Genomic DNA, 72,089 nt, shown 5'->3' with positions numbered 1-72,089 from the left:
TGTATATATGTATTATAAATAATAAACAAATAAATAATAAAAATAATGTATAATATATACAATATTCATGTAAATACCAAAACGAGAAGAAACGAACCTTCTCTAAAGAAGAGTCGAGCTCTTAAAAAAGATAAAATCCATGTTCTTCGATTATTTGTTGTACCATAAACTCAGTTTAGTGTACAACATAAAGTATATAGAATTATTTATCTATAAGAAATAAAATATGACTATTCTGAGGAAGAGTTGTAATCGAAGCCTTAAAAAAGAACCAAAGTTCTTCGATTATTGTTTATACTATGTACTTTTATAATATTTTCTTAGAGCATCCCCTATTCGCTGTGTCCCTGTGTTTTCCCTGCCACTTCTTTACGTATTTGCTTTTGGCTCTTGCTTTTAGTGCGCTCCTCTTGTCCGGCTCATTGGGCAAAGCACGCTTAGAGCGTGTTTGTGATTGTTGGCATTATCTGCGGGTCCAAGCCACCCCACCTCCCATCCTACCTCCCGCTAACCCACCCACTCATCCCCCAGTCGTGGCTGCGAGGGAATCCCCGCTTCGTTTTGTGTGCCACACACGTACGTGTGTCTGTGTCTGCGCATTTGCTGCATAGTTTTCAGCGCAAGTGAATCTAAAACTTGGCAAACGTTCCATTCCGACTTTGGACTGACTTTTCGACTCTGGTCGGTCGTGGACCCGTGGACTTCTGTTGGACTCCTGGACAGTCTGGCTTTGTGGCCTCCAATTCGATTCCAAAAGCATATTTGCCAATTGGCTGCGCTTTGTGCGAAAATGCCCAAAAGGGGTCAAGGGGGGGCGGCCTCGATTTGAAATCCGGGAAAACCTTGGTAATGGAGGCCGACCAACTGATGCGGGGGAGGAGGAGGTACAATTAAAACTCCATTACAGCATGATACTCCTTTCGGCCTTGATTGTACGCCCCCCGTCCAGGGCTTCTCTCTGTCCCATTTCCCTTTCCGCTTGCCGCTTTCCACTTTTCCGCTTTCCCAGCTCGCCGCAACAAACGCTTCAATCAAGCGCCCGGACAATGGCCAGAACCTGAAGCGCCTGAAAAACCCCCGAAAACATTTGGCCCCAGCAGTGGCCCCGCTTTTACCCGATTTTTCACCCGCTTTTCCTCGCTTTTCTTTCTTTTTTTGTTGTTGTCCTGCCCGATTCCCACAATGACAACGTTAATTTTCACTCACCAGACCCCAAAATGGATCTTTGATTTTCGGGGCATTTCCCTCTTTTCCTTTCTTTTTTTGTTGTGGTGGTTTTGTAACTATTTTTTTGTGTGTTTTTAAGGTTACTTATTTTTTATTGGAAAGGTTTAATTCTGGGGAGTTTTTTGTCCGGAAAATGGAACAGTCATTAAGGCTTTTAAATTGATATTCAAGGGTATTTTTAAAGACATTTAAGTAGCTATAATTAAGTAGTTTCTATTGTGAAACAAGTAAACAAAAAGTAAAAGTGCTCGAAAAGTCTCAAAATAAGATTATTTTCTCAACTATAATTGATAAATATATAACAATTCTTTAAGTAATTGACTAACCAACCTTTTCTTCATTTTTATAAATTTGTAACTCAACTTTTTGTTTGTTAAATCTTAAATTTATAATCTGTTTAGTCACAAAAGCAGCTCCAAAAACATATCCCGACTTAAATCTAAGCCATAAATAATCAGCTTATGAATTAATTTACGGCTTAATTAAGGAATGTTGTGTTTTTGTCTCAAAAGAAAGCCTTAAACTAAATACAAAACAAAGTCAGTCGAGTGGAAAATGAAATTAGCTGAAATTCCACAAAATTTAATTGGACAAAGTTTGTGTCCATCGTTGGCTCGTATATAATTCGATAATTGATTGGAATTAATTGCAAACTTTTTGCATACTTCATTATCATCCTAAGTTCCCCAACCACCCGGGTATACATCTAAGAGAGGGGATGGAATGGTCCAAAACAAATTAAAAGGCCGCACATCGTTAACCACAGGCATCATTAAATATATCAAGTATTGGGATGGAAAACGAGGAAATGGAAAGAGAACGAGCAAGGGAAATGGAAAAGAGAAAGTATCTGAAATTGGCATTTGAACCTGTTCAGCATGAAAATCTCATCATTTTCATGAATACACAACACAGTTAGTTAGTTGACTTTGCATTTATCCTTTTTAAGGGATTTTCCAAGCAAAATATAATCACAAGCACTTGAAGCAATGAGCAATGTCGTTGAAGCAATTATTTACGACTTGAGCCTTGGCGGAATTTCATTAGTCAAAGTCAAAGCCAACGACGGCATCGATTTTTGCTTAATTTCGTTAAGGCAGGACATGGGCCCCATAGGAATTGTTGGAAATTTCCGGGAGGCAGAGGGGAGGGGAGCAATTTGACACATTTGAGGAGAATAATGCCCACTACTTATTTTCTTACTATCTGGCAGTTTGGGAAGGTGTGGAGGAAAATGCATTTAAGAAATTCTGACACACACACACACACACAAGAGAGATGGAAATACCTTTGTCTTTGTGTGAGTTAATGCAATGGGGGACATAAATGGGGTTTTAGAATTATAAGAGAAAGGCATAAGGAACAAGGTATATAGTTTTCTTACAATAATAATTAATCTTTATATAGCTTGTAGAATTAAGAATTGCTGAGCCATATGAAAAGAATTATAAATACTATTTTAAGAAATGAATCTTATTATTTGTAGCTATATTAGTTTAGTTAATTCAATTAATATAGAATAACATTATTTCTAAGCGTTTTTTAATTAGACTAAGGGGCCGAATTTTGATTGATCATAACGATCATAACAAATTGCTTGCATTCACTTTCAATTAGAATTAGAAGTATTCAATTAGAAGTATTCGTGACATTAAGAAAATTAATTAGTAAGTTAATCAATTGCAAGCACAGCTAATTATAGACTTAGGCTTGATCCCTCGTATGGCACGATATACATGATATAATTGTCATGATTAAGACTTACCTAAGTAGAGGACATACTTATTATCATTGTCCATCATTGCCTAATTCCTTCCAGTCCATAGTTATATTCCTGGTAATTATAATTAGGCCTTTCATGGTATCGAATCGAAGTAAGTCCCTTCCTGGTTATCCAGATGCATATCATCGATCAGATGATATGTTTGAGGTTGTAAGGCAATCGTTATCACTGCCATTATTATTCACTATCACTATCACTACGAAGTAAACACCGTGAATGCCGCGCACATACTAAGGTAGGAGCGGCAGCAGTGCCTCTATTTATAGTTCCCGGGCTAAGAGAACAGAGAAAGTGAAAGAGCGAAGTGAGAGCGAGAGTGACATAGATCATTCTAGAGATGCTTAGAGAGGAATACACATACCAAAAATGAAAGAGACAAAGAGAGTGGCAGAGAGCCACAGAGCCAGAGAGGGGGAGTTAGTGAAGGAGGCACTTTCGACCATATAAAGTATATATATTCTCATTCAGCATCAAAAGCCGACTCAATCCGCCTCTCCGTTTCTAAAAAAATTACACTCTCAGTTTTAAAGCTATCTCGCATCGGACGAACGCATATACATAGCTGCCAAAGGAACGATCGGAACATTTTTAGAAAAGAAATTATAACTTTTTCAGTTTTCAACAGATTTTTATCAAATTTAAGGAATAGCCAATTTATATTATTCTACACATGTGTTTAACATTTTATAAAAATCGGACTACTATATCACATAGCTGCCATAGGAATGATCGAGAAATGAGTACACTTAAAAATTATAACTTTTTCAGTTTTCAAAAGATTTTCGTCTAATTTAGGATAAAATAGTATTATTTTATAATTTCGGTTTTAATATTATTAATTTATATTATTATTTTATATTATTAATTAATATTATGCCCACTCTATACATCTCATTCTCTTTGGTATGTTTATCTCTCTCTGGGTACCTCTATAGAGGTAGCTCTGTCTCTCTCTCTCTCGCTCTAGGCTAAGCACTGGAGTTGTAACTTTCCCTCTCGCTCTCACTTTCTCTGATCTCTCTACTCAGGGACTATAATTAGAGGCACTGCTGCCGCTCCTGCCTTAGTATGTGCGCGGCTTCCTTAGTGTTTACATCGCAGTGATAGTGATAATGGTAGTGATAATGATTACCCTACTACCTCAAATATATCACCTGACAAATGCAAAACATTTGGATAACCAGGAAGAGGCTAACTTCGATGATGATACTATGAAAAGCCTAATTGACGTCGCCAAGAATATAAATTTACACTGAAAGGAATAAAACAAAGAGGAAAATGGATACCCGTGTGACCTTTCCTGAGGTAAGTCAAAGTCTTTTGTTACAATATTAAGCCTTTGCAAGGTATTATAATTTCAGTGGGAAACTTAAAAAGCAATGAAGAAGTCATTTCCGACCCTATAAATCATATATATTCTTGATCAGCATAAACAGCTGAATCAATCTAGCCATGTCCGAAAAAAAATGAAATTTTAAAATTTTTTAAAATTGTATAAGGGTTACACCGTTTAAATTGCCAAAAAAAAAAAGAAAAATTCAAACATTTTTAATTTCAAATATAAATATGCAGATATATTAACGAATTAAAAACTAGCACAGAACAGCTGCCCGAATTGAAATTAATATATTTTTGGCTTAGTTATGATATTTGAAAAACTTTGTTTATGGCTTAAAACATTACCTTATTTTGTTCTTTTCTTATTAGTTTAATCTTTAAAAATATATCACATTCTACTTTATTTGATTATCCTTGTTTTTCCTGATTTCCCCATTTCCTGTATATTTTCCCTAGCTCCCCTTGAATGCACTTTAGCTGGCTTTACTTCTCAAATACCAATACAAGTATATATATATATATATATTTATATATATTTTTGTGTACAGAAGGGAATTCATTCAGTAGTTTCTGGTTTAAAGGTGGTCAGGAAAAAGACGGGGGGAAAAAGTGGGGGAAAATGGAAACGGGGCGTGCCTTTTCCCAGGCGGGACTGCTTATCATAAATGACAAATCTGGAATGTGAATGCGAATGCTAAACGACCAACAACTAAATGGGCCAAAAGAGTCAGACAGCTCGATTTCCAAAAGGAGAATTGCTCCTCGCCTGGCTCCCCTCCCTCCCTGCCTGGCTGGCTGGTGTTCCAATTTTCCTGCATTTTGGTGTAAATGTAAATGTAAACGATATAATCGCTTCAATCTTTACCAAAAGAGGGAGGTGGAAAATTGCTATCCAAGTGGAAAACACAGAGAGGGCCAAAAAATAAACGGGAGCCATGAACCATAGACCAAGACTTTGGTTGCCTTCTTGTTAGCCTCTTTTAGCATTTAATTTATTTTTTTTTCTTGTGTTTGTATTTCTGGCCAAAATTGAGGGGTTTTCCTACCCCCAAAAATGCGATCGATGACTTTCTGGCTGGAATATTAACCGGAATGTAACCATTTGGCTTTACGCAAATTACAAGTTTTGTTAAAGATTTTCTTAGAAGAGAAAAGTTAACAAGAGGTTTTTAAATTGTTTGATTTGTAAGAATTATAAAGAAAAAGTTAAGTAAATAATTAACCAAATAAATAAATAATTGATTAAAAAACGATTTACTGTATCGCTCAACCTATTTAATAATTGAAAATTTGTCAATTTTAAATATATCTCAACGAAGTGACCCGATCTGAGTTAATCACTTGAATATTCTATAGTCTCAATAATCGGATCTCCCTGATTACCTGGGCGCTGGCCACCTGGACGACTTAATGTCGCGTTATCTGTACACCGATCACATCCTGGAAGCCTTCAATGTCTTCCATCGACCCATGGAGCTGGATGAGGTGGCCGGCTATGTGGCCGAAATGGAGGCCAAGTCCTTGGAAGAGGTACGACTGGCGGTCGATAATACCCTAACTGCCGCCTGGTTGCATGGTTTTATCAGTCGGGAAGACGATATGTTCACTCTAACCTGTGGCTATTGGGATGATGAAGAGCGGGGCATGTCGGGGAAGAGTCATTTGACTATAAGTCCAAGGTAAGCTATTTTGCTATTATAATTTATATATCTATAATCTAACGATCTTTGAGCTCTTTTCTAGTGCAGAGAAAAAAGGGGAGTCTCCTGGTGGCATCCGGGATATGGATTATGGGGATCAGATACTATCGGCCTTCTTGGATCGACGGTGTCCCCTCTCACTCCCTACTATTGTGAGCTATGTGTCAATGGCCATGAACAGGAGTCCAGCGGAGGTCTATGATGATGTAAGATTTACCCTTGAATTGGCCTTAGACCAAGGTTATTTACAGCAGCAGCAAGAACATGTCTTCCTTTTGCCCAAGGACTTTACCCCCGTAACTACAACATCTAAATAAATAAGTAAGAGACTTTTAGAATACAAAAATACAAGAGAAATTTGTTCATAAGAGTGCCTAAAGCTGCAATAATTAAGTAGTACCAAGCCTAAAGAAGAACTTAACCAGAAATAGTTTCAATCAGCACAGTAAGTAGAGACATTAGCTGGCACTTAAAGCCAATGGTCATGTCTCTCTCTCTCTTTGTGTGTTTCCCCTGCCAAGATGAGGTGACTTTTCCGACATTTTGGGCTTTATTTTGGCCCATGTCATCAGGTGTTCAATCTAGGTACGACGACGACGAGACTTGTCCAACAAGTCCTGGTTTCGTGTACATGTCTGCCGGTTAAGTGACCGCACAGGGAACCATTTGATGGTGACCCAGTTCGTATTGATTTCACAGTCCAGGAAAAGTCCATAGTCCACAGTGTGAACAAAGCACAAGCCATTGGCTTTTATTGTTTGCCAGCCTTTGGCCGGGGAGAATTTTCCTCAAAAGTCTGAGCTGGGGGGAAAACGAGACTCTCAACTCTCAACTCCTGATTCCGGAACTCCGGACTCTGGAGTTCCCATCGAGATGTGGGGTCTCCGATAAGCTCGCACCTATGCAGCCCCCAAATTGGGGTGTCAGCTGCCAGTGATTCTGTCACTATGCGGATGGAGGAGTAGAAACTACACTGAACAAAAAAACAAAGAATACTTGCATATTTAGTTTTACATTATTTTAGAGAATTTATGTAGAAAAAAAAAGAATAAGTTCGGAAAACCAAACTAACATAATTCTGTCAAACTAAAAACTTTATATCCCTGCTTAGAAATTATAAAAAGCGTAGGTAATTCCTGAATTAAAAAAGGTTCTATTGAAATTCGTATAAAAAAATTTTTAAAAATAAAACAGAGCTCCTTTTAAAGGTATTGTAATTTTAGTCAGAAGCTTGAAACGCAATGAAGAAGTCATTTCTGAACCTATTAATCACATATCTTCTTGATCAGCATCAACAGCCGAATCGATCTAGCTATCTCTGGCAGAAAATTTTTTTTCAAATGTTTTCAAAATTTTTTAAGGAGTTACATCGCTTAATTAAAAAACAAAACAAAAAAATTGGCAAAAAATTTAATTTTAGCTCATTTTAAATTGACTATGCAGATTTTTTGACCTTCACAAAACTAATACAGAAATGCTTTCCGAAATCAAATTAATGAATTTTTGATTTAGCTATGAAATTTTCAAATTTTGATTTGTCAAAATAAATGGGGGTTACATCGTTAAATTAATAAAAAAAAAATTTGATAAAACTTTACATTTTTTTCAATTTTAATCTGAGTATGCAGATTTATTAACCTATTAAAAACTAACATAGGAAAGTTTTCCGAATGAAAATTAATGGTCTTTTGGTTTAGTTATGCGTTTTTTAAGTTTTGATTTGTCGAAAAAAATGCAGTTTATTTCCGTTCTTGTTACTTTAAATAGACAAAACGCTCAAATGTTTTCTAAATAAATGCACTATGTAAATCCTAAACAGCTGGATTTCTTCAACATTATCCTTCTTTTTTTGCTCAGTGTACGAGAGTGTGTGTTTCAGGACTTGTGTGTGTATGTGAGTGTGTTGCGGTTAAATAGGAACTGCGCCAACTTATAACGCAGGCAACTTCCACATCCGTTTCCGTTGTCGGCGAGGCAAGGGACATTCCTGAGTTTCCACCACCCATTCACTTTTCCACCCACACTCACACCCCCTTTGGTGTGTCCTTTTCGTGTCCATGCCCTTTGGCATTCGCCGAAACTATTAAATCACATTTTACGAGCGTTAAGTGCACAATTAAAAGCATTTCGTTAATGTGGAAAATGTGGCGCTGCTGTCTTGCCTTGGACTGGCTTTCCTCCTCCCGGTTTTTCCAACCACCCTCCCTCCTTTCATTGTGATGTAATTAAATTTTCAGCTGCCTTGGCCGCGCATTGCTTTGCGTGCACCTTGGGGGCCAAGAAACGGCAACGGCAACGGCAAATGGAATAACATTGGATTTTTGGCCATGATCCTGAAGGAGAGCAAAGCTAAAAGGAAGAAGAAATAAGGGAAGATGGAGGAACAAGGAACAGGTCTCCATGGTGTCCTTGCTCCAAGCAAAAACAAACTAAATCGATTATGGTTTTTGATGTAAATTTCCTTCTCGGAACAGCCATTAGAAAGTTGTCCTTGAGGGGCCAACGACAGCCAACTTGGAGATTGTTCTTTAATCTCAGCTTAAGTTGAAAAATCTGTTGATTGCATGGATCCAAAATATCAACATCAAGTGTAATTTAAGGGACAACAAACCCACCCAGAGGGAGAGGTTTATTCTGTACTAAAACCATTATGCTTAGGCATAAATTACATTTAACATTAAAAGAAAAATCTATTATAGACCTTAAATAGTTGATTTCATTAAATTAATGATGCACATTAAATAACCAACTATAACAACTGGCAAATAAGGTTCTCTTGTGGAGAAAATAACAAGTGGCAGAGGCATCCACTTACTCCCCCCTTAGTTGCACTGCCTTCATTAAGAGTAAAACGCAAACTAAGTAAGTAATATGAGCCTTAGTAGGCGTGTGAAGAGCACACTTAAAAAAAAAAAAAATAAAGAGGGGGATGTGTTCACCCTCACACCAAAAAAAAAAAAACACTCCCCCTCCTCACAAGCACACCCCTCTTCTTGCATCACGCATACGCCTAAGTGCGGAAGCATGTTCAAGTGTGTTGGAAATGGAAAGCAATGTGTTACTTTTTTTGTATGCTTGCCTCTGATTTTTCATTTTGCTTGCTTTATTTCCTTATTTCCCTCCCGCATTTCCTTAGCATTTTGTGACGTCACGCCCCTGTGGGCATGGCCGAATCGCGAACGGATGACAGTTGACGGTACAAAGTAGCGCTGTCTTGTCCTTGTCCTTCGTTCCAAAAAAAAATCAAGGAAAAAAGAGGACGCTCCAAGCAAAGTGCAGGGAAACAAGGTGAAGGGTAAGCGGAGGGAGAGCAGAGGTTTTCTACAGGAGCAAAAGGACATACCGGGAATTTGACATTAAGAGGGGGTAGCATTTAAAGTTTGCTTTAAAATACAAGATCATCTAAAAAAGGTTTTATTTTCTATATTGTGTCAAATTAAATATTGAAATAATCGAAAAATATATATTTAAAATATTAATAGTACCAAAAATATATAAACAGTTCTGCAAGAAAGTAAAAATAATGCAAAGTAAATGTTTTTATAGCATTTACATGCATTCCTATAATATCAACTAAACTTCTTAGAAAGAGTTTCAGGAGAAGAAATTTCCGAGTTCCGATTTTGTTTTCAAATAAATATTGAAAATAATTAGAAAATAGCGATAGCCTTAAATTATAAGGCATCTAGTATCTATAATATATATAATATATAGTTACATCTCATATAAAATAACAAGAATGTTATTCTGAGCCAAGCATTTCTGGAAAAGGGATTACATTTTCGATATTGTGTCAGAATAAATATAGAAAATGATTTAGAAATATCTATAAAATATTGCTAACCATAGGCATATCCATAATATATTACTATTTCTGCTACAAAGTAACCATAAAATTAATATCTTCCTATAAAAAGAGACCCCAAAATCCTCAAACCTCCCTCGCTGCAGCTGCAATAGAGGCATATAGCCTCAAGTTCCGTTATTCTCGCTGTTTGCTTCTGCTTTTGCCTCCATTTTTTCTTTCTTTTTTTTGCGAATATGGCAGCGCTTCCGGCGCTGGCCCGATGGCCTGCTGCGTCCTTTTGATATTCGGAACCGGAAGGAGGGAGCGTGGAAGATGCCTTTTTTTAAAGGCAAAACATTTAGTTTGTTGCATGTTTGGACATGTTGCTCACTGCTGCTCGCTGCTTGGCTGTACGTGACATTTTGCGGAAATGGAAATGGAGCCCCGGCTAAGCCAAAGATGAAGATATTCCATCTTTTAAAGGAGAGCCCTGCACCAGCGAATTCTTATAATTTGCATTGAAGTTTTGATTGCCACAAAGAGAGAGAGAGAGCGAGAGAAAGAGAGCAGCAATCCGGAAACCGGAAAGGGCCGATGACAAATGCACGCTTCTTCCCAAAGGAAATGGGGGAAAAAATTTAAAAACAAAACGAGTCAAGACAAAGGGAATCACACAAAAATCCAGTGATAAGACACACTTGATTGCAAGTGCATTCAATATTCAAGTAAATCCATGACATAAATACATATATGTGCAAAGTTCAAAGAAACTATGCCTTTATAATCTAAAGATGTGGCAAAAGTATATAGCAAGCATATACATATATTACTTTCCATAGATAAGTAATTGCATTTACACTTAAATTTAAATCTTCATAACTTTTTGGGCTCTGAGGCTCTAACTGAAAGTTTGAACAACTTATTTCAAGGTCTCTTTACTTCCATTAACCTCTCCTCCTTGCATTAGATATCAGCAGCAGTAGCAGCATAAAAGCAAATTAAAGTTTGCCTTTGCTGGACATCATCAAAAGGTAAGTTTATGTGCAATCACGGACTGCCATAAACCCTCTAAGTAATGAAGGGGTGCCCGCTACATTCAACTAAACAAACAAACAAAACATACATAGATGCAGAGGTGAATCCTGGATAGAGGATGATTTTAATCGAAGGGATCAGGGGCTACGGCACACGACCGGATGGAACAAACAGAGAAAAAAGGAAGCCGTTGAATGTTAGTGATGGAAAAAAATTAAATGTGGCTAGAAGAAATATAGATACTTCTTTAAATATATTTCTTTATAATACCAAAAAAGTACTACAAATAATATGAACATATATAATATGTCACTCAATTCGAAATTGTTTCAAAAACACTGAAAAAGAAGCTTCAAAATATGTTTGAAAAATGTTTAGTCCTTTCAAAATATTATAGTTTTGTTTTAGATACTTTTTCTGGGTAAAATTCTTGAGTTTTTTAATAGAAAAATCCAAGTAAGAGTTTCTCCCTTCCCTTATTAGTTTGAGACATTTTTGATTTCTTAAAATTTCAAATTTTATGGAAAACATTTCCTTAAACAAATGTAAAGCTCCTTTTACAATATCATAGCCTCTATTTAGACACCTGTTCCAGTTGAAATACTTCCAAATTTTAGCTAGAAAAGAAAGGAACCTTGTAACTTAGCATCTCCTTTGCTTGGGCCTCCAACCGGATTTTCCGTCTCCACTCCTGGCATTTCGTGTCTGGATTGTCCGGCGGTGGCTAAGTCTTAAGACCCATAAAACCCATGTAGCATAACTAATAGGTCTTTGGCCAGGAGTTTTGTTTATTCTTTGCTTCTGCTTCTGCTTTTGCTTCTGCTTGTGCTTCTGCTTGTGCTTCTGCTTGTGCTTCTGCTTTGCTTTCCTGCTCGATTGCAGTTCAATGCACGAGCGTTGAAATTGTTTTCATTATTTCATTTCATTTGGCTTGTGCCATGTGCACCTGTGAGTTATGGCCCGAAGCCGGCTTTTGCCCAGGTATTTCGTACAGAGAGCAGAGGGGTGTGGGACAGGGATTAAAGCCAAGCTGCCAACGCTGCACCCTCGGCAAATGCTCTGTGGAAAAGTCATTCGGAAAACCCATGCTCCTTCCATACTCCCAACTCTTGCTCGACGGTGCATGCTGTGGCAAAAAGTATGAGCCATTAAATAAATACCAGCTTCAATCTGGGAAAACGCTACGATGGGAAAGGGCAAGGAAAGTGGAAGGAAAAGCGGTAGGATAAGGAAAATGGAGGGGGTAAAATTGGGAAAATGTCGCCAAAGAAGTTCAAATAAAAATGCATAATTCAAACTAAATGCAAACCAAGTGCGTGTGCGTGCAAAACAGTCATCCAACTTGGTCACGTTTTGTAATTTAAAAGAATTAAATTAAGGTATTTTATGGTCATATAAAATATTAATAAATATATTTTTTAAATTCTGTATTTCACACAAATAAGAACAAGTCTTTGAGTTAACCCATTTTGAAGTAAAACTATCATCATTCAATGCTTCACTGTGATCCTTGGCCTCCAAAGGATTTCGTTTCTGCACAGGTGAGTATGTGTGTCTGTGTGTGTGAGCTTAAATCAAATATTGGCAGGTGTACGTGCATGTAAGCCTTGAATTATGCATGTGTGCGTGAGCCTGAGCCCCCTGAGCATAAATAAAATAATTGCATATGTCGCTTGATGCCATATTCCCCCTATATTTCCCTCTCCCAATTCTGATTTCTCCATCAAACTGTTTGCATAGGAAATGTAGGGAATATTACGCCCATTAATGCCCACATAATTTCATATTATCAGTCTGTTAGTAAATTAATTTTACAAGTCTTGCAATATAAAAAAAAATTAAGTATTCTTAGACAGAGTTTCTGTATTGATTATTATTAATTTTACTTTACAGAATTTTGATGAAATAGAACTAATGTTATAATATGTAAAATTTACTATTTATAATTTGATGAGTATTATTGTATTGAATGAAAAAATATATATTTCAATATATTTTTTATAAATATTTCAGAATTTATTTGATAGTAAAATATAACCACAACTCAAATTTATTAAAATATTCAATAATAATCTCTAATAAAATATTCTTTTCTTTATTTTCTTTAAAAATTTCAATATTCCACACATTTATCTTTACTAAGCTAAAATACGTTTAGCTTATTTAATCTTTCTAAAGCCATAATATTTATATTTTATGACTATTTCAAGTCAATAAATTTAAAACAGAATTTCACAATTAAAATTGATTGTGGGAATGCATTTTCAATGGAGTGTATTTTCCCTTTAGAGTTCTCCTACTTTTTTTTTTTGGTAATTCTCTCAGCACTATAATAATTTTTTGTAGATTTTTGTGTGCATTTTTCTTGTTTTGTATTTTTTTGTTGACTAGCAGCTACTTTCATTGTTCCGGCACTGTGTGCATAATAAATAAGAGAGGGAACAGGCCGCATAATCGACGCATCCCTTGAATAATGTACGCGGAATGTTTCGAATGTTCCGCGAATGGCGGGCGGAATTCATGGAATGTTTATTAAACACAGCCGGTAGTAAGCGGCTTACATGGCCTATAGGGAGGTGGTAATATATCTATATATACATATATATATAGTATAATATATATATATATGTGGCAAAAGGTGGGCCTTAAAAGTGGAGGCTCCCACACACACACACCCATGCCACTTAGCTGGCATCCGCTTTTCGGGCAACCCAATTTATGGCACATCCCTCATCCGGCTGGCTGCCCCGGTTAAGCATTCAAATAATCGTCCATAAAGAATCGTTATATATATATGTATATAGTAGCTTCATGTATCATTTGTTTTGTTGATAGTTTGATGGGAATAAGTGACTGTATGCCATGGAATATAATATGATATAGTTTATGTTTACTTAATTTGAACTTAAGATGGAAAAGAATTTAAAATCGATATTATAATATTCCATGGCATACATTTTAACATACAAAACTATCGAAAATCGATTTTAATTCCATAAGGAATATTTATACATATATACTCTGCCTAATGTATACTATATTTCGTTGATAGTTTGTTGGTAATGAATAACTATAGGTCTCAGAATATAAAATAATAATTGAACTAGAGCTCGGTTTTTATCGATTTCTGTCTACAAAAATATTGATAATCGAATTAATCCTAAAAAAATAATTATTATACATATACATTTGTGGAAATTTGATTTATTTCATTGATCATTTTCCTCAAATAAGTAACTAATGCTGATGAAATATGATATTATATTTATTTTATCAGAACTAAAGGTAAAAAAACATTTATAATAATTGATTTAAAATCAATAATGTATCTTTACTTTAATTTTTACCTCTTTCCGCAAGTTCCTAATAACTCCTAATGGTTCAAAATTTATCCTGTCTTAATGACGGCTAATATTTCCTAACATATCCTTACTGCTGCCTTAAAAAATGAGTCGTCAGTTTTAACTGGCATTCCCTTTAATTGCCGCGCTCTGATGAGCTCTAAACTTGGCATGCAAATATTATAATATATGTATGTATATTTCCCGGCTATTTAGTTTCAGTTCGCAGGAGTATATGTATGTTCCATTTCCTCCTCACTTGGCTTGCTGGGTCATTTGTTTGGCTCTCTGTCAGGGTACGGAGCTCATTTCTCTTAGTCGCTGCATGAAAATTCATTTGAAAATATGAGAAATGCATTCGCTAACTTGGCCACCATACATGTATATGTGGGGCTATGGCGGGCACTCAGAGAAAATAATTGAGAATCTTTTGAATAAATATATAAAATATAAAGTAAGATAATGATACAAAAATATTAAAAACAAAATGTTGTTGTCCCTTAAAAGATGTTGCTGTTAAATTTATTTTTCTAATGTTTTATCCTTTATTGATTAATATTTCCATAGCTAATCAAAATATATATGAGAATTTTGGTAATTATTGACTTTTTGACCTTCGTTTCCCTACAAGAAAAATAATAATATGTGTATTTTATATGCTAATTTTTTTGGGTAAATCTAAGATTTTAAAATCTCAGAACTCAACCAAAAATGCATTAATTTCAATTCGGATAGCTGTTCTGTGTTAGTTTTTTATAGGTTAATAAATCTACATACTCAGTTTAAAATGTAAAAAAATATAAATTTTTTGTCAATTTTAATGATGAAACCCCTTAAAAAAATTTGAAAAAAATTTCAAAAAATATTTTTCTACCAGACATGGCTAGATCGACTCGGCTGTTGATGCTGATCAAGAATATATATGATTTATGGGGTCGGAAATGACTCCTTCCTAAAATAATAATACTTTTCAGGGGTATAACTATGAAATTTATATGGTATATATTTTTTTTCAAGTGTGTGTGTGCCTGGTAGTGGGTGTGTGTGCTGTGGGTGTGCTTTGGGTGTGTGTTGACTTTGCCCAGCAGCGGATTCAGTTGCGGCACTCGCTCTGGCATTCGGCTCCTTTATGTTATTTATTCAAGCAATTGCCACTGTCAACACAGCGCACATTGATAGGCCAATGATGAGGGATGAGGGGAGGCAGCGGGAAAACTGCGGGAGGAAAACTGTGTGGGAGGGACACTGGCAAACTTGGCGGAGGGGGGGAGAATAGAAATCGAAAATAAATTTTCAAACGATGAGGGAAATGGAAATGGCAATGGCAACTTCTTAGCAATGTCTTCTTGCCTGCAATTGGACAATTCTATTTTTGTTTATCTTTGTCTGTTGCTGTGCAGCTCATTTTGTTCATTTACATTTCCCATTTTCCATTTCCCAACCAACCTCTACACTCCCTCCCCGCCCCCTTAGTAAATGTTGTGCAAAGCAATAAAAGGGAATGTGAATGGCGAAAAGGCGACAGAACACAGAAGACAGGCGACAGGAGACAGCCGACGGGCGACAGGCGACAGGAGAAGACAGTAGAGGTGCTGACACCACCCCCATTGTCCTGGCAGCAGGATGAGAATGAGGGTATCAAGGATTCAAGGGTTCACAAGCTACCAGCGATGGGTGTGGTGCCTACAATATGCTCAATGTCAATTTGAATGGGAAATGACTTGGAATGGGGCTTCCATCGGGCATTCCCCGGTGTGTGACTATAAAAAATATTTTTTAAAAATTGTATAACCCTTAAAATGTATCCTTAATTAAACAAAATTTATGGGAAATATTAAATAAATTCTACAAGATGTTATTTAAAATATTTGTCAATGAATTTAGTTAACAAATATTCTAGTAAAATAGAATTTTAATTTCATCTAATATTCTCAGATTCATTTTCAACATTTCCCTCTTTTCTGCAGGGTATTCTTCAGCTTTAAAATTGACCTTTTCCCTTAAATGAAAATGGTGGCCGGAAAATGGCTGCAAATCCACTTATTCATTGCCCAAATGAAAATGGAAAATGTACTCGAGCTTTCTCTTTGGGGCGGGGAGGGTTAACCTAACCATATCTGTGTTTGGCTGCCAGTGACATGCATAAATTAACGCTCTTTAAAGCCCATCCCCAATGTCGATGGATGGGAGGTGTACCTACTCTCATTCCCCCTCTAAAATAAAAAGTATGCAGCAAGATTTGTGCTGGTCCTGCCATTTACGCAAATAAATGCTCCAAACTTTTTCAGGGAGGGCTGAGAATTAAAGAAGAAAGGAGGTTGGAGAAAGGCATTCTCAAAAGCAAAAGCCGGGCAAGTGAAATCAACAAGGAGCTAACAGAAAGTCCGAGAATCCAAGTCCAAAGTTGCCGTCTGAGCCAACTACTTAGCGTCAGCGACAGGCGTGCTTTTCTTTTTTGGCCGCCCTCGTTCCTCTTTGCTTTGGACCAAATCAATTACATGGCAAGAAAAAAATGATTAAATTAGTAATAAAATTTACAAAAAATGGGGATAATTTAAGAATGTTTAAAAAGCAGTTTAGGATATAAATAATCCGAAAACAGTAGACAATGTAGACCTAACAATCAACATTTCTCAATCAGCAATTAAAAATAACAATTCAAGAAAAAAAAAACAATAAGCTCTTCACAAAAGGGAATGAAAATTATAAAAATCTACATCCAGAATTTAGCATTTAATAATCAAGAGTCCAAAAATCAAACAATCAACATTGAACAATTAGTATTTAACATTTATCATTCAACGATCAACATTAAACTATTAAAATTTGGGATTAAACAATCAACAGTCAAAATTCAACAATTGACATTTAGGGATCGATATTTAACATTTAACAGAAAAAACAAAATAACATTCAGCAAGTTCAACAATCAATATACCATAATAAATATTTAATATTCAATATTCAATACCAGTAAACATTCAACATTCAAAATTTATCAATCAACCTTCAACAACAATGGAAAATTTATAACCATCAGTTAACAAATCAATTAAATATTTAAAAAAATACATATATTTTTTATTAACTTAATTTATTTTATATAAATCCAATATAAACTCAATACAACAGACAACTCCCTTAATTTTTTTTCAGTGTTCCCACCATCTCATGGGGTAAATGGGGCCATTGAGTGGCCCCTGGAATGGCGCTAAGCGTTGACTGAAATGCTTTGCGCCATTTTGTTTTTAAATATATAAACACAATAAATATAAAAATATAAACAAAAAACATAAGCAAAAGGCGATGCCAAGTAGGTGGAGGAGAGGGGGTAAGAGGGGGGCTCTAAAGCGCGGCCAAATGTTTGGGCTGTAAAAATTGTTTACGACCACTAAAGGAAAACCGCGGAACACGACACCACAACACCAACAAGGGGCATCAAGCACAGGCGGCTTTTCCATTCCAGGGAAAATCCCCGCCTGCGGTTGCGGGTGGGGGAAGGGAGGGTTAGGGGTCACCATATTGGCCATGTTTATGTGGCTGCTGCTGCCTGACAATTTTATGCTCATGCCGTGGCGATGGCCAAAACGATTTTGGATCCTTTTTCAATCCCTGCCATCACAAGAAGCACTTCGAAGTATCGATAAATATTGATTTAAAGAATGAACATAGTTCAGGTCTTTTTGAGAACAAAAGATGCCATAAAACACATGTAATTGTATATATATATATATGTAAATGTATATATATATTTATATTAGTTAATTGCAAAATTAATATTATCGTATAAATATATTATATAATTTAATTTTAAGAGTTTCTTGTACAGAAAAATAACATCAACCAGCTTTTAAGCAGAGCCATTTTCACTTAAGACTGTGGCTTTTCCAAAATAAATTGAAATTGAAAGAGTATTTTCAAGGAGTTTAGCAAAGTATAAGTAGTAAAATCATCTATGGATATATTCTGGTAACTAAAATGATATACTAATTATTAATTCATATAGTTCCTCTTAAATTCTTTTAAACTCTATTAAATTCCAAAGAAACAGAGCCTTAGCTTAAGAGTTTTTAGACAAAGTTAAAGTTGAATTAACATGACAAAAGGCTTTACCTCAACCATTTCCTTCACCTTTACCTCTAACTCTACCTCTCTTTGAACCCATCTTTAAAAAACCTTGCCTGACCTTTGGCAGCAAATTTTGTGGCAGTAATTTGTCCAGCCAATCAAGACAAACTCATTTAACTTAACCTTGGATACTACTATTTCTCCTTCCACCCTTTTAACCCAAGGTAGCTTGATCCTGCCGAAGGCCAAAGACAAATGTGCTTGTCAAATATGATTTTAATAACACTCCGTATAACCAAACCCACCTGGCTCCTTTATCTTCCGTTTGAACATATCCTGCCACTGGCCACTGCCACTCCTTCTAAGCCGAGAGGAGGTCAGGCGTCCTGCTGCTGGTCTCTTGCCTAAAATTATGCAATACCCGGGCTTTAAAGTAGATTACACGAAATTTGCACACGAAGGCACAAAAGCCCACGACGGGCATTAATCACAGGGCCTCCGGTGTTGTGTGTCTCTATGTGTGTGTGTGTGTGTGTGTGTGTGCTTTTAAATAGCTGGCCACGCCCACTGCAGCTGGAACAAGGAGCTGGAGCAGTAGCAGGATCCTCTGGCAAGGAGCAGCCGTAGCTGGAATAGGAACAGCGGCAGCGGCAAATAAATTGCCAACGTGCCGGAATGCAACGAAACCCTTTGGGTTTACGAGATTTTTCCATATTGCTTTCGGAGCACGCTCCTCCTATATATATAGTACTTATATATATATTTTTTTGGACGGTGTACTTCACTACGCCCCTCCTCACACCCTCTTGGGGGTACAAAAAAGGAGAAAAATTAAATAAAATAAACAACGGAAACATAGGCGAAAAAAATTAGCATAATTTTTCAATTGTACTTTTGGCAAGCGCCTAGCCGGTGGTTCCTTAAGTTTCTTAGGATCCTTTTGGAGGTGGGTGGAGGGGACCTTTAGGTCTTTTTAATTTGTTTATTTTGTAAAGTATTTAGAAACTAGAGGAAATTCTGGTTTGAAAAGCATTAATATTTAGTATTATTTTTAATTTTTGATATGTTATAAAAGTTTTTATTATATACTTTAAAGTTAGTTTAATACCAGTACCATTTATCGTAATTAAAGGTATATCCCCAAGTTTCTGATGTTCCTGTAAAGGGAAAACTCAGCTTTCCTTCTTATTAATTTGTTAGTTTTTAAACTAACCATTTTGATCTTAAATTTTGTACAACTATCAATAATATATATATTTTTGTTTAACTTTTTATTTATCTTTTAAATGGTTTTTTATACCCTTGCAGAATATTCTAATTTCAGTCAGAAGCATAAAACTTAGTGAAGGAATCATTTCCGACCCTATAAATCATATATATTCTTGATCAGCATAAAAAGCTGAGTCAATCTAGCCATGTCCGGTAAAAAATTTGTTTTTTTCATTTTTTTCCAAATTTTATAAGGCGTTTTATCATAAATGTTGTCTAAAAATTAGACAAAAAATTTAAATTAAAAAAAATGTAAAACTCAATATGCAGATTTGTTAAACCTATAAAAAACTAGCACAGAACAGTTGCCCGAATTGAAATTAATGCGTTTTTGGTTTAGTTGTTATAATTAAAAAACTTTGATTTACCCAAAAGTTAGCATATAAAAATATCAATATAATATACCTAAAATACACATATTTTATGTTTTTTTTTTTAGGTATACGAAAGCTAAAAAACCAAGTATTCATATATATTTTGTTTTCCAATCAAAATCTAAAAAAATTAAGAATAAATCATTGAAAAGAAAAATTCTATAAACAATTTAACTGCATTTATTCATTATTTTGTAATGAATATCATCATTAAAATGTCAAAAAATCATACATTTTTAATATTTTAAATATTAAAACCCAAAATGGTGGTATTCTTATAAAAGCGAATACAGAAAATTGTTCCAAATGGACATTCATGAAGTTTTAGCCTATCTTTAATTGATTTAACATTCGAACCTATGATCGTAAGAGTTACTTCAAAAGTATGCACACCTCGGCTTCTTGAACTTAGCTTCGACTTCAGGCTGTTAACTTCTCTAGGTATTTTGCCTTAAATTATATATTATGAGAGTTCCTACTTTTAACTTATTTTTATTTTGATATTTCCCCTTAAATATTGAAAAGAAATCCTTGACTGCTTCCAGCATATTATTTCTCTGTACAAATTCCTGATATTTTTGTTTTTGTCGCCTACACCAGAGGCATTGCTCCGTTTTCATATTGCTTTCATTGCCGCCTTCTCTGGCGGTTTCCTTTTGGTTTTTCTTTATTTTTATATACATTTTCCTGTCATTTTTTATGATTTTTCTTTGCAATACACACACACATATATATGTAACCCCATCGAGTACAAGCCCTCCGGTTTTTGCCATTCCGACTCTCCAAATATTTTTCTTAAGCTCAAAGTGAAATGGCATAAATCATGTTCAATATTATTTCGCTTTTTACATCGGTTCCATTTTGAAGCACCGATGCGATTCGATTGGAGCCTCGTTTTGAGGTGGCCCCTGGGGGGTTAAGTGATTTCATTTTGTGCAATATGACAACCCTGGCCAGGAGCAGGAGCAGGAACAAGAGCAGGTCTTGGAAAACTTGTTGCCCCATTTGATTTGATTTTATTGGAAGAGAGAAAAGAGAGTAAGAGCAGGAGCGATCCATCGGCAAAGAAATTGCTTTTGCGGTGGTTCCATCGTAATTACCCAAAAATGCCGCAGGTCCTTCCTTCCTGCGTGGCCTGACCCGGCCTGTCATGTCCTGCCCCTGCCCCATGCTCCTGGCACTTGGCATTTACCGAATTACGAGCTGGCATTTAAGCAATACAACTAATTTGTGTTTAAATTCCATTAGCTGGCCCAAAAATATATTCACAGCGGGAGTGATTGGATTTGTTTCTTGAGTCTGCGGGGGTGGCTTCAAGTGGAAAGTGCTGGAAATCAATCAGCAAGTGCCATCACGCACAGTGATGAATAGTCGATGGCCAGGAGATTGGAGCTTGGCTTCAGGCGCAAGGCGAATCCTTCGCGAAATCAGTTTCAGCTTTTTGGACTTTGATTTCTGGCCCAGAGGCTGTGTGGTTTTTGGTGTGGCTGTGGTTAGATTTCGTAACAAAATATGACCACACTTTTATTGAATTATTTCAAAATATATACATATATAGATAAAATCACTTTATAAATGAAGCTGAGAAGTGTGATTTTATATGAATCCAGGCAGCTTTTACTTATATTAAGAAAACTTTATAATTTAAAATTGATAAAAAATGGTTGAAAAGTATTTAAAATCACAGCTCCTACTGTACATCTTTTCTACCTGATCAGACAAGTCTTAATTTAAGAAATATTTAATATAATAATATTTTTAATATACAATTTTGTCTTGTATATTTTAAAATTACCACAATTGTTGCTTGTTTCATAAGTCAAACGAATAATCAAATTCGCTGGCTAATTTCTCTGAGCCCCTCAAGGCATGTGCCTTCCCAAAATTCCGGATATTAATTGTCGTGCTCTTGAGAAAATAATTGAAATTCCCATAATTGTGATTGTGGGTGTGTGTCACGTAAATGATTTGTTCTTAAGAGGTCATAATGCCACCCTTGCAAAGGATTTTTTAATTCTTTTGAGTATGTAAATATTTTTTAGGATTATGCATGAAGCGATATGATATCAGTAACCATTTTTTGATTTTTTAAATCGATTTTGGAGTTTAGAAATAGTTTTTAATCGCAATATTTTATTTCTTCACCTTTCTCTTAGAGCCTTTAAAAAAACAATGGCTACCTGATTTCCATAATAAATATATTGCCTTAAGTAAATGCCTTGATAGGATGTCACCATTTATCAGGCACAACAGCTGCACATTGAGATTTGTCCTTTCAACGTTCCTTTAATTAAAGCAATTTGTGGCGATGAATTGATTTCAATTATTTGTATCCTGTGGTCCTGTTCTTCGCTCATTCTTCCCTCTTGAATTCGGTTTTTACAAATGGATTTCTTGTGTTTTCTCAGGCTAAAAACAATATTGAAAGGTGAACAGATGCCGCCAAGGGATGGGTATTCTGACTGAGGACTTTAGCCAAAGATAGGGGAGAGGCAAGTGACAGCAATTTGTCAAAAATAAAATATATAAATAATAATTATTTGATTTTTAATTTAAACTTTTCTGAGAGGCAATTTTTCTTAGCATTTTAATAAAGAGTAGATAATGATTAGAATAAGATTTATCAAAAGGATAATTATTTAATTAAATAGCATATAATCTATTCATTAAAAATGTTCTACCTTGTATTTGATTCTGATATCGAAATTATCCATATTACTTCTTTTATGGTTAAATTTATTTTCAACACTTTTAAAGCTATTTTTACATTACTATTTAAATCCAACCTAAAGATTACAGGTTAAATGCAAGTATGATTCAAAATATCAGAAATAATTCGATAAGTGAGTTAAATATATCAATTAAAAATCGATATATAATATATTTTTCCAACCATGTAGCCTTGTCGCTTATTTTTCACGCCCACAGACAGTTTTCGGATCATTAATTCATCCTTGGGGGATTCCCCCCTCATACTACTCCCCAAGGCGGAAAGGTGTGTGTGTGTGTGTATCCTTGCACACATAAATACATACATGTGTACACGATTCACGTGTTAACGAGTTGGAAAAATTATTATTACATTATTATATTCAGCGAAGCAAACGCCACAAGGTGCAATTCCCCTTCATATATATGTATATATCTTTTTTCTGTGCACGAAGCTTACAATAACAATAAATTTCAATTTTTCACACACTCACACACAAACAAATAAACGCGGCTGCATTCATGGGAATAGCGCTCCTAGCCTAGATTCGTCCTTTTGCCATGGGTACACCAGGACATGGCAACCCTTGAGCAGCTTGCGCTCAGCAATTTATGCGCTTTACGCGCTTTTGCTAAATAAATTTATAATGCCATCACACACATACAGCTACATAGGTGGTGAGATATTTTGTAGATATTTCGACCAAAAGATACTTTGCTTAAAGATACATTGAAGAAATCAAAAATATATCATGGAAAATGGGAACAAATAAATATTTATGTGAGTATTTTGTGTTTTAATTTAAATTATTTCATTTAATTTTATTATATAGTAATTAATTATTATATATTTCTGTTTATTAAATTATATATTTATACCATTTATTTAAGTAATTACTGATTTAAGCTGAAGAAGAAGCATTTTCCAAAGAAAAACCGTAAATAATATAATATATATAAAGTACAGTATATACCCCTCTTACATCCCTAAGTCCAGGGTATCTCTGGCAAGGAAAGACACACAGACAGACAGACGAGAGTTTTTGGAAGTTACACAGTTACAGTTGAAAAAGAGAGAGAGAGAGCGGTAGTACCCCTTTCCAGGAAAAACTTTAGTCGAGTTTTAGTGCGTTTTGTCTTGGTTTACTGCTGGGCCAAAAGTACAGTGAAACTTCGCACACAACACTTTCACCAAGCAGAAGTAGCCATGGTGCAATAGTCCAAGGTTCCACAGTTTCAGGTTTTGTGCTACTTTAGATACATTTGTATCTGCGATAAGTTTACGCCATGCGGTTCCACACTTTGCTGCGTAGAATTTTCTTGCAATTAAAATTTGTTGCTTTCTCTGGGTATCATAATTTTATAAGTTTTGCAGAGAGCTGAGTGTGTGTGTGTGTGTGGCGTCCTGTGCCACATAACAAATTGCATAAAGCTTTGTGCATATGCTAAATACTCGTACACTTTTTGGTGGTAAATTAGTGAAATATTATAGCCAGCATTTGTTTTACAATCTTGGTGCTTTTTGAGCTGATTTTGGGTAGGAATTTCACAGCTTAAAGGGAAAATTTATAGGTTTCACGGTTTGAGTGAGTTCAATAAAGAAATACAATAAATTTAAGCTTAATTAAAACGTAAATTTGAAAGTTATTAAACCTTAAAGTCTTTGCTTATATTTTGAACCAAAACAACATGTTGCTCAACATGTTTTTAGCCACATAGGGCGAGCAACATTTTGGCAATAAAGCTGTCTTGATTGTTTTTTAGTTATTTTTTATTTATCGATATTTTTATATGGCAATTTTTTTCGATTTTTGTTTAAAAATTTCATAACTCAGCCAAAAAAGGGTTAATTTAAATTCGGAAGACATTCCTATGTTTGGTTTTAATACGTTTATAAATCTGCATACGAAATTTAAAATGAAAAAATAAATAAATTTTTTCATTATTTTTTTAACAATTTTATCGATGTTTGATCCACTCGCCTCAAGAATATATATGATTTATAGGGTCGGAAATGACTTCTTCACATAGGTACAAGCTCTGACTATTATAATAATACCCTGCAAAGTTATAAAAAGTACAAAAATGTTGGTGGCCATATATGGCTAAGAACATGTTGAGCAACATGCTGCTGAGGATTAGAATATAAGCAACGACTGATTCCATATGTATTCTATCAATTTGGAAGAGATAATATTTCTCCACGGAATATACACAAAAATAATATATATGTAAATAATATAAACAATGTAAATGTCAATATAAAAACAAGGTAAATATGATGTGAACATAAATAATATTTAGAAATAAATTATTAAAGGGTTTTCATTTGCTTTCATTTCTTTTTCAAATAACTTCCACCCACTTGAACTTCCAGTCCACATATGTGAATCGTTTTTCGGTGAGAGCATTTTTCGTTTGTTTACATTTAATTGGAAATCCATGTAGATCGTATTCAAAGATCTACTCTCCGGGAGAGAAATATCCCAGACACAAACCGTAATGGCGGATGGCAGAGAACAAAAAGGAGGTGGGGAGAAGCCAAGTCAAGAAAAATGTACCTTAACTTAATAAAGATAAACATGAAAGAGATCGTCACTCACTCTATTATTTGCTGCTGGAAGTTGAAACTGCGTACTGCTCTTCAGCTGCCTTGCTGATAAAAGAAAAGAGCTTTTCCTCATTTCACCTCACTCTTTTATTCGGTTCGCTGTTCTTCCTTTTTGTTTTCCTTGTCTCGGCATACGCCGCATCCAGCGGCTTCGGCGATCGACGGAGAGAGGAGCGGGACTTTGATGACTGCCACTTATGGAATTTTCCGTTTCACTTTTGGCTCTACGTATACCGCGCGCCGATTTTATGGCTTTTTATTTCCCCGGTTTTCGCAAGTTCCGGTTCTGGTTCTCAGGTTCTCTGGTTCTCGCTTAACCGCTTAACCGCTTAACCGCTTACCCGCTTTTTTCCCGCACTTTTTCGTTGGCCCGCTTTTCGCTCTCCCTTGCGCGTAGGAGTAACTCTCCCCTCTCCCACACTTTTTTTTCTTTGCTGCCTGCAACCGTTTGATGGCGATCGGTGGCGGTGTGCATGTTGTGCATATTGATTAGCACTAATTAATGACTTGTGCTATACTAAACACCCACGGACCTGCAGCGGTTGTGCTTAATTGTTGTTGCACTTCATATGGCTGTGAAAAAAGTATGGCGGCAGCGTCAACTCCTTTGGTCGTAATTGCACAATAAGATTTCTTATATTCACAGCGTTTGTGTTATTCTATTGGGAAATGAGGTTGGTCTATTTGTTTTACTCGCCTTTAGGTGACTTTTCCAACAGTACTCACCGGCTAATTAGATTTTTTTCAGCACACTTTTCCTCCGCAAATTTTCCGTGGCAGTCTGACGCCGTAGGCACACGATATAAGTATCGATCAACCGATGTTCATATTATTGGTTAGAGTATCGCCTAAGGATAGTAAAATCGATCAATCGATGTTCGTACTATTGGTTAGTGTATCGTCTAAGGATAGTAGTATCGATCATCCCAGGTTCGGACTATTGGTTAGAGTATCGTCTAAGGATAGTAGTAAAGTTTAACCTATGTTCTTACTATTGGTTAGTGTATCGTCTAAGGATGCCGACCGCTTACCCGCTTTTTTCCACCGTTTTCCTTTCTTTCGTTTGCCCGTTTGCCGCTCTCCCTCTCGCGTAATGGCGGCCGAAAAATTGCGGCTTGGAGCGAGGAGTAACTCTCCCCTCTCCCACACTTTTTTTCTTTGCTGCCTGCAACCGTTTGATAGCGATCGGTGGCGGTGTGTATGTTTTAATGGATTTTACATATTGATTAGCACTAATTAATCACTTGTGCTATACTAAACACCCGCGGACCTGCAGCGGTTGTTGCTAAATTGTTTTTGCACTCCATTAGGCTGTGAAAAAAGTATGGCGGCAGCGTCAACTCTGTGGTCGTAATTGCACAATAAGATTTCTTATATTCACAGCGTTTGTGTTATTCTATTGGGAAATGAGGTTGGTCTATTTGTTTTACTCGCCTTTAGGTTACTTTTCCAACAGTACTCACCGGCTTATTAGATTTTTTCCAGCACACTTATCCTCCGCAAATTTTCCTTGGCAGTCTGATGCCGTAGGCACACGATATAAGTATCGATCAACCGATGTTCATATTATTGGTTAGAGTATCGCCTAAGGATAGTAGTATCGATCAATCGATGTAAGTACTATTGGTTAGAGTATCGTCTAAGGATAGTAGTATCGTTTAACCTATGCTCGTACTATTGGTTAGTGTATCGTCTAAGGATAGTAGTATCGATCAACCGATGTTCGTACTATTGGTTAGAGTATTGTCTAAGGATAGTAGTATCGATTAACCGATGTTCATACGACGAATCTCGCTCACGATGCCGACCGCTTACCCGTTTTTTTTCCGCATTTTTTCCATTCTTTCCTTTGCCCTTTTTTGCTCTCCTTGTCGCGCAATGGCGGCCGAAAAATTGCTGCTTGGAGCGAGGAGTAACTCTCCCCTCTCCCACACTTTTCTTTTTAGCTGCCTGCAACCGTTTGATGGCGATCGTTGGCGGCGTGTATGTTTTTAAGGATTTGACATATTGATTAGCACTAATTAGTCACTTGTGCTATACTAAACACTCGCGGAACTGCTGCTGATGTTGTTTAATTGTTATTGCGCTCCAATTGGCAGCGGAAAAAGTTTGGTGGCGGCGTCAAATTCTTTGATCGTACTTGCACCATAAGATTTCTAAGATTTCTTAGATTCACAGCGTCTGTGTTATCCAATTGGGAAATTTCGTTGGTCTAGTTGTTTTATTCGCCTTTAAGTCACTTTTTCAACAGTATTCACCGGCTTATTAAATTTGTTCCAGCACACCTTTTCTGTGAAAGTTTTCCGTGGTAGTCTCAAGCTTAAGGTACACGGTATTAGTATCGATCAACCGATTTTAGTACTATTTGCTAGGGTATCGTTCAAGGATTTTGAGTATCGATATATCGTTGTCGCCACGTCACGTAAGTGCCAAATTAAGTTAATACTCGTGATCACGTAAAAAGTATGTTCGTGTGCTACAACTGTTATAAACTGTTTCTCTGACTATTGATTTCTTAATATATAAATAAAAAATCATTATTGATAACATTGGACTATTTACTTATATTTTTTGAGTGATCACTGATGGATTTCTTACGTTAGTTCTGCTGAAAACGTATGAACACTATTTATGATGAAAGATTTCTTATTGGGATAATAATAGTTACAGGAACAATTAATAACACTTGTAGCAAACGAACATACTTCTGACGTTATCACGAGTATTAACGTATGGGTAATTTTCTGGTATCGAATGCGACATTTGTACGCATTCAAACTAAAAATAAACATATGCCAAGACTTAATTTTAATTTTACAAAACTTGAAACGTATAGCTCTTGGCTAGCACTATAATTGGTGCTAAGATCGATTTTGGGCCCTTGCTCATTTTCAAGATGTTTATTAAAATGTAGTGCATTCGCACGCGACAAAAACAGAAGTTTCATTTGCACGAAACCAGTTTAAACTCTGATTTCAGCGAAGCATGATGAAAAATTTTAAGAAATTAAATTTGTATTAATTATGCATCAATAACCTTAGTAATGGGTTTTGTTTGATTTTAAAATATTAAGTAGTTATTTTTTAATTCAATTTTAGTCCCGTTCGCACTCCACATTTTGGAAAACGATAACCCAATTTAAAACTGTACGAATATTGGTAATTGCATATGTCCTTTTGCATTTTACTTGGACTCATTGGATTCTCAGTGTGATATTAGCAAGCAAAAGTCAGAGTCAAAACCAAACATGCTTTTTATGAACACATTATTTAGAAATTTATTTTAGAAAATGAAAACTTCTCTTAGTCTATATCAATCTAACCAATTTTTAATGTAATCATTTTAAAAATGCTCATTTTTTTTTAATTTTAAGGACAAAATTTAAGAACTACACATATCATAATAATATTAAGGAATATATTATACAGGGAAAGAACATTTATATCTTTAAAAACATATCAAAATCTAACAATTATATTAAAATTGTTAACTATTCAAATTTTTAAATATACAGAATCTAGGGGTAAATTGCGAATTTTTTCCCCAGTAAATTAACTTAGTTGTAAAGTATCTGTCCATATTAAACAAAAGGCTACCAACGCCAAGAATGTATATTTATCAATCCACCACAAAAATATTAACTTAATTTTGTAATTTAATAATTTTTCACTGACGTGACGTAGGGAGAACAATATATCGAAACTCAAAACACACGATACTCTAACCAATGGTACGAACATCGATTTAGCGATACTATCGTGTCCCTACGGAAAATTTTAGTAGAAAACATGTGCCGGAAAAAAACCTAATTTGCCTGTGAATACTGATGGAAAAGGACTTAAAGGCGGGAAATACAACTAGACCAACCCAATTTCCCAATTGGATAGCAAAATCGGATAGCAAATGTGAACCTAAGAAATTTTATTGTGCAATTACGATCATATGAGTTGGCATTGTCGCCATACTTTTGTTGCTTCAAATTGGCGCGCAATAACAATTAAACAAGAACAAGAACCAATAGTACTTACATCGATTGATCGATACTACTATCCTTAGGCGATACTCTAACCAATAGTATAAACATCGGTTGATCGATACTAATATCGTGTGCCTACGGTGTCAGACTGCCACGGAAAATTTGCGGAGGAAAAGAGTGCTGGAAAAAAACCAATTAGCCGGTGAATACTGTTGGAAAAGTGGCCTAAAGGTGAGTAAAACAACTAGACCAACCAAATTTCCCAATAGAATAACACAAACGCTGCGAATATAAGAAATCTTATTGTGCAATTACGACCACAGAGTTGACGCTGCCGCCATACTTTTTTCACAGCCTAATGGAGTGCAAAAACAATTTAGCAACAACCGCTGCAGGTCCGCGGGTGTTTAGTATAGCACAAGTGATTAATTAGTGCTAATCAATATGTAAAATCCATTAAAACATACACACCGCCACCGATCGCTATCAAACGGTTGCAGGCAGCAAAGAAAAAAAGTGTGGGAGAGGGGAGAGTTACTCCTCGCTCCAAGCCGCAATTTTTCGGCCGCCATTACGCGAGAGGGAGAGCGGCAAACGGGCAAACGAAAGAAAGGAAAACGGTGGAAAAAAGCGGGTAAGCGGTCGGCATCCTTAGACGATACACTAACCAATAGTAAGAACATAGGTTAAACTTTACTACTATCCTTAGACGATACTCTAACCAATAGTCCGAACCTGGGATGATCGATACTACTATCCTTAGACGATACACTAACCAATAGTACGAACATCGATTGATCGATTTTACTATCCTTAGGCGATACTCTAACCAATAATATGAACATCGGTTGATCGATACTTATATCGTGTGCCTACGGCGTCAGACTGCCACGGAAAATTTGCGGAGGAAAAGTGTGCTGAAAAAAATCTAATTAGCCGGTGAGTACTGTTGGAAAAGTCACCTAAAGGCGAGTAAAACAAATAGACCAACCTCATTTCCCAATAGAATAACACAAACGCTGTGAATATAAGAAATCTTATTTTGCAATTACGACCAAAGGAGTTGACGCTGCCGCCATACTTTTTTCACAGCCATATGAAGTGCAACAACAATTAAGCACAACCGCTGCAGGTCCGTGGGTGTTTAGTATAGCACAAGTCATTAATTAGTGCTAATCAATATGCACAACATGCACACCGCCACCGATCGCCATCAAACGGTTGCAGGCAGCAAAGAAAAAAAAGTGTGGGAGAGGGGAGAGTTACTCCTACGCGCAAGGGAGAGCGAAAAGCGGGCCAACGAAAAAGTGCGGGAAAAAAGCGGGTAAGCGGTTAAGCGGTTAAGCGAGAACCAGAGAACCTGAGAACCAGAACCGGAACTTGCGAAAACCGGGGAAATAAAAAGCCATAAAATCGGCGCGCGGTATACGTAGAGCCGAAAGTGAAACGGAAAATTCCATAAGTGGCAGTCATCAAAGTCCCGCTCCTCTCTCCGTCGATCGCCGAAGCCGCTGGATGCGGCGTATGCCGAGACAAGGAAAACAAAAAGGAAGAACAGCGAACCGAATAAAAGAGTGAGGTGAAATGAGGAAAAGCTTTTTGCTTTTATCAGCAAGGCAGCTGAAGAGCAGTACGCAGTTTCAACTTCCAGCAGCAAATAATAGAGTGAGTGACGATCTCTTTCATGTTTATCTTTATTAAGTTAAGGTACATTTTTCTTGACTTGGCTTCTCCCCACCTCCTTTTTGTTCTCTGCCATCCGCCATTACGGTTTGTGTCTGGGATATTTCTCTCCCGGAGAGTAGATCTTTGAATACGATTTGCATGGATTTCCAATTAAATGTAAACAAAAGAAAAATGCTCTCACGGGGAGTTGAGTCCGAAAAACGATCCACATGTGTGGACTGGAAGTTCAAGTGGGTGGAAGTTATTTGAAAATATAAATGAAAACAAATGAAAACCCCTTAATAATTTATTTCTAAATATTATTTATTTTCACGTCATATTTACCATGTTTTTATATTGACATTTACATTGTTTATATTATTTACATTATTTACATATATATTATTTTTGTGTATATTCCGTGAAGAAATATTATCTCTTCCAAATTGATAGAATACATATGGAATCAGTTGTTGCTTATATTTTAATCCTTAGAAACATGTTGCTCAACATGTTCTTAGCCATATATGGCCACCAACACTTTTTTTACGTTTTATAACCTTGCAGGGTATTATTATAATAGTCAGAGCTTGTACCTATGTGAAGAAGTCATTTCCGACCCTATAAATCATATATATTTTGATGAGTATCAACAGGCGAGTCGATCTAACCACCTCAGGCAGCAAGAAAAAATTTTAATTTTTAAATTTTTTTTTAAGGGGTTACATTGATAAAATTGTCATAAAGAAAATATTGAAAAAAAAATAAATTTTTTAAATTTTAAAATTAGTATGCAGATTTATAAACGTATTTAAAACGAGTATAGGAAAGTTTTCCGAATTTAAATTAATGATTTTTTTTTTGCTAAGTTATGAGTTTTTTAAGCATGAAAATATCGAAAAAATTGTGATATAAAATGTCTATAAATATCTATTTTAAGCCAGCGAATAGTTTAAGCTTATGTTCGAGTCCCGATTCAAACCTATAATTCAATTGAAAACTAAAAAGGTAGACAAACTTCTCCTTTCTAAAGTTTGTTTTTTTTTTTTTTTGGTATTTATTTATTTCCTGGAAATTTGGGCAGGCTTTTGAATAAAATTCAGTCCCAGTGCCAGTTTCCACATAATAATAACCATCTAGGTTATTACCAAAATTTCTAAGCCTAAACTAAACGCCGAAAAAAATCTTTAAAATGCGTAAGGTAAGGGGAGATATATATATATATATATATATTTTTTTTTTTTTTTTCGAAATATAATGTATTTTATATTAATTAGATACTGGGACAAATCGTTTTTCATGGCATTTCCCTAACGCTGCTCAACTTTGTGGTTCAGGAGACGATACGATTTCGTAACTCGTAAGATTTCCCGCATTCTATTCCTACCCCGGGTCCGGTCGTCGCTATATACAGATATATGTGTGGAAAATTGGCCTGGTCTGGTTCCTTATATTTTAAGAACCACGATTTTTCAGTCTGCTACGGTTTTAAAAACTTGATGGCATTTCATTAATCCGAGATTTTAAGCATGGCTTTGCGGCTGCTGCTCTCTGCAGCACTTTATGAAATTCTAATAGGTGTGTGCGGCATGTGTCCAGATTAGTCTCATATATATATATATCTATATATATATGGGAGGGTATATATATACGTGCTGCTGCCAGACTTTGGGTCAGCTTAAAAGCTTCCTTTGCAGGCCACACCTGTGGCCTCTAATGCGACTGGCGGCAGGAATGCACTGAGGGAAATAAATATATATATAGATTTACAATCGGAAAATGAAGATGAAGAATGTGCTGATCAAATTTCGATTTATATATATATAAATTTGTAATTATTTACGACCTAAGCTAGCAAGAGATGCATTTTTAAAGATTTTTAAAGGGCTAAATTAAAACATACGAAACTCATATGATTTTTTTACATTTAATTTTGTTTACGGTGCATACACCGACTGGAGCTTGCTCTCATATGCAAATGCCTTCATGTTAATGCCACAAATGCGCCTAAAATTATGTTAAGCACTTGCCAGCTTCGCTTTCGGTCTTGGGGCATGCCACGCTGAGAAAAGAGAGAGTGAGGACAAGGACGAGGATGAGGATGAGAAGGAGCAGGAGCAGGAGCAGGAACCATGACTGTAGCAAAGCCAAGGGTCCTGGCTGCAATAGAACGTTGAAGGCTTAGGCTCATTTATAAATCGGCGACAGTAAATTATAAATGGAATTACTATTAGAACTGACAAGGACGATGGGGCTTTCCTTCGTTCTCATTCATGTTCTCTGTTGATGGGGCTTTCCGTCCCCTGTTCGTTATCGTTTTCGTTCTCGTTCTCGTCCTTTTCCGTTGTTCTTGTTTCTCATTACTCGTTTCATGTTCTCGTCCTTGATGGGACTTTGCTTCTCGTTCCTGTTTGTCTTCGGGGCTTTCCTTCTCCTTTTCGTTCTCGTTCTCGTTCTCGATCTCGTCCTTAATCTCGTTCATATTCTCGTTCTCGTCCTGGTTTTTCTTCTCCATTTAGTTCTCGATCTTCTTCCCATTCTAGTTGGAAATTTCCTTCACATTTTCTCCTTCTCGTTCATTAATAATCATCCTCATTTGAGTTATACATTTCCTGGAAAACATATATTTACCATTTCCAAACCTTATCTTCAATTTTTAATAAAGACTCCCATACGTTATCCATAAAAGTGATAAAAACTACGGACCAAAAGAGGAGACAAACACACTGAGACTGTGTTGCAGTATATTAAAGTTCAAAAAGGCAACGACAGAATGACTTAGAGAGCACAATCCTTCGCTTTTGCCCCAGAAATGGAGTTGTGGGTCCTGTAATAGGGACCATTGCCATTCCATGTGGGCGTCCTGGGCGAAAGTTGAACAACGCCAAAAGCCTAAGGATGACAACATGGCCCAAAAAAAAACAAAAAAAAAGAGCTCAAAGAAGCGAAAAACGAACTGAAAACGAGCAAAAAATAAGGGCTCAGCAAAAGCAGAAGGAGATGCCAAAGTCAAGGAAGCGGGATCCAGGACATTGGCATGTTTGGAACCATAAAAAAAAACAAACATGTTTCCAAACCAATAGCAAAATTAGTGGGCAAAGCGTGTCAAAAAAGATATATTTCTATATATATACTGATAAATCAAGAAAGTTGTTAAGGAAAAATTTTAGGGAAATATGGGATGCTAATTTTGAAATTATTTAGCAATGCTTTGAAAGGGTTTAAAGTAATTTTGTATATTCTTTTAGAGTCTTCTAAATTCCAAGTTTTAATTCCTAATTATTTACCTATTAATTTGTTGTATAAACATCAACTATGTTTATTTAAAATCTACTTATATTTGGCAATTAATAATTAATATAAAATATAATTATATAAACGTGACTCACGCTGCCATCGTTGGGACAAAACTGTGAGCGGTTTCAGCGCGGATTTGCGCTTAGTTGAGAACTAGAGAAAAAGACGAAAAGCCTCGCGAGTTTTGCCATTTTCCGACTTCTCCTCTCGTTTTTCCAGCTGGAGCTCCTCATACGAAACGACGACGACGACATGGTCGGATGGCTTAGGAAGTAATTTTAGCATTGTAAATCCTTTTGGAAAATTATAGCGACAGTCAGCTTGTAGTTAGTGGCAGCTGCCTGGGCTTGGGAAAGGGATCCTGCAGAGGGGAGGGTGGTAAGGTTGGTTGTCTAAGGACACATATGGCTGACTAACGTAGATGGAAACGTAGACAGGGGCTATCATAAGATCAGGCACACACAAATTGTGTTAGCTTCTTCTCCAAAATGCACAAAAATTGTGCAAAACACGGGCGGCGGCATGGAACACACAAACAATTTGAGATAGAGATGGAAATTGTTAGATATGCCATAGTAGAGATGCACAGAAAGAAATCTTGTGGTTGGAGTGTAAAAGAAAGCTTGAAAGAATTGGTTTTTGTATGGAAATTAATAGAAAAGCGTTAAAAAATCAAATATTACTTGTACTATTTTCTACAATTTCACTCAATTCCTTGTTGCTTTTTTATTTAAATTTATTTAGCTTTAAATGTTTAGTTTTCTTAATAAATTAATGCTAGATTTAAAAGCTTAATTACCTTAAATTATAAGTGCATTCTTGGGCTTTTTTATGGCTGGTGTAAGTGTGTAGTAAAAGCTCAACGACTGTGCAGCGCGAAAATATTCATATGACATTTTGTTGGAGGCCAGAAGTGGCAGTGGAGGAGCAGCCAGTGAAGGAGCCAGGCCAAAGCCAAAGCCAAAGCCAAGGGAAGAAGTAGCAGCAGTCCAAAGCCAGAGATGAAAACCGAGATGAAACCGGAGTTGAAACTGGGAAAACTCGGGTTACAAGAGGTTGGAGATGGAGATGGAGACAGCGACTGGAGCAGATGCAGCTGGATGGGATGGGATGGCCGCCGGGTGAAAGTGGGTAAAGTGAGTCACATAAATCTCGACGACTAAAAAAAATAAACCGAAAAATACAAAAGAGACAAGTTCCAAAAAAGATCTAAGGCACTTACATGGTTATTGTACTCTTAAGAAAATGTATAAAACATAGTAGAACTTATAGAAATTAGTTATTATTTATTAATTTGTTTATTTATTTATTAATGTATTTATTTATTTATTTATGTATTCATTAATTTATGTATTAATTTATTTATTTGTGTATGTATTTATTTCTTCATTCATTTATGTATTTATTTATATATATAGATAAATTTGTCTCCTATTTATTTCCTTCTTAGGAAACACATTTATATATCTTTTAACAATATTTCCTTACTTAGAACCAGCTTAAAGAAAAACCTATATACCCTTTAAACTTCAAGGACTCCTTGGCAAAGATATAATGCATGCATTCCCAATTTCCAAGTGGCCCTCCGTTTTTTTTTTCATATATAAAATATGTGCGGCAATTCAACCTACATTGAAATCTCTTCACATAAACGTATATATCCACTAGATTTATATATATAGTATAACTACTGGGATTTATTCCGCCATTCGATGCTATGATTCAAGGAGTCAACCGAGTGGCAACGATTTGTGGGCTCAGTGCAAACATATTGCGAACAAGAAATAATATTTGGCAAAATATTAATAACTTTTCGGGTAGCAAGTATTAGCCAAGTATTAATATTGCATTTCACCTTTTTGTGTGTTGGAATAGAACACACAAAACTGGGCCAAGATAATCAGAAAAGTTTCTGGACTTTGTGTCATAACATTTTGCAATTGATTTTCGAAATGTAATTAGATTCCGGGGTTGACCTGAAAGTTTTGCAATGGAATCCATCCCGTATGCAAGGCGCACACACAAGGACGAATCGAAACTTGCTCCTGCACACACTTCTCAATCTGGGATTTATTTCCATTTTTTTCTTTCTTACTTTTTGGGGTGTTCTTGTTCTGTGTGGTAAAATGTTGTTGTTTTTATGGCGAAAATTGAAATTGCAAAAGTCGAGCTTCAGTTTCAGCTTCGGCAACTTGATATTTTATTCGAATGCAAAGGCCAAATCCCACATAATGCATCTGCAAATAGGGACAAACAAGGTGAAAGGAGGAGGGGTAAAAGATGTGTGTGTCTATATGAAACACACACTCTTAAATATATGTACATATATGCCTCTGCCTGTGTATTTTCTGGGCAGAGAGAGAGTGGGAGTTTTTGGCAGATTTTCTTGTCTATTTCGGCGGGATTATGGCCGCCACACGTTCGCCATCTCCGGGACAAGAAGGACTCCCAGGACTACCGAGTTGCTGCCTGCCAGCCTGCGGCGAATGTGAGCATTTTTCGGTCTCATGTAGGCAGTAATTGGCCTCAGCTTCGGCTTTGCTCCTCAGCTTTAGCTACCAGTTCTCCTATATCTTCTGATACTGATCCTTCTTGCCTCAGAAATAGAGATTTTCAATTGGAGATTTTCGAGACAAAATTGTTTATACATATATTATCAATGACTACAAAAAGGCAGCAATTTCATTTCGGAAAGCTGTCCTATGTTACTTTTTGTCAGGTTAATAAATCTGTATACTCTGCTTAAAATATTACAAAATTAAAATTTTTATTAATTTTTTTTTTTAATTTTAACTAAGTAACCCCTTAAAAAAATTAGAAATAATTAAAAACAAAAACTCCCGGCCGGAGATGGCTAGATTTGTTGATGCTGATCAAGAATATATGTAACATATATGTTTTATAGGGGCGGATATGACTCCTTCACTGGTTAAAATTATAAAAACCTCTGTCAGATTCTTAAAATCGATTTTCTTATATGAAACATTTATATTGACAAGTAAAAATTTAAAAAGTTCATAACTAAATCAAAAAGGCTTTAATTTTATTTCGGAAAGCATATTTGGGTTAGTTTTTTGAAGGTCAACAAATCTGCATACTCAATTCAATATTTAAAAAAAATTCAAATTTTTATCAATTTTTTTTGTTTACTTTAACGATGTAACCCCTTAAAAAAATGTTGAAAAAATTTAAAAAAAAATGTTCTGTCTGGGGTAGCCAGATCGATTCTGCTTTTGATGCTGATCAAGAATATATATGGGTTATAGGGTCGGAAATTACTTTCGACAGAGTTACAAGCTTCTGAATCTAAATATCGCGCGTGTGCACATATGATTCCCAACTGGTTCTAACATCCCCGAAACGAAGTGACGGCTGGTAGCTACCGGCCAACTCTTTCATATGTGATGTGTGTGTGTGTGTGCAATTCCAAAAGTAACTAGTCAATACTGTACATAAGTACTTATCTTAAAGTTAACTAAATGTTGGTTATAATTCAAGTAAAACTACCCTTACATTTAGAAACAAATTGTCTTTGTTTTTAATGATTAAATAGCCTTAAAGGCATTTACTTTATGGAAAATCTTTCTAAATATACGAAAATTCACCTTTAATTTAAGAAATATTGTGTCCCATATTTGAGACATATTTAATTACCTATAAAAAAAGAAGTTGCTTAAAATGAAACGAAAGTAGAAAGAAAATATAGAAGATGAACTGCTCAGAAATGAAATTTGTAATAAAATGTTTTAAATTAAATGGTTAGAATAAAAAAGATAAATTGAAAAAAGTTAGAGGCTGCTCCTTTTTGGTTTTTTGTTTCTAATTAAATAATCGTATTACTATAAATGATTACATTTATTCATTATAATAATTTAGAAAGTTTAGTGATTGGTACATCAAAATTCGATTTAAAAAGTGACAAAATAACGATCGAATACGATTTTTCTGTTTATGTCCGAGTCCGAGATCTTCATTGATCCTTGTGCCTAGTTGGAATAAGTAAGTTGAGCCAACTTCGTCGCTGTGGAGGAATCAGATCGAAGCTGCGTGGCGATATATTGCCACCGAACACTGATCCCTTTTTGGCCTTCAGGCGTAGCTTTGTCAAACGGATAAGGCCGTTCACAACCACCTCGAAGGCCTTGTTGCGATCGCCACAAACAAATTCGTTGTCCAAATAATCATACAAGGCATCGAATCGGCGGCGATCGCGTTCCTCAGGCGTCAGACGACAAATTGCCTCGCTCTCCCAGTAGGTGGCATTAAAATCAAATGGGGTTTCCGGGAATATAACCTTCGGGTCAGGCTGGCTATCCATCAGCCTCACCAGCTGATTGAGCAACTGGAACTTGTACGGCTTGTGTGGACGTATTCCCAGTTGGAGCTGCAGCTCCTTGACCTGCTTGGCAATGTCCTCGGAAGCAGGACGCTTTTGCGATATCTCGTGCATGCGACGATAGTCATCGATCAGGGAGGAACGATCCACGCCAGCGGTGGCCAGCTCCTCGTCCGAGATGAGATGGAGCTTGTAGTAATGCTCCAGCTGCCTGTCGGTCAGTAGGCAGTATCCAAGGAGCTTTACATTGCGTGAAGGATTGCCTGAAGGTACAGATTGTGTAGTGTTTACCGCTGCTGCTGCATCACCTTCGAGGGACATCTTGCAGGTGACTTTTAACGATTCCCTAAATTAGGTTGTTTTCTGTTTGTAAAATTTTGCTACTTATCGAATTGAATTTGGTTTTACTAACTAATCTGAGCTAATGGAGAAATTAGACTGGACTGGGATGGGTGCTTACCCTACCTACCTGCCTGCCTGAAGTTATTCTCAGAGCCTGCTTAAAATTATAATATATTCACTGCCTTTTTAAGGAGTTATGGTTTGGTTTTGTAAAGTTTTAAATATCTTCTTACTGTAGAAAGCAAATTAAATTGGAAAAACCTTCTTTTATTAAAAAAATATATAGTAATATATTTATTCATCTATATAAAGCTAACAGTTGTTTAAAATTAAAAGCTTATTTGTATTTAAAGATCATTTGCTATCGATATGTATTATATTATACTTAATCCATGTTTCAACCATATTTTAGCTACATTTTACTTTTAAATGTTGGCAGCACTGTCTGACGCTTTTGGGCAATTTTCAGACAGCTTCATATGCGCCGCAAACTTGGCTCAGTTGTGTTCAAGCCTTGTTTCTGGCCAGGCAAAAACTTTACAACTCCCCATAATAATGATGATGATGATGAGCAGGGCCCCGCGGTAAAATATTTGCCAAAAATATCTTAGTAAACTCTCAGGCTCACCATGAAAAAGAAAGCCAGGCATGTGGTTATGATGGGAATGTACATAATTATTTATATGGGAAATTCGAACCAAGGTTAACTAATGAGTTTTGCAATATAAATTATATTTAAAAATATATAATTGAACCAATTCAATTAGGAGAAAGTCCCTGTTTGAAATTGATGAACTTGTAACTTGGGTTTATTTTAATTTTCCATGGTTTTCAAATGGGGTTTCATTCAGTTTTTTTTTTTTTTTTTTTTTTGTTTTCCGGGCTTTAACGATTATTTACGCATAGTAGAAAATCTTGGGGAAAATCATGGTAATTCCGTTTCGGGCCTCAAACTAGTGTAGCCATTTTCCCTGCTCACTTCTTTGGCATAGTTTGGCTGAGGTCGTGGGAGTGGAAGTTTCCGCCGCAAGTATCTGTTGCAACAAAAGCCGGGGCTAAAGCCAAAGCTAAACTATGCCATTTCCACATTTCCACGCTGCCACGCTTGGCTTTCCTTTGCATATACCCGGGCTTCTGTTTTCTGGCCAAGATGTTCCAACCCGTACTACTGGCAGGTGAAAAGTTGGGGACATTATCAGCCCTAAACGCCGCTTGACATTGCCGCAAAAATCTGTCATCTTGCAGCCAAGTTTTTGCCCCCTCGAAGGACTCGGAAAAGCCAAGGCTTAAAATAGTTTTGTTGTCGTTCTCGTCGTTGTCTGGCAAATTACACAAATTGAGTGAAGACCGCAGGACAGTTGATGGGGGCATTCTGGGCCCAAAACACAGAGGAGAAATTAATTCGAGCCCAACTTAAAGTCAAAACTAGAAATTGGATTTTGGTAACTGCATTTGCAGTAATTGGTAAAGGTATCCCAAAATGCCCTTTACTTCGGGAAAATGCAAATGCAAATGAGCTAAAATATATAGAATTACTTTAGAGTTCTAGCTTGTTTTGTGTTGGAAATTTATGGGATTTAATATTATAGCTTGAAGGAATTAAAATATCATTTCATTCGGCTAGAAGGAGCAATGCTTTTGATCCTGCTTTATGGTTCTAGTTTGGTTTGTGATGGAAATTTATGATAATTTTATTATTCTCTTAGCAAGATTTTCGATCATACTTTAAAGTTTTAGCTTGATTTATAATGGAAAATTATGGTATTTAATATTTTTGTTTGTAGGAAACTAAATATATTTTAATCGGAAACAAAGGAGCATTATTTTCGATCTTACTTTAGATTATAGAAGAAGCATGATTTTCGATCCTACTTTATGGTTTTAGATTAATTTTTAATGGAAATATATTAAATTAAATAGTATTTCTTGTATGTTTAGAAGTATATATTTATACGGCTTGAAGTAATATATATATTATTAAATATATTAAATTAAATAGTATTCTTGTATGTTTAGAAGTATATATTTATACGGCTTGAAGTATAAATAATTTTTGATGTTAGACCACAAAAGTAATCATTCAGGGAGGGGCAGATTTTAAGCAATGATTCCTTTTACATTTTTTGATAATGTCAAATTAATAATATTTAGTTTTTAGCTTATTATTTATTAAAAATATTTAATAGCATGAGTAAGAGAACCTCAGGCAGACATGGCTTAAATGGCAAACACGGCTTATACGGGGCTTAGCACACCGATAAGCCCCTCTTTCCCTGGGTAATTGTTTTTTCTGGTTTTCCTGGAGCTCTCCATTAAAATGCCGCCACACAAATTAGACTATAAATCGGCCCCAAAAGCACACGGAAAAGCGGTGAAAATCTCAGCAAATCCTCTCAAGCGACCAAGCGCAGGAGGCAGACGTTTTAATTTAATTAAAAGCCCCAAAATGCCCGGCTAACAGCGGCATCGTTGGCGGCCAAAAACATACACACACACACACACGCACACACAGTATGTTATGTTCATTCATATTCAGGCATGAAATATGTATTACCAAATCAGCGGCCAACTCAGTACAGGGGAAAATATGTGTGTAAACGGATGTTGGGCGGAAACCGCAGAAACCACATAGATGGCCGGCAAAAACTAAACACGGCCCAAAAGCCCATTGAATGAACATGGCCAAGATAGCAGACAACTTGAAATATATAGTTTTTTAATAATTTTTATTAAAAAGAATTAGTTTCCTAATTTAAAAAATGTACAAGCAAAGATTTAAGTATTTTAATCCGCATTTCTCCCACAAAAAACATGTATAATCTCAACTAAAAATAATCCTTTTTCTTTTGTAGAATGTCCGAGCTTATTTTGTTGGCCTTTAGGGTGTTAAGGATTGTAGGAAAACGTCCCTGAACGTGGCACCTGCTAACTCGTTAGCGCTTAGCTGGCCAAATTATATGGCCAATATCAATATTGACATTAATTTGCGACTCAACTGGGTCGAGCTAGCGTGGCGAAGTGAAAGTGCTGGTTAAATCAGCAGGATGGGGGAAAATCTGCAAAGGGAAAGCAGGGTGGGGGAAAATCTGCAAGGGGGGTGGATGGGTTACTAGGTGAACTAAAGGAAGAAGGAACTAGAACCAGTCGCTGGCCCCATATCGTATATCATTGTGCTGCTACCGAAAAAAACTGCGGCAAAGAAAATGAAAAATGCCGCCGGCTTGGCTGTTGGAATGTTTGCCACAGTTGCCTCTGCATTTCCCCCCCATCTTTCCACTTCTTTAGTTACATAAAAAAAGAAAAATAAAAAAAATAAAGGGAACTAGCATTGCTCAGGGGTTCGACTTGTTTCTATTCTGTATTTTCATCCCCAAGGTCCTCCCCACTGATGACACTAATCTGTCAAAATTATGGGGCTTAACTAAAGCATTATCCCTTAAAGAAATAACTAACCACTAAGATTTAAGGGGTAGCTTTCTAAATAAGATAACAGATAACTACAAAATTCTCTATTAAAAACTATTCTTTGCTGTCTTCTTTTATTTTTGAGCAAATAAAAACCTATAAAAAGTCATATATACCCCGAAAGTGAACACGAATTAGGGTTATTGCCGGTGGGCGGTCGGGTCACTGGCGGGTTATTATCATGTTAAGACTGTGCAGCCTGGCCATAAGTTAGCTGGCAGACCGCAGCCTGGCTCGTCCTGTTCCCGATTTCGGGGAGTCCCCTGCTGGGAGCCTGCGAAGCAGAGATTTATATTCCCCAGCTCCCCCTGGTTCTACCTTCTCTATATATATTTTTTTATTTTCTTCTCTATTCGCCAGACAATGTGTCATCAGTGGGTCCCTAGTGAGTCGTGGCATTTAAATATTTTTTTTTTCTTGCCACCAAGTCATTAACATTATCAGCAGCGTCCTGTGAAATAGCAAAAATAAGATGCAGATATTTGGTAATATACATAAAAGTGGTAGGGTTCATTAGGGTGCAATTTTGTGTGTGTCGTTTGCTGCTAGAAATATGCCCCCCCCCCACAAGTGTTGTGTGTTGTGGCAGCCTAATGGCTACCTAATGGCATCTGCAGTTGCATTTTGCAATGCACTTGCACTTAGCTTTTACCATTTTTGGCAGCAAAACGAACCTTAATTGAAGGGAATCCTAAGGATTTGCTGGGTCAAAGCAATGGATTTAAAGATGGAAACTATTTATACAAAATTATATTGATAATTACAAGTCAAATACATTTTATACATTGCATATATTTTTGTAATCTATATATATGAAAAATTACAACATAATTAGTGGAATTAAAGTGTTTGGAGACCATTTCAGGTGTACTTGTAGCCTGGAACCTTCAAACTGTAGGCATTCTTTACGATTATATCGAAAGACTTGCTTTCCTTTCCCTCAGTAACATCCTGATCATTAAGCTGATGTTTTTTGATTCGGAAAACTTGACTGACTTCACCAAAAAACTGCACAAGCTCCTTCTCAGCCTCAGTTTGAAGTCGGCAGAGTTATAACCTGGGGATACCAATAAAGATTGTAATATTTATTACAAACTTTTTACTTGAAAAAATAAATCGAAAATAAAAAAATAATGCTTACATTGGCTCGCTGGCTTACCTTTACATTTTATAAAATTTTGAAAATGTATGCACACTGATGTATTAATCAAAGTATATATCACAACTTTTTTATTTTAATTTTTTTTTATACTTTGTACTGTCGCATATATCTCCCCTTTTATTGCATTTCAAACTTTTGAATAAAATTATAAAACCTTTTCCCAGAGTATAAAATAAAAAAACAGAAAACCCACAAAGTCTATTAGATTTAAATTGCTACAAGGTAAAACAATGCGATTACATGATGGGGTTTTTTTAGAGCAACTTTTTTGTAGTACTAACATAACCCCTTGCCCCACCCCACCCCTTTGCACCCAGAGTGAGTCCTTGTCTCCTTTCGCTGTTGCCATAATTAAATTTACCTGCGCTTAGTTCGGCTTTTTGGCGCTGTCCTTGTTGTTTTGGCTACATTTTCCTGATGCCCCGCGTTTGCTGACAATTTCCCAGGGGTTTTCCCACCTCCCCGTAGCAGGTCAAAAAGGAAACTATTGTTTGATTTTGTTTTTTGTTTAGCGCTTCACCTGAGGACTTTAATTTTTGTGCTTATATGTTGACAGTAAATTCTATCGGTGTCCTACTCTCACTTTTCTATTTCCAGTGTAATTTAATGCACTTAATGCTGGGTAATTTTTAATCTCAGCTTACATTCATATTAAAATGAACTTTTGGGGCGCTAAGTTTATATTGCTTTGGTACGAGTTAAAAAAATTTATTTAAATGACAGAATATATTATGAGTATGCAACAAAAGCGCTGTTTTTGTGTATTTGTGAATTAAGTATTTGTTAGACAATTAATTATGCGGGTTGTGGTCAACTGTACACATTAATTAGCATGCCACGCCCTACGTTTTTACGGGGAATTTCAGGCTTAGAGTGGGAATTTAATCTGTTTTTCGGTTTCATTCTCATTCAATTTTAGTTTATATTATTTTTTTTATTGTCAGGGAAAGTTTTACATGTATTTTCAATGAAAATCCAGGCTTGACTTTCTTACTTTTTATCAGTTAATAATCTCAATTGATGTTAAATATAATTGGTATTTAAATATTAGTATAAATTTAACTAATTTGAATCGACTTAAATGGAACACAGAAAAGCCTTTGCTTTCTATAAATTTTCAACTAGTTTTGTTATAATTACGCGTTGCAACGCCTTTTCGCAAATTTCAATCGTTATATTAACTTTTGTTTTAAATATTTTATTACCTTTTCGTTTCTTGTTTGAAAATCCTTTAACTCGAATGATGTCACAAGCTGTTCACAAGGCGGAAACATCGTAAACTTGATTGGCAAAAGGACATAATTCGAAACGAGCGGAATGGAACACAGAGATCCTTTGTGCGATTGTTGTTGCTGTTGTCGTTGTTACCTTGCCTCTCGCTCTGGCAGTCATAACTCTCGCTTTGCTCTTTCTCGCTCCCACCCGCTTGGCATTTTCCCTTTTCATTTGTAATCATTTGGGTGTTAAAAATTTTTTGGCGCATTCATTGCTTATGTTTCTCGCTCCACTTCCGGTCCCCCTATCCACTATTATTCGCTCTCTTTCCCTCACTGTTTCTCCCTCTCTCTTGTTATTCCCTACTCGTTTGATCTCCCTCTCGCTCGTGAGGGCGAATCGTTGTTGCTGTTGGTGACGCTGTTGTTTTTTACAGCCTTCATAAATCTTAATTTTAGCGCATGCAAGGACAGGATTTAAACTGGCTAAGGGCTGAAAGGGATGGGGGTGGGGTTGGGGTTGGGGTGTGGGGTGTGGGGTGCTCTATGGGAGTTGAATAGGAGCATGGGCGAGGGGCGTGGCGGCACCAGGCTGTTGGCACATTGCTCGTTTTGAAGTTTTGAGCTGCACTTTTGACGTTACAAGCTGCCTCTGCCACAAAATAGAGGGGATGGAGCTGCCAACCGAAGAGTGATACACTGAGAGATATATCAAAGATCTGTTTGTCTATGGGGAAAGGTTAAAAAAGCTGATATTTCAACTTTTTATACCCTTGCAGGGTATTATAATTTCAGTCAGAAGTTTGCAACGCAGTGAAGGAGGCACCTCCGACTATATAAAGTATATATATTCTTGATCAGGATCAACAGCCGAGTCGATCTAGCCATGTCCGTCTGTCCGTCTGTCCTTCTGTCCGTCTGTCCGTTTCTACGCAAACTAGTCTCTCAGTTTTGAAGCTATCTGAATGAAACTTTGTAGTTAGCCTTCTATATGCTCTCACTCGTATATATGTCGGAACTGGCCAGATCGGACGACTATATCATATAGCTGCCATAGAAATTATGGGATAATTTTTATAAAAAAAATTATAACATTTTCAGTTTTCAACAGAATTTCATCCATTTTAAGATATAGCCATTTTATTATACTCTACAATTTTGTGTAAAATTTTATAAAAATCGGACTACTATATCATATAGCTCCCATAGGAACGATCGAGAAATTAATACAATTAAATTTATAACTTTTTAAGTTTTCAACTGATTTTCATCAAATTTGAGGTATAGCCATTTTATATTATTCTTAAACTTTGTGTCGAATTTCTTGAAAATCAGATGACTATATATACATATAGGTGCCATACAAACGATCGTTTGATGTTGAGGTAAAATGCAAATCTGGGAATGTAAAACTGCAAATATAATATGTATAGGTGAATGAAATGAAAGCAGGTATTACTTCATTGTTTTTAACACAAATATATATAATTTATATTGTATGAATTCCTAGTCAAAGAAGTTCTATCTTCAAGGGTATACAAACTTCGGTGTGCCGAAGTTAGCTTCCTTTCTTGTTTACTTACTCAAATAATTAGTTTTAGCTAAGCAAAGTTGTTTATAGGTTTTTGTTTATAAATAAGCAAAATCTGCACTGTAGTGGGAGTAATGCTCTGATAATTACAGGGTGACATTGGTTTGATAAAAAGCTATTTGATGGACTAGATCACTAGATCAAAAAACAAATAAATGTGTCAGAAATTCCTGGTTTTACAATGTCTTTTAATACAAAATGATATAATTTTGTATATATTGTATTATATTATTATTTATTTCGCTCTGTGTATGAGGAAAGGGGGGCCTGGCCCCCATCGGATGAGCTAACTGAAATTTGTCGCAGCAACTGAGGCGATGGCATCCAGAAATGGCACAAGTTTTGGCGCGTTAAATTTAATGCCTTTGTTTTCTGCCACCCCGCTGGAGATGCCTCCACACACACACACACACACACACACACTCTGTGTGTGTGTTTTTGAGTGTGGGAAGTGTGTACAAGATGTGCCAAAAATTTGGTCATACTCAGCAGCCCCAAACCCCCCACCCCCTAAAAAACTCGTAAGAAATCTGCTACGTTTTTGGGTCGGAACGCGTTCTGCGCTCAGCGCCCTTCGCCCTTGAGCAACGCATCGTCACACCCCCGCAATGACATCTTTCCCCTCCCCTCCCTACTGGCCATGGCCAGGGCCACCCCATGCCACCCAACCGCTGCCCTCTGGCGTAAGCAAAACGCATTTTGAAAGCTTTTAGCTGTTAATGTGGCATAAATTGGTCTTTGTTGTTGTCTTGTCTCTTGCTGCCCCTCTTTTTTTCTTCGTTTTGTGGGCGGAAATTGAAATAAAAAGCGAAACTTCAAGTGCCAGGGGCTCTGGACCCCGTCCAGTAAAGGAGACCAGGGCTGTAAACCACTCTTGAAGTGGAATGCATTCGAAGGATCTCATGAATAAAACGCTGGGTTACAATTGTGATTGGTGGGAAAGTGATAGATCCAGCTTTAGAAGCTATAATTTTGTATATATTTAGGTTTCTATTGAGCTTAGTCTATAACTTTTTAAAAATGAAGCGAATCGGGAATCTAAAAACAATCTCTAACACTATATGAACCATAAAACGAAGCACAAACGGAACCGGAAATCAAAGCTAAAGATGAACAAGGATCTAAATCAACGAAAGAAACCTCTGGCACAAATTGAATTATAAATTAATATAGAAAGCAATATATAAATCGATGTACAAACCAATATATAAGTCTATATATTAACCTACATACATATATAGGAACCGAATCAGGGATCATGCAATAAAACTTAACTACGAACCAAACTGGGAAGAGATTCGGGAACTGAAACAGATCTTAAACTTCAAACCGAACTATATCTCCAAATTGAGAACTAGAAAATTTCTATCTTTCGATTTAGATAATAATGACAAATTTACCAAGATTCCCAAATATATAACTTATATACTGTGAACTATAAGTTCAAAGCTTATAATTTAACCTATCCCTGGTACAGGACTTCGGCCCCACATTAATCGTACCCCCTCCATCTCCTTAAACCCGGTCGAAGGATCCAAAGAGCCGCACAGCTGTGATGGCAATTCAAATGTTTGTTGTATATAAATTTATTGATTTGCATTAAAATGAGGCAGCCGCTCGTAAAGTGTGTCATTTTGGTCAAAAGCAACAGGGGGTAAGAAAAAAAAATATATAAAAACAGGAACAAGAACGCAGGCAGGAAGCAGGAAATGAAGGGGATGGCATATCACTTACCGTCTCTCTCACTCTCTCGCTCTGTATTATTCCGGGTTGCGTCAAATTGAGATGGATGACATGTCAATGAACTCGTAATGACTTGCTTGCCAAATTTGGAATTTCCAAAAGTGGGGAGGGGGCTCTGGTTTAAGCCAAGAACTCGACTGACTAATTTTCCAGCGAAACGAATTTTGATTGCAGACAAATTATAGAGAGACGGAGCAACATCCAAGATGATGCTGCCAGGCAGATGAATAATGATGCTGATGGTTGTGTCTCCTCAGGAGTAAAAGTTTCTGCAAAAGATAAAGAACTTGATTCCGGCTGGAAATGGTTAATATGGAATTTTGAATTTAAGTTTAAAAGATACTTAAAGATGGCAGTGAGCAAATTTAGGAAATATAGGATTTAAAACAATCAACAAGTACTTTTAAAGTTTACACAAAAAGCAAAGAAACATTACCGCCCAAAAGATTCTTCATTGACCCTTTTTAAGAATCTTTTCATTGAAACATTTATTTTTTATCTATCTTAGTTATATGTTATAATCGTTCAATATTTTCTATAATTAAAACCACTTAAAGTAACATTTGCTTGGGGCATAAAAAGCCTTTCTTTTTGAAATCTGTCACTGTTTGTCGAATTTGCACACAGACACAAAAAAATTGCTTTCCTGTTCAGTTTTGGACAGCGATAATGTGGCATTCAATTAACACATTCGCCATCGTTTTTAAGTGCAAGTCGATTATGCTGTCAACAGCTTTGCGGTGGCCAAAACCAACAGAATATATATATATATATATATACAATGTATACATCTGAATATATATGTAAACCCGTCATGGGCCAATTTCTGCTGCTGCCTTTTGCTCATTAATTTAATTTTTTCAGCGAGTCAACAATTAAGCAACTCAACGATTTTTGGTCCTTGGCTCGAGTTTTATTTATTCGAAACTTCCGATGGCATCTCCAGTTAAATCGATCAATTTAAGGGAACTGTTTTGTTTTTTTAACCCTTTTGCTGTTGTGTTTGTTACCGCTTTGTGCGTGTGTGTGTGTGTGTCTGCGCACACATTTAATTATAGAATAATCTTTGATTTAATATGAAAATTGCATAAAGGGGAAGGGGGCCCCAGCCAGGCCAGGCTGTTGGCCGGCGCGTTGCAAATTAATTAATTGCCGCCATATGCTAATTAAACACTCTTTTTACACAGCCATTTCACCCACACGGACGAACGTGAATGCCCAAACCAAAAAACCATAAACAAACCCCAAAAAACCCCCACCAACAGATACAAAAAAAAAAAAAAAAAAATTATCACATGGCGCAGATAGTTAAATTCATATGCGAATATATATAAATATATTGTATATATTTCCCCCACACCATTGTTTTTTTCCATGCATAATGCAGGACTATTCATGCGGCGCGGATTAAAGTAGCAACTCATTAATATGGAATTCCCAGTAATTATATGGCCAAAGCGGACTATCCAACACTGGCAATGACTTCCGCTAAATGCATCCTTAATCCTGGGCCCATGATACTGCACTAGCTCTGTAATTACACAGTGATTTTATTGCAGAGTAAAGAAATCAGTTAAAAATTCGTTTTGCAGATTGTTTTTTTTATAAAGTTCTAAATATATATAGGACTTTTATTAAATTTTATACCCTATAATTGTAGTCAGAAGTTTAAAACTCAATGAAGGAGTCATTTCCGACCCTATAAATCATATATATTCTTGATCAGCATCAACTGCTGAGTCGATCTAGCTACCTCCGGTAGAAAATAAAATTTTTAAAACTTTATAAGGGGTTACATCGTTTAATTTTGCGAAAGAAATTCAATAAAAATTTTAATTTTTATAAATTCTAAATTGAGTATGTAGATTTGTTAACCCTATAAAAACTAACACGGGAAAACCTCCCGAATTAAAATTAATGCATTTTTGGCTTAATTTTGATATTTAAACAATAAAAATTATCATATAGTTAACATATAGATTTAATATACAAAGAATACACATATTTTATGTTTTCTCGGTGGTATAAGCAAATGTTTGCCAGAAGTAATATATACTTAGATTTGCAATTAAATTATTAATTAATAAAGAATAACAAATTAACGTTCGAATATTACTCCTTCGATTTATAATAAACTTCTAATTAAAATTATAATACCCTACAAGGTTAGTTTCTATTTAACTATATATTTATTTAGTAATAGAGTTATTATTTAATTTTTAGTTACTTATTTATCTATTGATTTCTTTATTAACTTAATTACTTTATTTTTTTCTGACCCAATTAGGTAAATAAGATAAAAGCTTGACACCCAACCCATAAAATACCAATTGCATCCTGTTTCCCCACCGGTTCGAAACTAGGAGTTGCTTAAATGTGTCCTGCTAATATTTGCGAATATCGCTAGATCCTCTCTCTCCCCCACAAAAATCGCCAAAATATCGCCGCTTTCCAGTTCCGCCTCGTAGCCTCTCCCGGTGGTCTTCGTAAATCAGTTCTCCCGAAGCAGCCGGCCGGCGTGAAAGTACCACCAAATCCCCGGAAAGGATCGCTGTGGTCATCGAAGTGCGCGGAAAAAACGGCGAAAAAACAGTGGCAAGTGTGAAAAGTCCAATACAAGTGTGCAATAAATAAAACTGTACCAAAAATCGAGTGGACAAACATTTTAACTGCGCAATAAGAAGGTTTTTTCCTATCTTTTGTGCGTGTGCTCCGTTACCCGTCGCCCGTTGGGATCTGCAACAGCAACAATTGTAAGCGGGTGAGTGAGACAAAACTATATTCTTTTTGCTTGTATGCTAGGCTTACACTTGCTTCGCGCTCACATTTCTGACTTCGCTTGCCCCTGCATATATGTATACTCACTAAGAAGTCCCGTTACCTGCATTCCTTGCTCTCTCACTGAAAAATTGAACCCAAGAGCGGGAGAGAGTCGCTTTCTCAGAATAACCTACACTCTTGTGGATGGCAATTTTGATATTTGGAAGCTGCTGCCTTTGTTTACCTTTTTTTGCTTGGTGAATATTTGCAAATTTGCGAATTCAAAAACAAAACTGAACTTTTTATTGTATAGTAATATATGGATTAATTGTTTTATATTTTTTCTGTTGGTTTTTATTTTGTTTTTACCACAATGAATATGCCGAAGTAATTATATTTTTTCTTTTTTTGTTATAAATATAAATTTAATTTAACAAAGTTTTATTTTTGGCTAAAAGCAAAACGTATACATTTTTAGCATATCTTTTCAAATTGAAATTAAATTATTATTGTCTAAGTTATAAACGATTTTTAACTCTAAAAATCTAAGAGTCCTAAGAGATTTTCTTTTTCCGAAGTTTAGCTTTCTTTCTTGTTAAAATAGCTTACATACACATTTTCTGCAAAGAGTTTATGTGGGAAATGAAACAAAAAATTGTATTTATTAAATTTCCGAATAATAACGATCATATAAAGTAAATATACTAATTATCAATTTCCAACTAAAAGACATTCTCGACGGCCACCTTGCTCTCCCTCCTCTCATTTTCCTGTACGCAGGTGCAACTGCTTGAGTGCCAGCCTCATACTTTGGCAACTTCGAAATGTTGCGCTGCAATTCGAACTCAGTCACATGTTGCCAACCAATGCGCATGTTCTAAAACTTGTGTCGCTACTTTACTGGCAACATGTTGCCATGTGCTTCTCTTCTGCCGTCAAGGACCTTCGCTTCCTGCTTCGCGTGTTTTGATTTGCGCTGCTTGTTTATGTTTTCGCACATCCTGACAGGTGGTTGTGTCGCCCACATGGGTGTGTGTGTGTGTAAGGGAGCGTGTGTGAGCAAGTGTCTGAATATTTATGCACGGCAATTGCTCAATGTCGCCCATCGTCTGTCTGTCTGGGACTCAAACCTCCTCCAAAAAAAGGGGAGACAAGGGGGATTCCCTAACTCTGTTTGTTGGTTATACACAGTGGGGCAAAAGGAACATGGTTTATTAAGTTATTATATACAAAAACTATTATTAAATATTGTATATTCATAGAGAAAGTTTCTTAAATAATATTTTGATTAGTTTTACATTTCTTTATCATTACATTTCTTTATCAATTTTTACATATTTTAGTTGTGAATGAAAATTATTGGAAGCTCTTATTTTCCGTGTAGATCCCTCTTGTTCCCTGGTGGCTCTGCTCAGCCGTATCTGCCGGATTAATCCCATCGCGCGTCCGCGCATTCCCGTCAAGCATCAATTTATCATTCCAGCCTTAGTATTTATGTGTGTGTTTGTGTTTGGAGTTGCTTTTGAGGCTCCAAAGGGACTAGTCCCGCTGCTTATAATTGCCGTGCCCCCGGTACAGCTTCCATGGCATATTCAATTCGCGAAAAATATCCTTGCAAAGGGGGGAGGGCAAAAGGGGCCGAAAAGTCTCACAACCTCTCTCTCCTGCACCTGTCACGGTCGCTGTCACTTTCAATGGGAGTTTCGGTGGAGTTCAGGAGGTTCTCTACACACCTTGGCCGTGTGCCAGTGCCAGTGCCAGGATGGAATCGGATCGGAAATGGGGCGACTGGCCAGTTGCCATATGATAGGGATATATGTATGTAGGTAGGTAGGTGGGTGTATAGGGACCGAGTGCCCTGCGGCAATGCAGCATAATTCGTCGAGTGCAGTTCCGTAAGCCGCTTAAGGACAGTGGAACCTCCTCCATGCATGTGGTATCCCTCCATCTCTCATCTGCAACTCCAACTCCAACTGCAACTCCAACTCCTTTACCGCGTTGCGACAGTGTGTTGCTACATAAATCACTTTTCCCATTCGCCGCCCGTCGTGTCCTTTTTTTTTTTTGCTTTGCATAGATGCCAGGGCTCTGGGCCAAAGTACAGTTGTGCCCGCAGCGGGAAAGTTGCAAAAAAAAAAAGGAAAGGGGAATCATAGGGAAAATTGGAAAGAAGAAAATAAGGCTTAAGCATTTGCTCTCTGCACTGATTAGCAAGTGTTTTGAAGCCAAAAGAGATACCAGAACGTTAGGTTTAAATGTTAATAAATAGTTTCTTTTTGAAGGATTTTAATATTTAATATTTAAAGAACTTTTTTTTTGCCTTTAAAATCTTTCATACATTCGCTTTGAAACCATCACCTCATATCAGAATTTCTGCATCCTGTTTCCTGGATGCTTTACTTTACTTTGTCCTTCCATCCAAGTCCTAGACCTAGACCTGGGATCCCTTTAGACTTTCAGGACAAAGCTAAATCGCATACAAAGCCAATTGGCCCCGCAACTTCTACTTCTACTTCTACTTCTGGCTAAAAAGGAACAAAACGAAGCCACGCACTTGTAGTTACAAAGCGGATACTCATTTAAGTTGATTCACCGCACCAACAACGGCACAAAGGACACAGGACATGGGGCAGGACTTGGGACGCGACGTCAGCCAATGACACTTTATGACAATTGCACTTGGCGGCTGCTGCTCCTGCTGCTCCTGATGAAGCGGGGCATCGCTTGGCTGGAAAATAATATCAAAGGGAGGGGGAAAGGACTACTACCGAAGGTCCACAAAACAGGGTCGCCTTTCTCCTGGGGGAAGCTCCCCGACAAACAACGGCGAAACAAAGCCGCCAACGAGGACACAACAAGAACAAACAAGTGAAAATCATTCAGGGAAAACTGCCTGCCTGCCGTCTGCCAACTCCAACTCGCAAGGAAATCCGCGTACACTGGGGAGCGTAGGAAAATGCTTCCAAATAAAAAAATAAAGAGAGAGGAAAATAAATGCAGAAAAATATGATTCTGTGGACTATGAAGTATCCATTAATACAAGACTTGGTTACTATTAAAAGTATAATATAATAATTAAGGATTTATATAGCATAAATCCTCACAAAAAGCTTTAATAAACTTGTATTTAATATTAAACAAGTTATATAATATATTAAGCTTTAAAGGTATTGCTAAATGATTATTTATATATAAATATTATCTTTCTCGATCTTAAATGATTCCAACTTCGTCTAGACTATATATCATACCCTATAGCTCTACCTAATAGGCGGTACCCAAAGTGAAAAAAAGGAATCGTAAACAAAATGCCGGAAAAGGCAAAAAAACATGGCGACAAAGATGATGGCGACTACGAGGCAATGGCGATGACTTCCAACCACGTGCTCCATATGCTGCACATGAGGCGAATGTGAATGAAAATGCGAATGGAAATGCGAATGGGGAGACCGAAAAGAGGGGACATCCCCGAACTGAAACTGAGAGATGAGATGCGGCCCGACGTCGCCGTGATAATGACTTTTTGTCTCTGCTCGAATGTCACTTGATGTTTTGTGGGCCCTTCGCTAGTGTTTCTGCTTCCTGGCTACACTTGCCATCAAAATGTTTGCTTTTTCGAAACTTAAAAAAGAGGAAAATATACTTGGGAATATTAAGAAATATAGGGATAATGATTAATTATTAAAGCATTATTTTTAATCCTGGCTACAATTGCCAAAAAAATTTCTGCTTCTTTGAATCTAAAAATGGAGGAAAATATACTAGGGAACATTAAGAAATATAGGGATAATGATTAATTATTAAAGCATTATATTTAATCATGAAAAATGGGTAGTTGCTAGTGGGAAAGTATTCATATTTATTAAATCGGTATTACTGAAAATTTTCATTTATTATAACTATCTAAAAAAATAATTTAAATTAAAATATCATGATTATATACATTAAAAAAATATAAGGAAATGTTTTTTTTTTAAGAGGCATTTAAGGCACAAAACATTTATAAAACAAATATTTTTAGATGGCCAAGATACAAAATTTTTGACTTCTTTTCGATTATTTTAGTTTTATTAATATTTATAATATATTATATTATATATTAATTTATTTATAAATTATGTACTTAAGAATTTCCTATTTTAAATATAAGCATAAGAATTTGTATGATTGATTTATTTTAAAAAGTTTTATATATATTAATTTTTTTTTTTTGGGTATTTTTTAAAACACAAAGTATTTATAAAATATATTATAAGGTGTCCAAGTGTTTTAGAGAAACCAACAATTGTATTTATAATTTTCTAAAAAATATGTAAACCATTTTATACTAGCTCTAAGGTAACCCTAATTTCTTCAAGTGCAGCATGCTTCAGTGTTTTCCTACTTTGGCGTATCCTTCGTGGCTGCTTGCTGCTGCTGCTGCTGCCTTTGTTGTCGCAGTTTTCGTTTTTATGCCTCGAGGTCATTCAGGTTCAACTCGCCGCCGCCTTCTGATTAATTGGCCACAAGGAAGCAGCTATACATAGCTATAGCTTAGTATGGAAAACAAGAAAACTAAACGAAAGCTAGAAAATTAGAAAACAAGAAAGCTAAAAAGGCAAGCAAGCCTTGCCCCTAATGTCACAAGAAATTTGGTGAACCTCACAGTTCTCAAAGTATTCATTTCACACAGTTGTTCAAACCAAACCAGGCGTCTCACCCATATTTATTCCATTTGGCTTCAAAAAAAATCAAAAAAAAAGAAAGATAGAAAACAACTCAAAAAGCAAACAACAATATACAAAACTACAAAACAGACAAAAAGTATCATTATGAATTAATACAAATGTTTTTATTCTACAGTTACATAAAATTGGATTTGAATTCGGGATCAAGTTTTACATTTTTGGATACAGACCATGGCGCCGCGGTATAAGGTGCGAGTGCTGGCGCAACCGCGACGCCTGGCCCCGAACATAATGCTCACCATTGTCCAGATCCTGGAGGATGCACGCCAGCCCCTGAGAGAGGACGAGCTGGTGGGCACTCTGAGGCAACACTATCATCGTCTTGACCCGGATTTCCAGCGTCAGGTGCGACTCAATCTACGCGATGGCATCTCCTATGGCATCCTTAGACGAACCAAGGATTTAATTGAACTTCGTACACAAAGACTTGGCGAGCTGATGGCCACGTTATCGCCATAATCTTTTCATTATACAGAGTTTTCAGTTTTTTTTTTGTTTGTTAACGATTATGGGCGCAAACGCGGCCGCCTCGCAAGTGATTTTTTTTAAAAGCCAAATGGATATTACAAGGACATATTAATTATGGAATACATGCTATGCTGCTGTCATGTCAACCCCTCCTGTATCGTGCATAAATATTGTTAATTTATAGTACAAGATTATTTTTATTTTATTAGGAAAATCAGGGGAAATTCTAGAGATTAATTTTCTTGACTTCTCCCTTCTCCCTTGATTGCTCTTACCTTAATCAAGGTAATTGTACTTCAATTGCAATTTAATAGACTCCCAAATATTCGCTCTACTCTCAGGTGTAATAATAATTTGGCATTTTGGTTCTGAAATGTGTGTTGCTTGTATCTGAGCAGAATTGGCCCTTGGTGGCAAATATTTGCGGTTGTCTAAATGAAATGCATGGCATAGCAGCGGCACACTAACCACATTGCGACTGCAATGGTTTTGTAGTGTGTTTGCATTGCGCCGCCAAATATGCAATTAAATCATAAATTAAATGGCAAAAATCAAACATTAGCCCAAAATGTGTTGTATGGGCAATGTTTGAAAATGTTTTTAAGAGTCATTCCCATAGGCATTGTATATTATGGAACTGAAATTATTATGATTTATGTATGTAAATTGTGAGATTTGTTGGGTTTCTTTTAATTCTAAATAAGGAAAAGAGTTTAAAAGCATAAATTTTACAGAAATATTATGCTTAGTCAAGAAAAAGATGTGGAAAATAATCAAGTATTTGAAAATGTATAATTTAATCCATAATTTTGCAAGTAAATAGGACTGGTTCATTTGTATCTTCGATCTGCAAAAGTATCTTTTCCCCTTTCTTCGACAAAAAACAAACTCCCATCACAGATGCTTAAAGCCCAGTCCAATGGCTCACTGAGGGCACACAATCGTATCGATTCCCATTGAAACGTAATCACGAATTCATGAATCGACCAAAATGTCCTTCTGTTTTATTCCCAATGTCCTCGATTTCCTGGCCTGAGGTTGACTCCGAGGGCGACCGGTCGAATGTGCGAATAATTGATTATGCGGCCGATTTCTTGATGAGGCTTTGCCGTTATTATTTTAGCCGCTTGTGTAATTGCAAACGGAAGCGGAAACGCTCGTCAGCCATAAATTTGCTCAGCTCTAAAAAAAATGGGGAAACTGAACAGAAAATAACAGGAAAAAGCCAACGAAACCGCAGACAGAGACAGCTGGGGCCATCCTGAAACGCTAAATAAATTATGCATTAAAGGCCATGGCGTGCTGATGATTTATGCAGAAGACCTGGTAGCCGGCAATCCGGGAGCAACCCAGGAACCAGGAACCAGGAACTGAGTATCCAGTATCCAGTACCTAGTACCCAGTGGCAACAAGCAGAGTTCTGCCGAGTTGCAGTTAATAAACCCCCGGTGGTAATGGTGACCCTGGCAAAATAAGAGGCCCGCGTAAAACTACCAACTTCCACTCTAAAATCCAATTGCAGCCCCCTAAAAGTCCTTGCCTTGCCCAAGTTCAAGGAGGAGAAGGAGCTCAAGGACTGGGGAGCCACTATCCAGGAGCAGGAAGAAGGCAAAGCACTTGCTGCTGCTAGAAGGCAAAAAAACAAAAAAACACTCGGCACTTGTAAATTTCTTATGAGTGAAAAATAAATAAGAAAACAAGGCATTCATAGGTTACTTGGATGAAACGAATTTGTAAATGCCCTTAGTTAATATAACCTATAGGAAATGTAGTAAAAAGAAAGATTTAAATGCAATTAACGATATTTTATAATAGGTTTCCTAACGATATATAGATTTACATTTAGTAATGACTCTCTTTTTTAAATGAAGTATAATAACTTAGATATTGATGATCTATTTTTATAATACACTATTAATTATTAAAAGGTATAGGTAAATGTAATTTAAATCGACATTATCTATTCGTTTGGTTTACAAATTAAATCGAATAAGATATGATTTCAAAATGGACTATAAAGAAATCGATATTAAAATAGTGTTTAAATTAAAACATTTATCGATATTTCTATAAACCTATTGATATTTACAAAACCTAGAGTATGAGATAAAAATTATTAAAAACTTATCTTTGATCTTAGAAGGATGAAAGATGTTTTCTTTTACAAATAAGTAATGCTGTTTATTCATCGATATATTATCGATAGAAAAGTAATACCTATAAATAATTAAAATCAATGTTATTGTTACGTTTTAAAAAACTAAATGAAGTTAAAGCATAGAACATTGCTAAATACCCTTCCTACTTGTAAGGGCATTAAAAAGAAGCGACCACAGAGAACATACATATGAGCAAAAGTTGCCAAGTTGTTGCAAGTTGGTTGAGTGCTTTTGTTGTTCCTGCTGCTGCTGCTGGCAGGCACGCACAATTAAATCAAATTACCTCGAGTGCACTCGCCGCTTTTTCACAGTCACAGAAAGGAGTCGTAGTCGGAGTCCCAGGAATGGAATGGGTTTCAGGCCTGATTCTGAGCCTGTGCCTTTGCCTGTGCTTGGGTCCTGCAATTAAGCTTTGCGTCAAGTGTCAGACTTTGTTTGGGGCTTTTGTTTTCACCTCCTGCTGATCCTTCTCCTTCTCCTATTTCTTTTGGTTTTTAAGATGCCCCTGTGTGTGTGAATTGCATCCGGCTTTGGTCAATGAACTTACCCATGGCAAAAATAATGCTACCATGTGTATTTACATTTACATGTGTGTATTTGCTCCTTTTTGGCCATAATTATTTGGACATCAACTAATCCAGTTTGCCAGCTAACCGCACAATGTGTGGGGCCGTCGGTGGCGGCAGCATTTTGCGGATTATTCGATTAGAGAGGCCCGCATATGCCCCACGGAAAAAGCAAAGCACGGAGATTGAAATTGCATCGGCTTTTGGCTTTCGGTGGGGGCGTGGCTTTAATTGAAATCGCAGCTCAGCCAACCGCCGGACAATGGACCAGCGGAAACAAGGCAAAATGCGCAAAAAACAAGGAGGTTGCTGGATTCGCCAGGGAATCGAGTTGACATATTCATATGGGGCGGTGGCACATTGCCTTTCTCCTTCCTCCATCCTGCCAGCCTTCTGCTTTCTTTCTGGACAAAAAGTGAACAATATGCGACGCTGATGACAGAGTGACAGGAGGAAGGAAAAGAACAGCAGCAGCAGGAGCAGGAGCAGGAGCAGGAGCTGGAGCAGAAGCTAAAGCTGGAACAGGAAGCAGCGTTGAAAGAAGCATTACGGCAGTTGAATATGCTCCCCGAATCCCCTGGGAATGAGCGGCAAACTATGAAGCAGGACTTGGGACCCGGACCTGGACCTGGACCCGGACAAGACCCGTACACGGACACTCACTTGGAGCTCAAAACACACAGGGAGAAAATCCTTAAAAGGGAAGCCACCTTGATCAGTTATTCCAACTCAAAGTTCTCCTAAAAAAATATAATTAATGGGTTCAGATTTAGAAAGATTATTTATTTAATATTTATAATATTTACTCATAAAAATTAACCTTTACTTATCAGCTCAGGATATTTCCCTCCATATTATTATTATTTACTAACTAATTTATCATATATTTTACTTGTTTCTTTCCTCGCTTTTAAAGCATTTCTCTATATTAATTGGTTGGTTAAACATTAAATATAAAGCAGAAATATGTTATATATTCAAATATTTTATTTTTCTATATTATTTTTATGTATTATTAGTATTAGTTTTTTAGATATTTTACTTTTTCTTTGTTTACCATAGGTAAAGTCTCGGTAGTACATTTTAAAAACATTATGTTATATATCTTTATATATTTCCCCTTCAAAAACATATTTAGAAAATCCTTTACAAATACCCTTTAATGTCTCTCTGTGCATGACACCCTCACGCCAGCATGTGCTGGTGCTATGAAAACCTCAAAATGTGAAAACCGAAATTAAATTTACATCAAAAAGGAGCGAAAAGGACAACAAGGAGGGGAGTAAGGGGTCTGTTGCAGGATCAACATGTGAGGGTGGCTTTTGCCTGCATTCCATAGAGGAAAGTGGGAGCAAGGGCGGGTGTCCAGGGGTGTTGCCATTGTAATTTTATTAGGTGAGAAGTGTGCAAGGGGGCGGCGTCATTTTTGCTTCGAGGCAAATAAATAAGCAAAATATGCTCTGTCCGAAGCTTCTAACCTGCTGCGTATGCGTTTCCGTTTCCGCTGGCTTTGTACCTCCCCCCTCTCCCTTTCCGTTTCATTCCATTCCGTTTCGTTCCATTACAATCCGATCTGGGAGAGGGGGGCGAGAGTGAGAGCTACATTAAATTAGTTTTGACACGTAAATGCGTTTAGCTGCCTAGAGTTCGTTTTGCCCTTTGTTTCCCAGCTCTGCTGGATGTCTGGCCTCGTTTCCGTCTTAACTCGAGGGGAGTCCTGACTCCCCTTTCCCCTTATTCTATTAGAACTTTCTCAAGGGGGGAAGGGAAGGACATTCCTGACATTTTGTAGCATAATTTTAGCCTGTCATTTGGCCGCGAATAAATTACATAAACACCAAAAGGCAAACAGCTAACAAATTTATGACCTTTAACGCGAAACCAGAGTGTGTGCAATTAACCTGAAATTAAACGATTGTTATTATTATGGGTATGTACAGGTAGAGAAGTATAGGTAATGCTCGGGGTTGTTAATTTGCTAATTAGAGGGTTGTTTCCTGTACGGGGAATGTAAATAGTTTCGATTTGGTAGTAGAGTAGAGTAGAGGTTAGCAGAGTGTTGTCATTTAGCTTAGTTTGCTCTTTGTTTTCTTTAGGTTTTATAAAGAATTTGTGTTAGCTTATGTGATTATTGTTCATTTTATAATTAAATAATGTTGTTTCTTTTAGAAATTATTTATTTACTTTGTTTGGTATTCCTGCTTAAGCTATTTATGGTGCAACTTGTGCTTAACTCACTCTCTAGTTATGTAGCAATGTTCATTGTTCAGACCTTTTGCAATCCTGCAAAGCTTCAACTGAAATACCTTTCGAAGGCAGGCATTAGGGAAGGAGGTAGAGGAGTAGGAGCCAGGAGCAGGACTAGGAGTAAGGAGTAGCAGCAGGTGTAGTAGCAGCTGGAGAAGCTGCATCATCGGCTAATCTTCGCTGCGTGTGCAAGGAGCCAAGCTCGGGCTCAGGTCGTTGCGTTGACACGCAACATTATGGGCAGCTTCTATCGGTTTAAATGCCGCAGGAAGAGAAGGATCAAGGAGACGGTGAACTATTAACATTTAAACTCAGCAACACTGTTCCCCCTGGCAATGACAAATCCCATTGCTATTCACCAAAGTCCTTTAGAATGCACTGCTATAACAGTGGTCCCATTTGATTTCTTTCCTAATTTCTGTAATATATTTTATATAATTATATATTAAATCAATTAGGCTAAGTCGACTCCTTTTGCAAAAACTTCCCTCAATGCACATTCCTTGGTACAATGTTCACCAGAATTCCAGGAGCTGAAAGGCAGAGATATTTATGAATCACACAAGCACAGTAATTCATTGTCCACAGCTTCAGGTTGCTGGCTTTCAGCCTGTCAAAAGGAGGAGTCAACAGGTCCCAGCAAAAATGCTGGACAAGGACCTCAGACTTGGGGCATATCGATGTGCCCGATCCCTGACAGTTGCGACAAAATACAATTATGACAAGAAGCCCTCCTCGGGCTCTGACTGCGGCAGGCAAATAAGTTGATGACCATATCTCTGTGCATATATAAATAAATATATATATACGGCAGACAAAAGGATGCTAAAGGAAGCCTGTACCGAGACTGACGCCAGCTTGGTGCTCCAGTTCCAGTTCCACTTTCATTCCGGTCGAGGCCAGCTGCGTCACCGTTTGCCAAGGATACTCTTTGTGGCAGTTTAATGGCTACTTTCTAGCCAAATTTTACAGGATGGGGTATTTCTTTTAGTGTAAAAATATATATAAAATATATCAAATATATAAGATATATAGAATATGTATGTAATATGTATATAAGATGTATTTAAATGCATATAAAATGTATAAACAAATATGCGCAATATACATATAGAATATACATAAAAAGGGAGTATGAATTTATTTTATTCATAAAATGTATATAACATATACATTAAAATGCACATAAAAACAAGTATAAAATATAAAAAAAAATATATAAAAACATATGCATAGAATATATAAAAAATTCCTATAAAAATGTATATAAAATGCTTATTAAAATTTATATAAAATGTACCTAAAATATATTTTATGTAAGTTAATTGAAAGCTTTTACTTACAGTTTTATTTGTAGATATTTTATAGTTTATGTCTTAAGTTATGTATTAATTTTGCTTGTTTTTTATTAAGTAAGCTTTGTGTTTCCTGGTTGCCAACACAGCTGCTGCTTGGCTTTTAGCAGGAGGAGCAGGAGCAGGGAGGCGTTCCATGAAGCTCAAAGGAGCGAGTGCGTCGCCATGCTGATTACCAGGCCATTTCCCCCGCCGGGGCCACTCTGTCCACTGTTTACCCATTTCATCAGCATCAGCTTCAGCATCAGCATCTGCAGCAAAGGCAACAAAACAACAGCAGCAGCAGCATCCCCATCTCCATCTCCGTCACTCCATCTCTACTCAGTGCAGCCACCCACTGGCGCCACTTTGTCGCGACGCTTTTTATAATTGAAGCAAATTGTTAGTTGAGTTGGCATTCACTCGTCGTCCTCGTCCTCGTCCTGGTTCTTTCATCCTTATCCCAACTGCTGCTGCTGCTGCGGGTACTCTTGTTATTGTCCCTGCATTCTGGCAGATTCCACCCCCGCAGAATCCCGCCCAATCCTCAATCTCCCCTTGGCCTGGCATTGTCGCATTCCAATTACAAAACAATCATGATGAGCCCTAGATATTCACCACTCTAAACACAATAGTTAGTTAACTGAACAGATCCCAGGAACTATCAATATTTCAACTAAATCTATAGCAAAGGATATAAGATTTAAAAGGAGATAAAGGCACTCTAGAGACAACTTTAAACGGATCCAAGGAACTACATATTTTAACTAAATCTATAGCAAAGGATATAAGAATTGAAGAAGGATAAAAGCCACTCTTAAGACTGCTTTGAACAGATCCCAGAAACTTTGAATGTTTTACCAATATAGCAAAAGATATAAGAAGTATAAAAGACACTATAGCGACGACTGCATTGAAAACTACAATTTTTATTTACCCAAAAAGGCTATTAAATATGAGTCGCTGGAACCAGAACGACAAAATCATAATTGTTGTTGAACGCATAAGGAAATATCGGGGGCAACGATTCTCGTTGTTAACGAAAACATCACATCCTTCTTTTTCTCGATTGGCAAATAGCCGGATCTCGGGTCTCTCGGGTCTCGGAGCTAGGAGCTAGCTCACGCGTACAGGAACGGGTAAAAATCCAAATGCTGGGCTCGTCGTCATGTTCATCTCGTGTGTTCATCTCATGTTCGGCACAGGACTCGTGGCTCGTGGCCCGGTATTAGCCAGGTTATAAGCCAGGATCAAGCCGCGAGTACTGTGCTGTGCTCAATTGTGTAAAAATCATATATTATTGGGACCACATTGCCCGAAAATAGAGTTACGAAATGTTATATATATATAGAGATATATATATATATATATAGATGCTATAGGGATATTTGTCCTAGTGTTGCTGCTATATTTGGATGCCCGAACAGCCATCCGTTGTATAATGATTATGGCTTAACGTTTCCGCCACGACAACGGCTCCTTCTCTAGCTCCTTGGCCCGCTGGGCAGCCTCATGATTGCGCCTCTTAATAGCCATATGCTCGTCCTCCGAGAGTAAGCTGTAACGGTTGCCCTCCTTACTCATATAACCATGGATGACGGCAGCATGCAGGGTATGAGGAATATGACGCTTCAGCTCCACCACCGGACGATGCAGGCGGGCGGCCAGTATATTGACAATCTCTGGATAGCTAACTGGCCGCAAGAGCTCACCCATTAGAGTTAAAACCTCTGGAAATAGATCTGGAAGCGGTTCCTTGCGACTGCGCAACTGATGCTGATGCTGCTGCTGGTGCTGATGTTGCTCATGTTGCTGATGCTGATGCTGCTGCTGCTTGCTGGCATTGCGATGCTGTGCCGATAAGGATGGCGGTGCACCTAGCAGGCTTTGAGAGGCTGCCCCATGAGGATTATGGGAATGATAATGTACATGAGGCGGGATCTGTGAGGGAGTAGGTAGCAGATGATCCCTAGGATGTGGTATCAGATGTCCCCGTGAATGTGACTGGCCATGGTGATGAGGATGCTGCAGCAGATGCGTATGCGAATGCGAATGTGAATGCGAATGATGATGATGATGTGGATAGGGACGAACTGGATGTATATGCGCCAATGGATCTGATGGCTGTTGAAGCATACTCAATTGGCGCATTAACAATTGATATGTGGCCTCGGCACCGGCTGCAGCAGCTGCTATAGTTCCCGATGTCGGCAGATCCGTGCAGAAATCATCCAAATTCTCCATGGATGGCTTAAATACGGCTGCCTTGGCATTCAGACGAAATTGTGATGATTGTGAATGAACTGGACCTAATCCTGGATCGGAGGCACTATATTGTGGCATCTCATAGGCAGCAGCTTCGGCATTTAGCTTGGATTTGGAGGCCAAACGAATGGCCTTGGCCGTGGGCAAGGGGAAATCCTCTTCCGCACACTCTAGAAGAGACGGGACCTCCCGGAGTATTGGCTGCTCGGAATCCTTCTCCACCAGCTTGAGGACATTAGTCTGGCATTTGATGCCCGACTTCTTGATGTCCAGGCAATCGCCCGATTCTCCCGGAGCAGGTTCATCGGCGCAATGGACTTGGATTTGGGCTTGGTCCAATTTTAATTGATCAAACCCAATTCCAGGGCCATGTCCCTGCCCCTGATGATCGCCGCTGGTGCTGGTTGTACTGGCACTGGTACTTCTACTACTGGAGGTATCACTGCTAGGTCCCTCCATCTCCTCCGTTTCCGTGTCTGCCTCTATCTCAGCCTCCTCAGCCTCCACTTCCACCTCCACCTCCATCTCATGATCTTTCACCATTGCAATCTTCTTCTCACTCTCCATCGCTTCCAGTTTTGCATAGAACTCGGTCTCCTGTTGCCGGGCCAGTGCCAGCTCTCGATCAAGTCGCTCCAGTTGGCTTAAATGCTGGCCCAAACTAAGACTTAGATTGTGCATTTTGCGGCGATGGCTTAGCTGCTTCAGCTTGGTCAGATACGGGGTCATCATCTTTTCAGCCTTAATTTGAGCTACAGTTTTTTCCTCCAGAATGTGGCAATTAGAAGGGTCCTCTCTTTCTCACGATCTTCCTCTTGAGCTTGAGCAAATTGATTCAGTTACAGTTCGATATATATAGTTCGATATATTGTTATAGATTCATTTAGTTCGGTTCCCTTCGCTTCGATTCGGCGTTTGTTAATACCTAAAATTGGGTTTGTGGATTTTTGCGTTTTGCGTTTTTTTAGTTTGTTCGGAAATAAGCAATTTGTTTGTTTGCTATCGAATTTTGGTGATTTTATGGTTATCGCTTTTGTAACGGTTGCGTTGTTGGGTTTTTTTCGCCTTTCCTTTTACAATTACAAAATATATACCTCCATATATATATATATATATATACACATATATATATAAATATTATTATATATATATATCTCCACACGTTGGATGCAGTTTTGGACGCGGTGTGACGGACGACCGACGATCCGCAATATGAACTGTGAGGACTGCCTGGGTAGCGGTACAGATTGGAACCCAACTTTGGAACACGATACGGAGATGCATTAATTTACAACAGGTTTTTGTTGTTCTGCCGAAAAGTGAAATTTTGTCGATCCGAGTGAAAAGTGTATGGTGCTCAGTTCAGGTCGAAGTGAAAGTGAAATGAAGTGTGGGTTTTGTGAAATCGAAAATTGGACTAAAACATGGACTACTATGTTGTCATAAAATGGAATTTATACCATTTGCAAGGGTATTATAATTTGAAGAAATCATTTCCGACCCTATAAATGATATATATTCTTGATCAGCATCGAAAGCTGAATCGATCTAGCCATCTCCAAAAGAATTTTTTTTTCAGTTTTTTTTTTTTTAATTTTTTTAAGGGCATACATCGTTAAAATTAAAAAAAAAAATTATAAAAATTTTAATTGTTTAAGATTCTAAATTGAGTATGTAGGTTTATTAACCTATTAAAAAATAACCAGGGAAAACTTTCCGAATTGAAATTAAGGCTGTTTTGGATAAGTTTTGAGTTTTCAAACCTTGGATTTGTCTAGAAAATTATTACATACAAATAATGATATATCGATTAAAAAATCCAAATATTGTAAGCTCACTTTTGATACAATTTCTGATTCAAACCAATAATTAAATTTCCTTAATATGGGACATAATATTTCTTAAATTAAAGGTTTTTTTTTGTATATTCAGAAAGATTTTTTATTTAACTAAATACCTTTAAAGCTATTTGATCATTAAAAGCAAGGGCAATTTGTTTCTAAATATAAGGCTAATTTTATTTGACTTATAAACAACATTTGGTTAAGTTGATAGTAAGTAACTATTAAATGAAATGACTTGTTACTTTTGGAATTGCACACACACGTAAACACATCACATATCAAAGAGTTGGCAGGCATCTCGCAGCCGTCACTTCGTTTCGGGGATGTTAGAACCAGTTCGGAATCATATGTGCACACGTGCGAGATTTAGATTCAGAAGTTTGTAACTTTGTCTGAAGTCATTTCCGACCCTATAAAGCATATATATTCTTGATCAGCATCAACAGCCGAGTTGAGCTAGCCATCTCAGGAGGGGAAATTTTTTTAACAATTTTTTCAACATTTTTTAAGGGGTTACATCGTTAAAATTAAAAAAAAAAAAAAATTGAATTTCTTAAAATATTAAATTGAGTATGCAGTATTGTAGGCTTTCAGAAAACTAACACAAAAACGCTTTCCGAAATAAAATTAATGCATTTTTAATTTAGTTATGAACTTTTTAAATTTTGAATTATTAAGATAATTGTTTTATTGTTTATAAATCGATTTTATGAAGCTAGCAGAGGTTTTTATATTTTAATCATGGAAGGAGTCATTTCCGACCCTATAAACCATATATATTCTCGATCGCAAGAAAATATTTTTTTTTTTATTTTTTAAGAATTTTTTAAGAATTAATTTTACCCATTGCAAGATACTTTAAACCTAATTAATTTCTTTTACGAGCGCTATGCATTTTAAACGTTTTAAGAGCTTTGACAGAATCTTATATCTTATAAAAAGTTACATATTTAAATCTCTTAACTACAAAACCGAAGGCTGATATTAGATTAACATCGTATTGAATACCAAAAGTCAACGCCAACATCCTTTTGCCTTTTGCCAAAATGTAGTTCCTTGGCTCCCAAAAAAATGGAAATAAATTTGTGTTTTTAGGGTTGAAACACACAAACACCGACACACACAACCCAACTGTTTACAATACATAAATAAATTGGGGAGTACAAAAAAAAACCCTTAACAATTTTGGGGTTCCGGGTTCTGGGATGACTTTGCCCCGCAGCCAAAAAACACAAGCCAAGTTGAATCCAAATCCTGAATCCGTTTACCCAAAAGCATGTAGAACAATATGCCACCAGAGAGAGGACCCCAAGGACCCGAAGGACTTGCAAGCAAATGGAAATGGAAAGGCGGGAGCCGAGACCCAGACCAGACCGACCTTCGTGATGATGAGGTGCGAAAAATCACAAGAATTGGATTTCATTTGTTGAATTATGGCCACTGGCCTTGAGGGCCACCAATTTGCGCAGTGTGGGGGGGATAATCCGGGGCATTAGTGACCCCCCTTCATGAAATGAATAACCTGTTAATGTGCCGGGTCACTTAAGCAGGTCCAACTCCATCATTATAATCCTTACATCATCATCATCTTCATAATCATTACATCTTTATTATCCTCAGTCCTCGTTCTCAACTAGTGTTGGGTAATTTCACAATTTTCAAATTACACACCACAAAATCTCATTTAGCTGAGTAAAGCCAGTTGACTGGACTAAAACTGGGAAGGAGGACAAACCACACACACACAGACACACACAAATTACTAAATGAGTTGACCCTCGAGCTCCCTGCTCCTTTTCGGCCCTAAATGTAATGTGCCAGCCTCACGCTCGCTTGCCCCGTTCAACGGGCGTGAAAACAACGCATTCACACCGCACACATAAGCGCAGTTAACGGAGCCTGGAACTAAGACCTCGAGGCTCCAGGAGTCGCTCCTACATCCTTCACTTCCACACACAGAAAAAAAATACAGAAATAGAAAATCGTATGTAAATAAATACAAACTTATAGAGATATAGCTTAGTGTGCTTAGGTTTAACTTTATTACAGTATTTTTCTAATTGAATATTCTTTAAATATATATATAAAAAAACTAACTGAATTCACAAAATTGATAAATACAGTTGAGATGTTGTTTTTTTATTTATTTAAAAATGAATCGAAATATTTATATATATCTTTTAGGAAACACTAACTTATTGTCATTAGTTGTTTTTATTTTTAAAGACATGAAATATTTGCATCTTTTGACTTTAAATCGATATTTATTGATCATTTTTATATAGATAATTTTCTGGACAAATCACAATTTAAAAAAGTCATAACTAAGTCAAAAATGCATTAATTTTAAATCGGAAAGCGTTCCTATGTTAGTTTTTATTACCATAATAAATCGGCATACTCTATTTGAAATTAAAAAAAAATTAAATTTTGCATATTTTTTTGTTGAAATTTTTAACGATTTAACCCCTAAAAAAATGTCGAAAAAATTGGTAAATTGTTTTTCTGTCGGAGATGGCTAGATCGATTCTGCTGTTGATGCTGATCAAGAATATATATACTTTATAGGGTCGGAAATGGTTTCTTCAGTGCTTTTTAAGCTTCTGACTTAAGTTATAATACCCTGTAAAAGGTTTTTTTTTAAATAAAGTTTTTGCTATTATGTTTAAGTTATATTATCATTATCTTTCTCTGAATATTTATTAATCATATTGAAGTCTTGGCTTAAGCTTTATCTACAACAATATGGTTTTATTAGTTTTTATCTATAACTTTTAAATATGTCTTGGACAGCAAGATTTCTCTCTGTGCTGTCCAAAACCAGGTATTATCACACATGGCAGCAGCAGGAGCAGCATCAGGGCTGGCCAGTGTGTGGGGGTTCTTTGGCGACCAAGGACATGAGCGTGACTAAACCCCAAAGCGCAGTGACTTCCGTCGCTTCAAGGGGGAGTGAAGGCCAAAGCCCAAGCCCAAGAGAGCCGGACGATGCAGCTGCCGGAGGAGCCACTGGCTGCATCCTGTTTGGAGCCTTTAAATGCCAGTTGGTGTCGCAACAATCAGTGAACTCAAACACACAGTCACACATAGCACACGCACACTCTGACCCTCTCCAGGACGGGACATCTTCTATATAAGGCACCGACTGAAGATAGGGATGTTAGGATAATGCACAGAAGAGGGATTTTTGTGAAGGAATAGAAACCTAAACATAAAGAAGAATAATTATATATTACCTTGAGTATTATATAATTTTAGTATAATATATGGAAGCTATATTAGCCTTCGATAAAAAATCTATATATTCGAGAAAATGATATAAATCTTTTAAATTTTTTTTTACAACTTATGTTACTTTTCAATCCAAAATATAGGGCTCCTTTTGGATAAATTTTTTAAAGGTATTTTGTAAAAATAATCAAAGATATATTGGGTATTTCTATAAATAAAGGAATGGATAAATTAGTTTTGATATTTCTCAGATTTTTAACAAATGAATCGAGTTAGGATCGATATATGGCAATATGCCATCTCTAAACAGACTTCCTTTGGACTCCACTTTCACACTATATATGCATACATATGACGGTATATATCCTCGGGAATAGGGAACGAAGGATGGGTGGTCACTTGGCGCCTGAAGCTGACACCACATCAAACACAAAAGGACGCGATTGAGGTCGGCCGTCTTAGTCAACGTATCCTTGTTGATATGACCGCAAGCTCAAGGCTTCCAAATGCCAGCATCACACCTTGATAAAGGTGGGCCTAGGGACGGGGTTTGTAGGCAGGGGCGAAGGACGAAGGACAATGGATATTGGCGGCTCTCTACCTTCGAGTTGCATTTCAATTAGCTCGTTTCGCTGCAAGGCGGCCGACAAATTGGGGATTTCCTGGGACATCTTCAGTCACAAACCGGCCCATCGATCAGCTTACCATAAGGATTCCACCTAGGAGCCAGGAACAGGATTAAATGGGGTTGCTCTGGGCAACGCTTTAAAGGATTATTTGTAGATTTACAGACAGATATTCTGTTTGTTCCTAGTTTGAATTTTCTCTAAAATAAACACAATGATTATATGTTTTTGATTTAATTTAACGAACTTGAGAATTTAATCACTTTCCTCTCTATTTCGGATTAATTTCTTCATGAACTTTGATTAATTTTGTTGCTATTCCGACTCCGAAGTAGTCCCTCCACTGGGATCACCATACTCCAATGATTCACGGCTAATATTTGAACCATTCGATGTCCATGAGGCTCTAGCAATACCCGAAGAGGAGCTACCGCCATGACTCTGAAGTTGTTCCAAGCGATTTGATATCACCGAATAGCGAAGATTCTTGATACGCAGATAGCCAGTGATAAGGGCATCCTGCAGACCGACAGTAATCTGTCGCTTCAGCTCCTCATCGTTGCGATTCATACGCCTGGAGATGGCTGCCACAATCTCGGGCTCCGTCAACGGATGCTCCGAGTCGGCGATCACCTGCAGGATGCTGCTGAATAAATTTGGTATTAATTTGCGACGCGGTGCACGATTGTAACTGCTATGCAGCATCCTGGCGGTCTCTGGTCCTGGGAGTCGGGGGGCGGGCATATTTATTCCAAATGATTATAAAACGAAAACGGGATAGACATCAAATAGTGAGACTGTGTCTGGTTTTGAAATGTTTAGTTACTTTTGGGATTGAAACAGAGACTGAAAAATTAAAAGCAAAGCCTATTTGGATAAGTTTTTTAGGGAGCTAAAGGTTTTTGTTAAATGAAAAATGCTTTTAAAGCATGAAACTTAAAAAAATATATAGGAAAATAGTTTAAAAATACCAAGAAAATGGTAATATGGTATTTTAGGATGGAATTTCCACTTGATTTAGTGTCAAATGTTTGAAAAACTCCTAAGCAAGCTCTGCAAAGGAAATTGATAAACCAGAAGCCTTGGTGGATTTATTATTATCAAAAAAAATCCCATAAATAAGCTTAAAAAAATTATTTAAAATACAGAAAAATTCCCAAATGTTGTGATAATCCTTTAAAGACATCGCCCTTCTTTGTGGAAGTGATGCGTCTGCCCCCAAGACTACACTCACTTACACTTTACTCTGAGGTCGGCGGAGGCCAGGACTCGGAATTGGGGGTGTTGGGTGTTGGGAGGGGCGCAGACAGGACAGACAGGCAGACCGAGTATCGATTTACAGTTAAAGTGACTGTTGCGGATATGCGGATGCTGTAAGTGTAAGTGTATGGGTAATCAAGTACAAATGCGAGGACATCCGAGTCGATGACGCCATCCTAGACACACACACACACAAAAAGAGAAAAGGAAGGCACAAGGAATCTGCGGCAGGCGCTTCAAAAATTTGCATGGCGACAGCATCGAAGGCAACAAGGATTTTCTTATTTTGTTGTTGTGTCTGGCACGTGTCGCTGGGAATTTAGATAGCGGAAAATTTCTGTAGAGCACCATATAATACACACAATAAACCGCAGTTGCAGATTGGCATTCGCATTTATCTGGCCGCGAGGGTTGGCTAATGAGTTTGGCGTAAATGACAAGCCCCCATTGCAGTTAGCATGAAGTGCGTTGCATTCTTAATTACAACCAGGCATGGCAAGAGCAACATATGAGTTGATACACTTGGAAATAATATAAATAAATAATGATTATAAATATTATAAATATTA

The 72,089-nt window shown here is 36.9% G+C and overlaps 5 protein-coding genes and 1 long non-coding RNA gene across 6 annotated transcripts; 3 read left to right on the top strand and 3 right to left on the bottom strand.

Moving 5' to 3' along the window:
* Positions 1 to 5,668: 5,668 nt before the first annotated feature.
* On the top strand, positions 5,669 to 6,416 carry LOC110181965 (uncharacterized). The gene is made up of 2 exons (XM_020949914.2): positions 5,669 to 6,027; positions 6,092 to 6,416. Exons 1-2 carry the CDS (start codon positions 5,759 to 5,761, stop codon positions 6,363 to 6,365), a joined length of 543 nt encoding a protein of 180 aa, XP_020805573.1. The 5' UTR covers positions 5,669 to 5,758; the 3' UTR covers positions 6,366 to 6,416.
* A 25,540-nt stretch (positions 6,417 to 31,956) lies between these two features.
* On the top strand, positions 31,957 to 32,798 carry LOC110182016 (uncharacterized). The gene is made up of 2 exons (XR_002319537.2): positions 31,957 to 32,084; positions 32,161 to 32,798. It is a non-coding gene; the product is annotated as an uncharacterized LOC110182016 (long non-coding RNA).
* Positions 32,799 to 38,016: 5,218 nt separating this feature from the next.
* LOC147643317 (uncharacterized) lies at positions 38,017 to 38,993 on the bottom strand. The gene has a single exon (XM_086836140.1). The coding sequence runs from the start codon at positions 38,835 to 38,837 to the stop codon at positions 38,151 to 38,153; it is 687 nt and encodes a 228-aa protein (XP_086692266.1). The 5' UTR covers positions 38,838 to 38,993; the 3' UTR covers positions 38,017 to 38,150.
* A 16,421-nt stretch (positions 38,994 to 55,414) lies between these two features.
* LOC110181926 (uncharacterized) lies at positions 55,415 to 56,174 on the top strand. The gene has a single exon (XM_020949861.2). It carries the CDS (start codon positions 55,692 to 55,694, stop codon positions 55,977 to 55,979), a length of 288 nt encoding a protein of 95 aa, XP_020805520.2. The 5' UTR covers positions 55,415 to 55,691; the 3' UTR covers positions 55,980 to 56,174.
* Positions 56,175 to 63,203: 7,029 nt separating this feature from the next.
* LOC110181784 (uncharacterized) lies at positions 63,204 to 65,959 on the bottom strand. The gene has a single exon (XM_020949663.2). The coding sequence runs from the start codon at positions 65,289 to 65,291 to the stop codon at positions 63,747 to 63,749; it is 1,545 nt and encodes a 514-aa protein (XP_020805322.1). The 5' UTR covers positions 65,292 to 65,959; the 3' UTR covers positions 63,204 to 63,746.
* Positions 65,960 to 70,478: 4,519 nt separating this feature from the next.
* Positions 70,479 to 71,128, bottom strand: LOC110181966 (uncharacterized). The gene has a single exon (XM_020949915.2). It carries the CDS (start codon positions 71,002 to 71,004, stop codon positions 70,576 to 70,578), a length of 429 nt encoding a protein of 142 aa, XP_020805574.1. The 5' UTR covers positions 71,005 to 71,128; the 3' UTR covers positions 70,479 to 70,575.
* Positions 71,129 to 72,089: the final 961 nt, after the last annotated feature.

The sequence above is a fragment of the Drosophila serrata genome, unplaced genomic scaffold (assembly GCF_035046125.1).
Source record: "Drosophila serrata isolate PLE 108 unplaced genomic scaffold, ASM3504612v1 contig_276, whole genome shotgun sequence".
NCBI lineage: Eukaryota > Metazoa > Arthropoda > Insecta > Diptera > Drosophilidae > Drosophila > Drosophila serrata.
This window is presented reverse-complemented; position numbering and strand designations above follow the sequence as displayed.

Coding starts and splice junctions, on each gene's coding strand:
- LOC110181926 (XM_020949861.2), top strand. CDS start 55,692: ATGGCGCCGCGGTATAAGGTGCGAGTGCTGGCGCAACCGCGACGCCTG.
- LOC110181966 (XM_020949915.2), bottom strand. CDS start 71,004: ATGCCCGCCCCCCGACTCCCAGGACCAGAGACCGCCAGGATGCTGCAT.
- LOC110181965 (XM_020949914.2), top strand. CDS start 5,759: ATGTCGCGTTATCTGTACACCGATCACATCCTGGAAGCCTTCAATGTC. Junction 6,028..6,091: donor CATTTGACTATAAGTCCAAG/GTAAGCTATTTT, acceptor GCTCTTTTCTAG/TGCAGAGAAAAAAGGGGAGT.
- LOC110181784 (XM_020949663.2), bottom strand. CDS start 65,291: ATGATGACCCCGTATCTGACCAAGCTGAAGCAGCTAAGCCATCGCCGC.
- LOC147643317 (XM_086836140.1), bottom strand. CDS start 38,837: ATGTCCCTCGAAGGTGATGCAGCAGCAGCGGTAAACACTACACAATCT.